The sequence below is a fragment of the Solanum pennellii genome, chromosome 2, assembly GCF_001406875.1.
Source record: "Solanum pennellii chromosome 2, SPENNV200".
NCBI classification, from domain to species: Eukaryota; Viridiplantae; Streptophyta; class Magnoliopsida; order Solanales; family Solanaceae; genus Solanum; species Solanum pennellii.
The window spans coordinates 56,465,640-56,523,640 of record NC_028638.1 but is presented as its reverse complement, the minus strand read 5'-3'; the positions used below and the strand labels follow the sequence as shown (position 1 = coordinate 56,523,640).

General features: G+C 32.2%; 6 protein-coding genes, 1 long non-coding RNA gene and 1 pseudogene across 10 annotated transcripts; 6 read left to right on the top strand and 2 right to left on the bottom strand.

Moving 5' to 3' along the window:
* Positions 1-10,192: 10,192 nt before the first annotated feature.
* Positions 10,193-17,887, top strand: LOC107011520 (methionine aminopeptidase 1D, chloroplastic/mitochondrial). Of its 2 annotated transcripts, XM_015211052.2 has the most exons (11): positions 10,193-10,349; positions 11,085-11,154; positions 12,602-12,830; positions 13,909-14,070; positions 14,153-14,194; positions 15,244-15,315; positions 15,507-15,586; positions 15,864-15,961; positions 16,662-16,709; positions 17,057-17,238; positions 17,356-17,887. In XM_015211052.2, exons 1-10 carry the CDS (start codon positions 10,262-10,264, stop codon positions 17,200-17,202), a joined length of 1,035 nt encoding a protein of 344 aa, XP_015066538.1. In that variant the 5' UTR covers positions 10,193-10,261; the 3' UTR covers positions 17,203-17,238; positions 17,356-17,887. The 2 variants fall into 2 exon arrangements, with proteins under 2 accessions (XP_015066538.1, XP_015066539.1); XM_015211053.2 differs by lacking the exon at positions 15,244-15,315.
* A 1,181-nt stretch (positions 17,888-19,068) lies between these two features.
* On the top strand, positions 19,069-20,304 carry LOC107010194 (patatin-like protein 1). The gene is made up of 6 exons (XM_027914229.1): positions 19,069-19,241; positions 19,341-19,515; positions 19,589-19,654; positions 19,708-19,797; positions 19,949-20,124; positions 20,265-20,304. Exons 1-6 carry the CDS (start codon positions 19,069-19,071, stop codon positions 20,302-20,304), a joined length of 720 nt encoding a protein of 239 aa, XP_027770030.1.
* Positions 20,305-20,870: 566 nt separating this feature from the next.
* LOC107011372 lies at positions 20,871-29,515 on the top strand. Of its 2 annotated transcripts, none has more exons than XR_003576513.1 (12): positions 20,871-21,206; positions 21,968-22,066; positions 22,582-22,662; positions 22,819-22,928; positions 23,068-23,203; positions 23,643-23,741; positions 25,149-25,254; positions 25,347-25,750; positions 25,849-26,028; positions 26,117-26,314; positions 26,808-27,339; positions 28,554-28,690. XR_003576513.1 is itself a non-coding variant. In XM_027914392.1 (12 exons), the coding sequence occupies exons 1-12, from the start codon at positions 20,913-20,915 to the stop codon at positions 29,205-29,207; spliced, it is 2,118 nt and encodes a 705-aa protein (XP_027770193.1). In that variant the 5' UTR covers positions 20,872-20,912; the 3' UTR covers positions 29,208-29,515. The 2 variants fall into 2 exon arrangements, 1 of the variants encoding a protein (XP_027770193.1); XM_027914392.1 differs by lacking the exon at positions 26,808-27,339 and adding an exon at positions 29,115-29,515 and having other exon boundaries at positions 20,872-21,206; positions 28,554-28,871.
* A 169-nt stretch (positions 29,516-29,684) lies between these two features.
* LOC107010193 lies at positions 29,685-33,583 on the top strand (annotated as a pseudogene).
* Positions 33,584-33,748: 165 nt separating this feature from the next.
* Positions 33,749-35,786, bottom strand: LOC107011374 (patatin-like protein 2). 2 transcript variants are annotated; one of them, XM_015210852.2, is made up of 7 exons: positions 35,512-35,786; positions 35,212-35,393; positions 34,916-35,102; positions 34,669-34,830; positions 34,285-34,587; positions 34,010-34,185; positions 33,749-33,895 (listed from the first exon to the last, which is right to left on the bottom strand). In XM_015210852.2, exons 1-7 carry the CDS (start codon positions 35,650-35,652, stop codon positions 33,838-33,840), a joined length of 1,209 nt encoding a protein of 402 aa, XP_015066338.1. In that variant the 5' UTR covers positions 35,653-35,786; the 3' UTR covers positions 33,749-33,837. The 2 variants fall into 2 exon arrangements, with proteins under 2 accessions (XP_015066338.1, XP_015066337.1); XM_015210851.2 differs by having other exon boundaries at positions 33,749-34,185.
* Positions 34,678-35,220, top strand: LOC114076058. Its single transcript, XR_003576514.1, has 2 exons — positions 34,678-34,817; positions 34,891-35,220. It is a non-coding gene; the product is annotated as an uncharacterized LOC114076058 (long non-coding RNA).
* Positions 35,787-37,147: 1,361 nt separating the features above from the next.
* LOC107011373 (patatin-like protein 2) lies at positions 37,148-39,561 on the bottom strand. Its single transcript, XM_027914393.1, has 7 exons — positions 39,374-39,561; positions 39,110-39,291; positions 38,362-38,548; positions 38,124-38,285; positions 37,731-38,033; positions 37,475-37,650; positions 37,148-37,383 (listed from the first exon to the last, which is right to left on the bottom strand). The coding sequence occupies exons 1-7, from the start codon at positions 39,521-39,523 to the stop codon at positions 37,326-37,328; spliced, it is 1,218 nt and encodes a 405-aa protein (XP_027770194.1). The 5' UTR covers positions 39,524-39,561; the 3' UTR covers positions 37,148-37,325.
* Positions 39,562-51,668: 12,107 nt separating this feature from the next.
* On the top strand, positions 51,669-55,186 carry LOC107009367. Its single transcript, XM_015208688.2, has 6 exons — positions 51,669-51,974; positions 52,789-53,024; positions 53,118-53,376; positions 53,774-53,953; positions 54,046-54,201; positions 54,599-55,186. The coding sequence occupies exons 1-6, from the start codon at positions 51,945-51,947 to the stop codon at positions 54,764-54,766; spliced, it is 1,029 nt and encodes a 342-aa protein (XP_015064174.1). The 5' UTR covers positions 51,669-51,944; the 3' UTR covers positions 54,767-55,186.
* The last annotated feature ends 2,815 nt before the right edge of the window (positions 55,187-58,001 follow it).

Sequence of the window (58,001 nt, the reverse complement as noted above, 5' to 3'; positions counted from 1 at the left end):
TAATATTTTTTAGTTTAATTTCAAATTTTTTAATTAGTTTAATACTATACTTACTGTTTACCGATTTTTTTTTTGTTTTGTAATGAGAAAAAAGAAAAATATTTTATGAATTAAAATATTCTACAAAATTATTTTAAAAATATTGCTTTTATCTCACCAATCAAAATTAATGAAAATGGGTCACGTTCTATAGTCATTTCATCAATAATTAGATTAATTTAGTTGATGTGGTCATCCACTAGTAACCTTAAGTTTTATTTCATGTAAAATAAGCCTTTTAACTACTTTATCTCTTTGGCAGGAATAGAAATACTGTTCATATATTTAATTTCTTAAGAAAAGTATAAAAATAAAAGTTAACAGCTATTTTTTTATTCACTTTTATTTATTTCTAAAATAGAGTTTCATCAATTATTATTTTCGACATATTAATAAAAGGCAATTATTTTTGTCATGTTTTATTCTAAAATTAAATACTTATATTTCAAATTAAGACTCAATATCAAACATTATTTAATAAGGATAATTTAATAAAATATGTATATCAATCATTGAAGATATATATGTGTGTCATTTCAAGACTCAATACAAAATATAAGGATAATTAGTAAAATGCATATATGATATATCTAACATTAGAGATATAAATATGTGTCAAATTAAATAGTGATAAATAAAAATAAACGAAGAGAGTGATGTGAGAACGATTGTCCAACCGAAAGCCCTTTTAAGTCTTTGGTAACGATGGGACAAGTGAACTTCTTGCACATTTGAGGTAGATATGCATGTTTTTCCAATTTTTAAGTTTTAACCACCGACTGGTAGAAATTTTATGGTAACTTACGTATACTAGGATTGAGAGCTAAAATGAAACAACACTGATTTAGTATATTATTTTGATATGTTAAATAATATTTACTTATTTATAATTTTTTATTTAATTTATAATTTATTTTTATTATTTATTATAGTCATTTATATTATATAATAAAGGGTAATATGTTAAAAAATCCTTGTATATATAAATTTTTTTTAAATGTGTAAAGTAAATAATACAGTAATAAACAAGTATTGTTGACAAAGAAAGTGATTTACCTATTTCTATTAAAAAAAAAAGTTTGACAAAAAGGCAAAAGAGTAATTAATTACCATTTAAGTAATGTCATTGCCTGATCTTTTTAAGGGGTATGTCACACTTTAAATATTAATTTTTGAGTACTGGTTAGCCGCATAATGAAAAGTAAATTTGATTTAACGTTATAGGACGGTGGGGTAGCCCTTTTTTTTGAGATCAACACAGTAAAATTGTAGAGAATCTCATTAATAAGAATATACAGGTGAATGAAATAATTGTCATAGAATATGATTGAATTGTCAAAAGGATTCATTAATTATAATTGCTATAAGAAGCCAAACGTGTTCCTTCGTTGAAGGAAATTGTTGGGCGTAAATATTAAAGCGAGAAATAAGACACACAAATAGTTTCCTTCGTGAAAATAAATAATTCTTCTCTTTCATCACTTCCTTTGAACTTAAATTTTACATTTTTGGAGATATTTTTCTCATAAGAACCTAATGTTTTGACTACACATTAATCATTTCTTATGTTGCTTACAAGTTACAACTTTGAAATTTTATGCTTTTAGAGACATTGACTTTTTTTACGTCCATTAATAAAAAACGCGATATTCTTATTCATCGGATATTTTTCAGTATCAAAAAGAATTATACGTATAATTGAAAATAGTTAAGATTTTGAATTTTTAAAATACTCCCTTCATTTTTATGTATATGTTATTTTATATTTTGTGTTTCTTAAGAAAAATATTTAAGTTATCATTGTATTCTTATTTAGTATTTTTTAAAGTCAAATTTTTCAACAAATGAACATAAATTAGTTTATTTTGATTAATTAAATTGACCATTGAACATGATTTAATTTTTTAGTTTTTCTATATTAGTCAAATATATACTTTCAGGATTAATACTCTCAAGTCAAATTTATACTTTGAGGATTAATATTCTCAAGAATAAAATGGAAAAAATAGTGCTATTATTTATGTATTGATTTTGTAAAATGACAAGCAGATCATACCCATCTAGGGGGTGTCAAGCGACACCCATTCGTTTAAAAATTACATTATATATAAAAGTCAAAATTTTAATTGTATATAATATTGACATCTCTTCATACACACAAAAACTTTAATTTAGTGATTATAGTGACGTAAAAATCTCTTAAAATCATGTGTTCTAGTCCTGTAAGCTTCATAAAAGAAGGGAATAACAATTATTTGTGCACAATTTTTTATTGAATTAAAATATTTGTTGATTTAGGAGGGAGTAAAGATATAGTATACACAATTCTATACTCTAATAATGTATTAAATTTTCTAATATTACTAAAAGGGATTTTGTCTCTAAACTCTACCTATTGAAGCAAAACGTTGGTGAGTATCATTTGACAACTCCAAGAAATTAAATGATCGCAATTCACACGTGTGGGCAAAGCTGGGACCATGCTCATTACCCAAATTTGCCATGCAATAGTTGTACATACAAATTTGTTGTTTTCGAGTATAACACAAAGTTTATTTACTATTTCACCTCCTCCTTCTTGAAGAATTTATGAACATCAAAAATTACTTTTGGCGTTTTTAATTAATTTTTTTTGTTTTTCTAATCTTTGCAAAAATTCAATTGTGTTACATTGGAATTTCTAAAAAATTTACCACCGAATTTTTTTGTATAATTAAATGAAATGTGCATATAAAAAATCATAACTAGTACTTACTATATATTTTAAATCTATAATATTTAAAAATTTAACGAAGATCAAATTAAATCGATCAAATTTATATCTTATATAGGCTATTTTGTAATAATGTACCCTTTGAAAAATCTGGATACGAATACGAAATAATAAAATTATGGCAACGGATCCTTGTTTCGACATATATATATATATATATAACGATTTGTGGCAAAGGTTGGAGAAGTATAGGATCAAGTAGAAAACTAAATACCTTTTACTTCTCATACGTAAGCCAGTAAAATAGGAACACTGTAAAAAGGGAATTACTGGATTTGCAGGATCGCACATGAAGTTTACAACCGTTGTCTCCATGTTCGAACACTTTATTCATTTTTACTTGTATTAGTTCGTACACCTATAATTCTAATCAATATGTATATTTGTTGATATACTTATATTTAAATTGATGTATATTTTTAAATTTTAAATAAATAAATATTGTTTTTACTTTTTAGACTAAAAGTAAAAAATAAAAAAATATAAAATAAAGTAGACGAGAGAAAGTCAACAGAGGGAGTATCATATACGTCCCTTTACTTTCCATTAAATATAATATTTTTTTGTGGAGAGTACTTTCCCCGAGTACTTTTTTCGTTTTAATTAGTATGTCATTTTTTATATTCAATATTTTAATATATGACATTTTGAAATCATAATATTACATTTTGATACGTTTTTATATTTTTAATTTGAAATTACAAATTCAATTATTCTTTAACATATGTGGTGTACAATCAAATTAGTATATACGAATTACAATGAGAAAGTATAATTTTTTGAAGAAAATAGAAGTATAATGAAACTATACATGTAATCAAATACACAGAGATGAGGCAAGTAGAAAGCAGATATTGGAATAATAGTGTCAAAAAGTCATCCTATAAATGGAAGGAGAAATAAATGCATGCAAAAGAACATTTCTTTTTCTTCCATGAAAAGAATTAAATCAGATTTCAATATATTCTACGAAATTGAGGTAGTTACCTAGACTTCAATTCTACTGTATAATAAGTAATAATGTTTAAAAATTACCGGTGATACTTTGAAATATAAAAAATTATTATTTTAACTTCGATTTATACAGTATTAATTTGATTAGCATTTACATATTAGATGGAAGGGGACATAAGCGCTCTTTATTCCTAGTGCGCGGCAGGATACGACAACCGAACTAATTGGAAATTCACAACATTAACTTTAATCATTGCGTAAGTAGTAAATTAATGAAGTGGGGACAACTAAAGCTAAGATTCCTCTATCTCAAGTTAATGTAATGATAGGTGGTGAAATAAAGGTTTACCTTACTGTAATAGACAAACGCACATGGGCCTTATATACACGGAAAACAAGAACCTGATTTTTGGGACCCTTTTCAATTTTTTTTTTTTAAAAAAAAAAAAGTCCAACAACAGTCATTGATTTATAGTCCTCAATTATTTCATTAAGGTAAAGATTATATTGAACTTCAAAATATTAGACAAATTAGTACTTTTCTTTACTTTGATGTCTCATCTCACTGTGCAAACTAAAAGATTACGAAACAGAAAAAAGCTCGCATGATTTTCCTATTATCAAAAACGCTAAATTAATATCTCATAAGAATAATTAAAGAAACGAATTTTTTTTTACTCAAGCACTTTCACTCTGAAGTTGAGAAATAGTCCGTAGAATATAAATACTTCCGGTTCATCACTAGGTCAAATAAATACTAGGACGTGATACATTAATTATTACTTGTACTTTTTCACAAATATATTCTTTATTTTACAAGTCAATCCTAAAAAGATAAAGAAAAATTGCTACTTGACTTTGTTATAACACAAAATATGGTAGGATTCCCCTTATTAACTCTTCCATACAATATGATTATATGAAATTCTCAAAAATACTAAAAGTATACAATATTTTACTGTTTCCTATAAGAATAGTATTACGCAACTCGAATTAAAATGACAAAGGCCCGTTAATAGTATGTCTAAGATATTTTGAATTTGTTTCGTAGCATCTTAATGTGGATAATGTGTCTATATTTACAATACTCAAATAAGCATATTAAATTTCATATGCAAACAAATATTCCCAAAAAACTAGAAGCAAAAATAGATTTATCTTTTTAAGGAACTAAATAATTGATCACAACTTAATTTTCATTGTTTATTTAGCCAACTTTAATGGAAATTTGTGAGAGAACAGAAATGGTGGGGGTTAGGAAATTAAGTGGGTGGTGTGGTTTTCAAATTGGAAATGACAATAGATTTATAACCTTGTAAACAAAAAATTTCCACATTAAAGGCACGATCACATGTCAAAATTAGGGTGGAACGACTTTATTCTCTCCATCTTAATTATTTTAATTAGGGTGGTTCGAATTCCCATGGTACGAAGTCGTATTTATTAGGAAGCATTTTATTTTAATATGAAATTTTCTGATGCGAATTTAAATTTAATTAGATGCCAATGTGAATATTGAACACTGAATAAAAAAAAAATTATTTGAAATTCAAAAATCAAATTATTGGTAAGCATAAGATTTAGCCTTCCATTCTTTTATTATTTGTTCCTATTGAGATTTTTTATTATTATTAATAAAAGAGTCACCAAACAAAATTTAGCGATATAAATTAAAGTATAATTTATGTAAATCTCAATATTAAGATTTAATTATATCATTTTTCTACTCTTTTTTAAATTATAAAAATTTCTTAAAATTTATGAATTTCGAATACCTCACTTGATTTTTGAATATATTAGCAGACATCCGAATACATATGAGAGGATTTATGAGGGAGGTGATAGAGATGTCTTAGAGAGGAGATAGTTAATCTGGATATATATAGGAAGGGATGTATTTGATAAGGATTGAGATGTATCCTAGAGGAATTTTTTGAAATTTTTTTAAGTGAAAGGAAATTCAAAAGTTACTGTAGAATAAGATATGTATTTAAATAATTTTTCTATAAGTTAACACAAAAAAGACAAAATCAACCAAACGTAATTTTGATTTGAAGAGTCAAATTTTTTTTTATATATATTTTATCATAATTCTTTTATAATATATATTTTAAATATTTTTAATTATCATAATCTTTTAATCTAATTAAATTATAAAATATGTATCATATAAATTAAAATTAAATATAAAAAGTTTAAAACAAAATACTTATTTAGCTATCTAGAGATGTTTATCATTCGAACAATTTGGTCGGAAATATGTAACTCCGTAATCCCAAGGCGGGGGTGAGAAAAAGGTAGTGAGAAAGCAGAAAGCCGGAAAAAGAGAAAGAAGGTGTAAAAAGATAAAAGGAATCTAGCAACAGAGAGAGAAAATAGTCGTCATGGGTTGAAAAAAGAGTCTGACTGGAATATGCAACTTTAATTTAAAGACACATTTCTTTTCATGTCCAAAAAATGTTTCCATGGCTAGTGAAAAATTGGTCCACTATTTTCTAAGTTTTCATCTTTCTAAAAGCGTAATCAGGTCTTCCAACACACACACACACATTTTCATCTACTTTTTTTCATTTTAATACACCTAACTATAAGGTCAAAACAATAAACTATTGATGCAAAATCTAATTTAAAATGTGAAGTTATATTTATCCTTAAAAATGAGACACATGAAATGTGGCAGAATAGTGCACGTACGGGTCGGGTCGGGTCGGGATATTATAAAGAAATGGGTCACCTGTATAATAATTAGCTCAAGTGGAAGTGGAACCATCAATCTGACACATGCTTTCTTAACCTGCGCACCCCTCAACTTAATACATCCCATGAAGGACCACTTCTTCTTTTTTTTTTCCATCTTCCTAAGTTATTTTATGCGATAGTAATTTTGTCTAATGAGTATGTTATATTTATTGAGATCATATATTATTTATCATAGTCTTGCGATGAATGATTAGCAAATAGGAGTATTAGTGAAGTAGAAACCAAGTGATTTTTTCTTTTTAAAAGGTGTTTTGGGATTAATAAGTTTTCTGGTCTTCGCTCAAACGGGTAAGTAGTAATTAAGTTACTAAATGGACTTTCAAAATTTGCTTAAAACTTTCAAATTCATATTAATTGTAGGAGTAAAATGAAAAAATAAATAAAAATTATCCTAGTTTAGTAAGTAATCAAGTAATATGGGATAAATACTTTTAGTAAGATACTCATCTAATATGGGACAGAGATAGTAGTTTAACTAGTAAACTACATACTTATTATATTTTTTGATTTCTTAATGAATGCAATTTACTAAAATGAAACGAAGAAAGTATACATTTTTTTTTAATGAGAAGTATCAAGTCAATACTGACAAATTAAGTAGAATGAAACTAAGGAAGTATCTTCATCGTTTTCTTTTCCTATATATATATATATATATATGCTATTTGGCCTTGACTTAAGCTCCTCTAAATTTGGAAAAAATTCAAGTACAAGCAACATGTTGAAGAATGCAGGTTGAATTGAAGTTAGAATTTAAGAATATTTGAGCTGGTCCAATTTCATGACCAAACTAATCGGTGTTGGAACTTAGTAATGCCATGACAAATCATATGAAAGTAGTCCATTACATGTATATATATTATATTATACATATAATAAAAGCAACAAAAAGTGGTCGCACTTATGGAGTAATTAATTTCATCACTTCACTTATTATCAAGAAAATGACCTCAACCAGATGAGTATTGCATTTTGGAATATGGTCCATGTAACTTGTAAGGACCTCCTTACCTTCCTCATCAGGACATAAAGATAGGGTCTCAACAAATTTATCCTAATCTCTTTCCACACAAAAAATTACTCTTTTATATACTCCATGTACGTAGATATAGTGCCTTTTTATTTCCTTTTTTTCCTCATGTCCTCTATTATGCATGATATTAACAATACTAGTCTTGAAACACGTCACATCCATTATACTATGGTTAGAAAAACTATATAATTATACAAACATTTCTATAGCGCATATTTACTGATTCTCCCTATAATTTGAAATTATTATATATAGTCTCACTGATTTATAATTTTTGAAAAGATTTTAAGTTAAATACACATATATTCATACATTTTGCTATCAAATACAATTTGAAATATAAAAATAAAAATTAAAATGAATAAAGACGAGCAAGAGAGTATGTATATTGTAAACATGTGAATCACACTAGATATATGCATCTGGGATATTAGATGCGTTCGAAAAATACATATACGAGAGGTGAGGGGAGAGGGGCAAGCGAGAGAGGTTCTGTATGACAGATAAATGTGATGACACTTGGATAGTGAGTGATACAATGTATCGTGAAAAAAATACACCTAATTTTGACCTATGTAACCGATATAAATGTGTCTAGGGACCAAAAACTGATGCAAATAACTGTTTTAAAACGCATGAAAAAACACGATAATTAAATTCTAAACTAATGAGATTCGTGTTGTTTGCCGTGAATTTTCATTTTGCTGTACCTACAAGCTTGGGCCGGCATGGTAGAATAGTCACGGGCAGAAGCGAAATTTTTCGGGCCTTTTGCTTTCCTAAGTAAGCCCCATATCAAGTTTTTGGGCTGGTCCACTGATATTGCAAAGAGGCCCGGAAGTTTTCAGATGAAACCCTAACAGAATATTGAAATATTATTTTCTTTCTAGAGCTTGTAAATACTGACAAGAATATCACTATTATATAAATTTACATAAATCACATAAATGCTAAGAGCTAATTACATTATTTTCTAATATTTTTCAAATTACAAGAATCCTTTAAAATTTATGAATTTCGAATACATCAGCAAACATCTGGATACATAGGGGGAGGGACGTATCAAATAGAGAGAGATGTATTAGAGAGCGGATAAAACATGTTGATACATAAGATATACGTAGGGGGAGGGACGTATCAGATAGAGAGAGATGTATTAGAGAGCGGATAACACATCTGGATACATAAGGGAAGGATATATTATAGAAAGAGGGATGTATCTGAGAGTGGAGAAGGGATGCATCCGAAAGGGATAAGACATATGGATACATAGGGAAATGGCTATATCCTATAGGGAGATATAAATGTATTAGCAAGAGTGGAATGATGTATTCGACAGAGAATTTTTTAATATTTTTAAATAGTAGGAAATTTTAGAAATATGATAAAATAAGATATGCATTTAGATAATCTTTTCCTTATATTTATGTATACTTGTATCATTTGTTTATAACAATGACTTCACTTTTAGTTTAAGAAAACTTATCTAAATTTATCTTTTGGCCGTTTAATTTATCAACGTGATTTAAGTATACACTGTATATATATTTTGTATAATATATCATATTTAATATGAAATGTACATTTTTTCATATAATATGTATATACATTTTGTAAATTAATATCGCAAAGACACTGCACTGTAATTTTCCCTTTTTTATTTAGTAGATTTTTAAATTTTCTTGTTTTGTGCTTGATCCATTTTAATTTGAATTAATAACTCTTACCATTTAAAAATAATCCGATCCTCCCAAACACAAAATTCAAATAAAATTTGAATCGTTTTCTATAAAAGCAGCGTTCTTATTTCCTTTGTATACAAATGGTAAATGCAATATAACATATAGTCTTAATCCTGATTCAATGTAGAAAATAACACTCTTGTTTTAATCATATAGCTTGATTTATATTAGTGTTGGATGTGAGTTTAAAATAACTACTAATAACACAAGTACCATCTATTACAATTTTTAGAATGACAATGTAGTGGGACAGGGTGGATTCAAAATTACGTGGGGTGATTTTTTTTTAAATTAACATGGCGTGGATTGCGGGTAAATGTAATTTTAGATGAATTTAAATTTAATTATAATTTTTTATATAAGAACGATAAAAACATTACTTATGAAGATGATTTCTTAAATCTTCTAAAATATTCAATATTGTAAGTGAAAATAGCTCAATAAAAAATAATGTAATTTTTTACATGTTCCTCAATTGACCTCTAAAAAATAAATTTCAAGTCATTATATATTAAATTAACACAACTTAATGAAAAATTGAATTTATTTTTAGTATCAAACTTAACTAGAAAAACAATGAAAAAAATTATGCAAATCGAGTCTATGCGGGATGGATTAGGACGGATTGAAAATGAAAAAAATTGATATACAAAACGGAGCGAATTAAAAATTTAGCGGGTTAAGCCCAGTCCCATCCCAATACAACTCGTTATATTGCAATTAATTACAAATATCTATCCATGGAAAATTTATTAATAACAACGATATTAACTAGTTAGTATTTTTAAAATATATTTTTTTTTCAAGACCAATTTATTTTTATAAAGATAAATGTTTTACTATAATTTGAGAGTTATAGATTTTTTGCGAAATTTTGCGGAAAAAAAGTATAAATTTGTGCGATATATATGGCTCTACGGTGAAAGGGTGTGTTATTGGAGAAGGTGATAAGAGAAGAGAATGGTGGGCTTCGTCTCTACCTTTCTTGGCGATTGCCGCTTCATTAACCATCCTCACTCACTTCGTCGACTCTTCCATTACAAACCAGGTTCTTCATTACTTACTGTCTGATTCTTGAATCTTGATGCCCTCTTTTCTTGTTTTACTGTTTTTGATTTCCCCTTTTTTCTACTTTTACTGCTTCAAGATTTTGAATTTACTCATAATTTGTGCTTTCTTGTCTCAAGATTGTATGACGGTAGTCATAATAGTGCTCAGGAGGACATAGTTGAATCTTTTATGTAACTGTAGTATCAAAGGAAGATGTTTTAAACAAAATTGAATATTCAATGTAACTAGTAAAGCCAAATGTTACCAACTCTTCTGTTGCAACCCGGGTTCTTGATTACTTTATTTGTGATTCTTGATGATATATACTGCAACCCAGGTTCTTGATTACTTTCTATGTGATTCTTGATGATATATGTTGCAACCCAGCTTCTTGATTACTTTCTTTGTGATTTGTGATGATATATATATATTCTCATCTACTACTTTGGGACAAAAAAAAATGCCCCCTTCTTTTCTTTGAGTTCTTGGATTTCCCCCCTTTTTCTTTACTTCTTCAAGATTTCAAATTTACCATGATTGTGCTTTCTTGTCTCAAGGTTTTATGATGGTATTCATAATAGTGCTCAGGAGGACATAGTTGGATCTTTTATGTAACTGTAGTATCAAAGGAAAATGTTTCATAGGAAATTGGATCTTTTATGTAACTAGTAAAGGAAAATATTTCATCAACTGTAAGTACCCATTTTGATGATTACTGTTTATGCTTGCTCAGGAAATAAACATGTATCGATGCAATGCTCAAGAACATTTTCTGGGTTAACGGATTTGTTATTCAATAGAAGGTATGTTATTTGATCTTTAAGTTTTTTAGCTTTCAGCATGCTGATTACCATGCTATTTTCCTTCTTTTAGTCCTAAAACATACGATGTTTCGACTGTCAATACCATGGTTGCATGTTCAATTCCTTACTGTTTTGTTTATGCTGCCATTTTCTGTTCCTGGTTCTTGGTAGTATTAAGATAGGGGAGTCCTCACATTGATAAAGTCATATTTGGTTTGAGAATGAGGGATTAGTATACATCATTAGTGGATCTTGGCTAAATGAAGTTTGTTATGCCTCTGATCTTAACGTTTAGGTTTTGGTTAAATCAGTCCCATTAGAGTCCATCTCTTCAAATTTAATTGTAGAATTCGGAAGATAAGCATAGTCAGCCTTTGATCCTAGCTCCATTTGTGACCAAATCTGAAAGCATTCCAAGGGCATAGCTGAAAGCAGTTTGAAACTTGTATGGATCAACATTGATAAAAAAAGGGAAAGTAGCAAATTAGCTTTTCCACGTTACCTGCACCCGATAGCCTCTGTATGCCTTATACCTCACATAAGTCACTTTTTTGCCCAACAATTAGACTTTTGACCCTTGGCATTATTGGCTTCAACCTGTTTCTCCTGCCCGTCGTTTTAGCCTCTTTTCCCTTTTGGACCGTTACCTTGAACTGGACAACAAATTCCCGTATACGTGTTTGTTCTTTGCTCCATTAGTGTTACCTGTGTCCCACTTATTCTTTTGGAGTGTGAAACTGAACAAGTCGTTAAATGTTTTCTTTAAGAATTTCTTTTAAAAAGTGGAAACATGAAATGTGCCCCAAATGTATCTGAGGATGGTGTATTGGAATTTGGAATTGTCTGTAGTAGGAGAGTGACAGACCGACTGTTGCAAGATGCAGACATGGTGGGTGCAAGCAAATATCAGCACAAAAGGCCTTGGGTAACTCTTGGTCATAGTTGAGTAACTTAATAACTTTTGGCATTGCCGTGGTGCAAATGAAAGACATCTCTTTTTGTTTATCAGAAAGAAAGTTTTGTAAGCTCTTAATTTGCTATGGTTTCTAAAACCTTTTAGACAGTCTTAATAGGTTCTTAAAACCTGTGTTACATGAATACTGCATTTATCGTAGGTTCGTTTTGTCTGTACCGATATGGGAGGATTCTGGTACTGGGAATCGTGTTGTCCATATCTGAGTGAGGTCACGAGAAGGTTCCCTCAGACCAACCTACAAGGGACTTGCGTATGTTTTGTTTCTTGTTTTTCTTCCTATACAAAATTTGATATTACAGATAGATTAATGGCTGATGAAATATGAAAAGTTACTATGGACTATTTGAATTTGAACTTTTTTCATGTGAGAACAAGGTTCAGCAAATAGAAAATTTCCTTTATTTTACTATGTTTCTGCTTCTGCCTGTTTGCTGTATGCCTTGGATGTTAATTTAAAACTAAACTTGGCAGAAATGTAGATGAACTTCCAAACACCAATCGCAAACGTTTAAGACCAGGCCAAATTTCTCCTCCTCGACCAGTTCCAGAACAAATACAACGGCCTCCATATGTGAAGTCTAGGAAGCCACCTGGTATTGGTAGTGGCTCCGAAGTGCATGACAAAAAGGGAATAGAAAAGATGAGAGCTTCAGGAAGGCTTGCTGCACAGGTTCTTCAGTATGCTGGGACATTAGTCAAGGTGATTTATGGAGTACCTTCTACTCAAGTATCTATGTGGCATTCCTTGCACACACAAGCTTCATTTAGGTTAATAAATCAAGATTTGTGTTTGCCCCAGTTAAGGCGTTCAGTAACTGACTTCGAATAGCTACAGTCTGTATTTCCTGTCTTTACTATGATCATCTTCTTGCTTTGAATTTTTGATATTAACTTTATTAAATTAGACATCTACTGTGTGTTTTAGCTCCTTTTAGGTTCTTCTTTGCAGACAAGTTACAACCAAGGTGTAGCTAGTAAGAGGGTAGGGGTTTAATTGAATCCCCTTTGCTGAAAAATTACACTGTACAAGTAGGGTAGAATTTTTTTTTTTTTTTTGATAAATTGTTGAACCCCCTTGATATAAGAGAAAATTCTAGTGTAGTGGTAAGGGTGTTCAAAAGTTGTTTTTGGTCAAAATTTCAAATATCACCTATGACATTCTAGTATTCTTCTGAATGCCCCTTGTGTAAATTCCTGGTTTGGCCACTGGTTACAGTCTGCTTTTACAAGTCCTTTCGTTCCAATTTGTAGGACAACTTTCTATTTTTGCATGTTTCGAAATGTTTAATATTGTTTCATTTTTATATGACTTATTGCAAATTTATGGAATTGTTTCACGTTTTCCTTGTTGACTAACTTATCAGCCATAACTTTAATTTTTTTTTCAACTTCCACTGATATTAGATGTACATCAAATTATCTTATTAAACTCCATGCACATAATTACCATTATAAAATGGAATATGGGGGAGTAAATGCTCCTCTTTTTTCTTTCTTTTTGTAAATGAATAAAAATGTAAAGAACGTGTTGTGTCAGATAACTCCAAGTTATTCAATATTGGAATGTAACAGGTATAAATGGTGCAAATGGATAGATGAGGATTTATGTAGCCAACTTCACGTAGCTTGGGTTTGAGGCGTAGTTGTTATAGTAGTTGCCATTGCTTCAGACTGAGATTGTCTTTAAATGGGTGTAAAAAGATCAACAATTAAAGTAGTTTCTTAGGTTGTCTGAAGCGTGCTTCATTTTAAATCTACATTGCTATTCCTTCTGGCAGCCAGGCATCATGACAGATGAAATTGACCAAGCCGTTCACCAAATGATCATTGACAATGGAGCATATCCATCACCTCTTGGTTATGGTGGATTTCCAAAGAGTGTATGCACATCAATAAACGAGTGCATTTGCCACGGAATCCCCGATTCACGTCCACTTGAGGTTTGGTAACAATTGTTTTCCTTTATAACCAAGAATTCAATGTTGCAACAGGCTAACATTCTTATGCTCTGTGATGATTCAGGATGGGGATATTATCAATATTGATGTCACCGTTTATCTTAATGTAAGTTGTTTGTTGCGATTAATTAGTACCATTACTTGTCTCTTCATTGCTTCAACTTTTCTGGTTAAACCAATATTTGTTATGGATCAATAGAGAGGAACTGTTGTGAGATGTCTTCTTGAAGCTATGAATATGATGATGTAAGATTTTGGTTCTTCAACATGTCATTATCTTTATTCTTAAGAACCAGGGCCTTATGCGTCACTAATGCCATCGTTGATATAATCTTCTAGTATTGGTTTTCCTGTCTGCTGATTGGGATTTATATCACTAGGTTTATAACTATTGGTACTTGTAATCTTTTGAAGTTAATTTGTGTTATCTTTGTTTTTTGCTCCCTCAGTCCCTCTTATGCTATTACACCAAAGTGATTGCATTTACTCCATGAGTCTATATCATAGATAATACTTTTTCTAACCCCCCTATAATTCAGATCCCTATTGCCACCTTCAGAACATCTTCTTTACCGTCTCCAGTGCCCTTACTCCTCTTCACTACTATCTCCTACTTGAGTCTCCAAACACAACTGTTCCCACCGTTCCTACGTGGGTAGAAGGGGTTCTTGTGGTCATGGTGGTGGACGTTTAATCATTATATTGTAGGGGGAGGAGCGAGGATTGCTGATCATTTTCTCATTGTAGGTCACCAAAGGTGAGAATAGTCAGTAGATGGGGCATTGATGAAATGTGGTCAGTTGGGATTTTGGTGGTGGGTAGTTAGTACAAGATGTATGTATGTACATAGGCATTTATGGATGGTGTAAGGTAATCACTTGGTAAGTAGAGAATATAGGGAAGCCTTTTCTTCAGTTTACGTAGTTGTAATTTTCTTATGAAACGATATGGAGAGTAAATGTCAGTTGGACATTGATGACGTGTCAATGTATGGAGGATGAGCTTTTCTTGATGCACTATTTTCTAGGTCTTTCCTTCCTCTTCTGTGTCTCACCTGAAATTTAATTAGTCGAACACTGTTTGATAAATGCAGTCTATGACTCATGAAACTCAATTTTCTCTCTGTTTCTCTGCTTGGCTTGATTGATTATGCAGGGTTACCATGGTGACACATCAGCAATGTTCTTTGCAGGAACTGTTGATGAGGAAGCCAAAAACTTGGTGCAAGTATGACTTCTTGATGGTGTTAGTGCCATTTTTATTTTGAATTCCTACCTTTTGTGCAACCAAGTGTTCTGTATGCTTTAACTTTTCAACCAAAAAAAGAAACTCTCTTTTGTGCTTTAGAGGGAGACACCTTATTTTGTTGTATAGTTGCATTTGATATTCTGCCTATTGATCTTTATTTGATGCCTCAGGTGACTAAAGAGTGCTTGGACAAGGCAATATCAATATGTGCACCAGGAGTGGAATTCAATAAAATTGGCAAGACGATACAGTAAGACATCTACCTAAATCTTCTCTTTTTTTTGTTCTTGTGCATCTCAGTCTGCTAAGTGCTTGAAGGATTTGTCTCGGGATGGAGGTGAATTTGTCATGAAAAATCAATTTTGCAGCTGGCATAGTTTGGCAAATTGATTTGAGGAATATGACACATACAAGTCTGATATTTTTTGTAAATTATTAATATGCGGTTATGACCTATTTATATGTACATCAATATATTGCTTGTTTAGCATAGCATGCTTTGATTGACGTTAACATTCTATTTGTAGTGATCTTGCAGATAAACATCGCTATGGGGTTGTGCAACAATTCGTTGGCCATGGAGTGGGACGTGCTTTCCACAGTGATCCAGTCATTCTGCATTACAGTAACTTCCTTATTTTTAATATCTAACTTCCTTACTGCTCTTTGTGTAGAAATATGAGCAATAGTGAGACTATATGGTTCAACTTGTTTGCAGCTTAATTTTTACTGTTTGCGTGGGAAAAACATTATCTTCTTGTTCAGCTTTCTACTTGTGCCATCCAATGTCGATGGACTGGATATCCAGCTTGCTAAAATGTTGCAACAACACTTCAAACTAATATTTGCATGAGATGTAAGAATAAACTGCTATTGTATCAGGGGTTAAAAAGTAGAGCCCACTTCAAAATTTATTTGTATTGCACCCAAATACATTTAGCTGTGTCTAACATTTATATTGAATCTCTGTTGAGTGAGTGTTGACAACTAGTTCGAATTACAGTCAGTTATCTGAGTTGATGAAAATAAGTTACTTCACACTGTTGGTTTGATCTAATATCAATTTACAAAATGTTTCATTCATCTGCAAACCTCCATCCTCTTGGGCAGTTTTGTAATACATAGTAATGAGAAAATTCTATTCTAAAGAAATTTTGTACAAAATGAGAATTGAGCTCATAGTTCTAAGGTGCTGTTTCTGAAAAATAATCTATTTGAATGCATAATCACATTGTTACTTGCATTTACTATTATTCTCGTCTTTTTAAACCCAGTAATTCTCTTTATATCAATTTGTATTTTGTTGTATTTGTTTTCTTTCCCAGGGAACAATGATCGCGGACGGATGATGCTCAATCAGACATTCACTATTGGTAATTTTACAATAGTTTATTAATTTCCACAATGGGAAGAGGCATACTGTGACATAGCTGCACAATATTTTCCATGTTAAATAAATGTCTGCTTGAACTCTGTTTATAGGTATTAACCAAAAGCTGGTAGCTACTGTCTTGTCTCCTTTTCCCCTGTAGTCTAATTTAGCTAAGACCTGAGGTTTTACAGTGCTTAATGTTTATAAATCACATGAGTAGTTTATGTTTTCACGTCTTGCTTTGTCATAATTTATGCATCGGTCAGTTTTTCGAGCATAAAATTACTATTACATCGCTGTGTGCACTATTTTAATGTGTTGAATGCAACTTTTTACTATGCTGTACAGAGCCTATGCTGACAATTGGCAGCATAGATGGAGTAATATGGGATGATGATTGGACAGTTGTTACAGATGATGGTAGCCTATCAGCACAGTTTGAGCACACCATTTTGATAACTGCAGATGGTGCTGAGATTCTAACACAGTGCTAGCGATGGTCCTGCAACAGCATCGACAATTCAATATTGGTAACTACAATTCTCATATCGACCTTGTTAGTTTTGGTGCTGTAATATTCTTTAAATCAGTCCCATAGAAATCTGGTTATTATTACTTTTCATTCAAATTCTTTTAAACCTTTTCAGAAAATGGGACAAGAGAAGAAAAGAAGACTTGTACAAGCATTTTTAAACTTGAAACCCCTACTTATGTAGACAATGGCACACGAGACTTGGGGGTGTTGAATAGTTACAGACTTGCAGGTAAATGATTTGCGTGGGACTGGGTAATCATGAAACCTTGGCCGATGTAATATAATTTATGAATTCAGTTATCACAGGGAGCACACGTTGCATATCTATGAAAAAAGATTTTATGCTTGTTTCTTTTTCTTGTTTGAGACAAGTCGTGAATCTAGAATATTGTGGGAACAGCCAGAAGAAGATAGAAAGACCGGTTACTGGTTCAGATGGATTATACGAGGTTGCTACTCTCCTTCCCGACTGCCATTTCCTTTTTAAAGTCGCTCATTCTTCAGCTCCATGTTGTGATGGACATGTTCTATTTTAACTTTAGTTACTCAAAAACCTAAATGATGGATGTTTTTCCTGTATTCTCAAACCAATATACCTATTTGAGATGTCTCCATGTGTTGGCGTGATTTGGCCAAATTCTGAACTTAAAATAGTTATCTTTTCGAAGTTTGTCTTATTTACCCCTCCCCTGAATTAGGCAATGAAACTTATAATATATAGCGTGGAATGCCAGAGTTTATATCTACCACAAAATTCACAATTAATAGCTGTTCCATTCCCAAGTTTTTCTTGCACACCTCTGCAATTTTGGCAAATTTTACTGTTAAAACCTGAAATACTTCGTACACAGCTTCTAATTTACTTGATTAAAATTGGAAATCATTTAACGTAATGGGAAGTATTTTCTTCTCATTGACATGCATTTGGTCCTAACAATAATTAAATTACTTGTACTATACGTTATTTGGTGCCATCTATATATATATACACAGTATGCAGAGACAATAAATTTAAATCGAGCATTACGAATAGTGGAATTTAATTGCAAGAGCAATGGAGCGTTATGGAGAAAGAATTACAGTTTTGAGCATTGATGGAGGAGGAGTTAGGGGAATCATTCCAGGAACTATATTGAGTTTTCTTGAATCAAAGTTACAAGTATGACCAATTCATATTTTAGGCATTGAGCATTTGCACAAATCATGTACAATATTACACTTTCTTGCAGGAGTTGGATGGACAAGAAGCTCGACTTGCAGATTGTTAGGAATAAATCCGTAACAGAAATAATATTTGCGGTAATTAAGGCAATAAATGCGGAACACAACAATACGGTTAATCAACGAGAATAAAAGAAAAATAATGACACCAAGATTTTACGTGAAACCCTTCTAAATAAGGGAAAAATCGCGACCCGAGAGGAGCAACGAATATCACTATAGTAAGGATTTTACACTTGTATGTTTGAGTAAAACTCCAAAGATCACTACACATTCAAAAGAAATAACACTCTTTTGATTTTTTCACCTCACTACAATATCGCTCAACTCTCTATTTTTCCTCACAGATTATTTTCGTCTGTGATGCCTCACTCTTCTTTCTCTCCTTTGTAATTCTTTTTGGTGTATTTAGAATGAAGAATTGTCCTCTCTTTTATAGAGAACAAATACACTATCCTCCAAATGAAAAAAATAATTTTTTCTTCTTCCTAGCTTACCTACTCTGCCAAACTTTGAAACTGACAGAAAACAATTTTTTCTTCTTCATAGCTTATCAACTCTATCAAACTTTGAAATTGACACAAAATTATTCAAAGTTTGGTACATGGAGATGGAAGCCCACAATTACGTTGATATAATAATAGCAGGGAGTAGTACCGGAGGCCTAATCGCCACTATGTTAACAGCACCAAACCAACAAGGCCGTCCTCTTTATGCTGCTAAGGATATTGTTCCATTTTATCAGAAGCAATGTCCCAATATTTTTCCACAGCACAAGTAAAGTTATGGAGTATTATTTTCTTATGTTGTTATTAACTGTTCCATCTCCTCCCTACTTTTAATTTAACATCATAACGCAATCTGACAAATTTGCAGTAAAATGGTAGCGCTAATAAGATTGTTGTGGGGTCCAAAATATGACGGCAAGCATCCAAGGAATTTAATCCGTGGAATTTTGGGGAACCGAAGATTGCACGAAACTATAACTCATTTGCTTATTCCCACTTATGATATCAAAACACTTGAGCCCCAAATTTTCTATTCATATGAGGTTTTAAAGTTTACCTCACTACATGTTTTTCTAAAAAAAGAAAAATCGTTTTCCTCCATTTTAACTAATGCAGGCCAAGATGGATCTTGGTTTTGATGCTTTACTATCAGATATCTGTATTGGTACTTCGTCAGCTCCAGTTTATTTACCTGCTCACTTGTTCAAGACAAAAGATTGTCATGGAAATGATAGAGACCAACTGGAGCCAAAGCAAATTTATTGCCGGAAAATGTTCTAGATTATGGCAAGTATCTAGTTCTATCTGTCCCAGTTGCTGAGTTGGTAGGCTAACTATAGTAATCCCCTGTTCCCTTTCCACATCCCCAATTTGTAATATTATATATAAATTTATGTCGTGCATCAAAAGTATTGAGTTCAGGTGAATCTGACACTAAAAGTGTGAATTAAAGTAGAACTCTTTTAATTTTGTCAGGATGACTATTTAAGCGGAGATGTATCATCGACTGATAAAGCAACAAACAAGTGCATGGAGAATCTGGTGAAGATTGGTAATAACATCTTGCAAAAGCCTATTTCAAGGATGAATCTTGAAACCTGCATAAATGAAGCTGTTGAGAATGAAGGCACAAATGAACAAGCTCTTATCAGGTTTCTATCTAATTAATTAATTCATCTATAATCCAAATACTAATGATAATAGAAACTTTGAGTATTTGTAGATGTATGACTTTCAGAATATTTAGATAATCAATTCGATTAATAATTAACATTGTATTTTTTCATAACAGATTTACAAAGCTGCTTTCACAGGAAAAGACTTCGCACTAAAAATGGAAGAGAAAAATGCATGAACAATTGTAGAATAAGCCAAAATTTGTTATTCTAATTGATCAGTATTTAGGTGTGTCACAAAATATAAACGTATGTAATATAATTTTTTTTTAGAGACGGGGAGAAAAATGGTGTTGGGAGGGTGGAGGTGAGTAAAAATAATAAAACACAATCTAAATACTTTTGTTTTTAGGTGTTGTTTGGTATAGAGGAAATATTTTTATTTTAAGAAAATAAGTTTTCAAAAATGAAGAAATAAATATATTATCTATGAATAAAATTTTTATTATATGTGTTGTATAAATAACTATATGTATTTAAAATGCAATGCATTATAACTTATGTGTGTAGTGGAAAAAACGTGTTGCTATAAAATATGTGATAAATATTTTCAAATATATATATAGCGTATATATGTAGTTTCCATATATGTAAAGTAGCTGTTATAATTTATTGGGCTTTATCTCCGCGTTTGCTGAAAAACCAACGGGGCTTTGGTCGTTTTTTAACGTCAGGCCCAACAGCCCAAGATAAAATCGTCAAACTTATAAATTTCGTTTCCATTTAATCTTTACCACTTTTCTAGAACAACAAACTTTTCATCCATGGATTCTTTACCGGTGAATTGGGAGGCACTAGACACACTGATTATCGATTTCGTCAAATCGGAAAACCTAATCGAAGACTCAGGTTCTCCTTCAACTTCGCCATCGACGTCTCTATCGCCGTCTTCGTCAACCTCATCTTCATCTTCTTCCTCTTATCAGTCAAGATTACTTATTCGGCAGATCAGACGTTTAGTGGAGTTTGGTGACATTGATGCCGCTATCGATCTCTTGCGTGTGCATGCGCCTTTTGTTCTTGATGATCATCGTCTTCTCTTTTGCTTACAGAAGCAGGTAACTTGCTGTTTGTCTCCAGACTTAAAATCTTGGAACAACAGTGAATTCATTCTCTCTGTTTTGAACTTTCGAGTATCATAGTTTCTCTAACTCACCAATTCCATTTATTTAGCGAGGATTTAAAATTAATTGACGCAACTTCTGATGACGTTTTCGAGTTACTGGTTTCTTAAGACTTTTCTATCTGACTTGCATACGTATATAGCCACAACCTGAGTTGGGGCGCTTTGTTCTTCAACCCCCACCGGTTCGTTCTTGTAAAGGGCATAGAGATGAGATATTTTAATTGTTAAAGCAATATTATGGATGATTTTAATAGAAAATACTAGATATAAATTTTAATTTGATAAAATTAGTCATAATCTATATTAGAAAAGTTAAAGATCAAAATCGTTTTTGAACTGATTAAAATTCATTTAACTAGGGCTTCTAACTCTTGGCGATATAGTTGTTCTTTTCATTTGTTGTTACATTTTCTTGTAACAGGCAGAGACACATATTCCCTTAACCCCTATGTATTTCTTCATTGAAGTGCCCCCTTTAATTATGCTTTAAGACAAGAGTCACTTGGTGTGTTTCTCTACCATTTTGCTTTTTTTTTTCTTAACCACAACTATTGAGTTGAGTGAGAGATTGATCACTGGGTGACACATTTTGGATTTCAAAAATCTGAAGAGGCTTTGTCAAACTTTTTTGCCATGCTTCACTTAGAAAATAATTGATGATGCTTGAAACTTGTCTCCATGATTTTTATGCAGAGGTTTATTGAGCTTTTGAGGAAAGGAACAGAGGACCGAGAATCTGCCATTAATTGCCTCCGAGAGTCACTGGCACCTTGTGCGTTGGATGCATATCCAGTAGGTCCCTGCATGTTCATTTGAATTCCTTATCAACATTGACACTAGTGAATACCTCTTGGATCTGTCAACACCACAATTTTTTTAAAATTATTTTTTTGTAATCACAACTCAACTTATATATATACTTGTCGTTGTGTATGTTTCTCAACTAGATTGTAAGTTATGTTTATGCAGCACATAGATAATATTTGTTTTGACAAGATCATTCCTGGTGTTTCTTTGTGGATCAAGGATGGAATTTCTCATCTTAGGTTCTCTGTCATAAATCATGTTTCCCATACATACTGGTATGCTAGATGATAGTGACTTGCACGCTATCCTCAGGTTCTCACCACTTTGGATCCCATTACATCAATTCCATACTTTCAAAACAGTACATTTGAGTTCTCTCAATCTCATTAGTAAAAACAATTTTCTATGTGTATACTTGATCCGTATATGAAAATCATTTCGCTTTACTTGGTTCTCCTTACACTTGGGTTCTAATGAAATGTTTAAATTTTTATCTTAAGGAAGCATATGAGGAATTTAAGCATATTCTTCTTGCCTTGGTTTATGACGAAGAAGATAAGAATTCTCCAGTGGTGAGTGAGGTAAGAGGTTATTTCATTGGCCCCGAGTAAGAATTCCATAAATGTTCATCTGGCAGCAGTTAGAGGGGTTTATTGAGATTTTTTTTGGGTTAAAGAAGATACTGAATGTCTCATTTTAGTAGAAGTGACTAACGTCTTTGCACTTCACTATCCCAGTGGTCTCCAAGGAGGAGGATTGACATTGCTGGACTGCTGTCATCTGTTTTAAGGGCTCATTTATGTGCGTATGATCCTCTTTTTGCAATGTCATTGAGGTACTTGATAAGGTTGGTACAACTTCCAGATTATCCATGACAAGCTTAGATACTCATTCAAAACCCAATGAAATGGAGGCTTTTTATGATTCGTTCATCAGAGATCCAAGTCCTCTTACTGTTCTTATTTAACTTCACAATCATTTTGCAGCATACACAAATTATTTTGCTTTCGTCAGGGAGTTCCATCGCCTATATCAGATCTTACACAGAGATTACTTCTTGAGGACCGTGACCCCCCTGCAACACCACTTGAGAGTTCCTATGAAGCACCTCCATTTGATGAGGTTATAAATCTTAGCTACTCTATTACTATTCTGATGTAATTGTTTTGGTTATTAAACCTGAAGAGGAATGTGGTTTGTAAATGTGGTAATTCTCTTTGGTTGTTTTATTATATTTTTCGGAGATCTTAGAGAATGTAGAAAATCTGGTACCTAATTTGCCTTGATAGACAAAATATTGGGTCGAGTAAAATGTGTCCAATCAGAGTGGTGACTGGTTGGTATTAGAAGATTCCTATTACAGATGCCAACTAGTTTCGGTTTGAGGTGTAATTATTCCTGTATTTTTTTGATTACTTTGAAGTAAGATTTTTGGTGCTTAATATAACGTGCATTATTTGTTGAAGTTAAAACTGCTGTATCTTCTTTTTCTGGGGGACTAGGCTTTAGAAATTCTTGTAATGTTCTAGGCATTGTGTCACATCAATATTTATGAAATTAGGTGGACATACAAGCTCTTGCTCATGCGGTAGAGCTTACAAGGCAGGGGGCTATTGATAGCTTGAGATTCGCCAAGGGTGACTTATATCAAGCATTTCAGGTTAGTATGCTGAAGTATTTGCTATTTAACAGTAGCTGTTTGCTAAAATCTAAATTATCTGCAACATTACTTTAAACTGGGAGAGTTTCTCATAGATGCTTGGACATCACACTATTTCTGCCACAATTTTCTGATGATAATTTGAAATCCAGTGATGTCCTCGTCCAGCATCACCCAGCTGTTGCATTGATTTATGCAAAATGTATGTCTAGTATATACTGGTGAAGCTGGGAACATTGTTGATGGTGCTCTATATAGCCCCCTAATTTTTGGGTATTTTCTGTTTCTCGAAATGAAGCTGTTATTAAAGTTATCTGCTTTTGATGGAGTAGAGAAGGATCCTGTACTTGACAGAATAGCCTCTTACCCCTTATTTCGTTTTTATGCACCCATAATGTTTCTGTTTGTATAGAAGATAGGTCGTCATTAGTAGAAAACTTTTTGTAAGGTTTTCTATTTTTGTGGTGTACTTCGTGTAGATCATCGAGTTTTTGCCTTGGGCGGATCCATCCTATGTCTAGTGGTGTTATCCGACACTACTTCGTATATATATATATATATATATAAATCTGGAAAAAAAAATAATATTACTACAATTAATATAAATGACACTCGTTAAACTCATATGCTGCCTTGGCTTGTTGGTTTGGCCTGCGACTTGAGTGCAACGATTCTCCTCGTTGGCCGAGTTCGAGCCTCAATAAGCGCATGTTTTTGTTTGATTTTGGCTTTTCTAGTTATTTTTTTGCATGAAAATTAATATTGTTGAGATTCGAACCTCCAACCTTCAATTCCTAATTAAATTAGAATAAAAATGGAGCAATTGAACTAGAATATACTTTGTATTGTATTTTAATAATTTAATCACTTGTTCGAAACGAAACTCGACACAATAATAAGTTATTAAGATAAAACTAAGGAAGTTAATAGTACACTTCAAACAGTTTTATTAATATAATATTATTATATCAATTATTTACTTATTATATGTCGACATCGCTTATGAAAAATCCTGTTTTCCACTGGTTTTTACCCCTTTTTGAATGAATTTTATTACATTGTCAAAAAAAATTGAAGTTACCTGTTCAACAAATCAGGCTGTATGACTTTTTTTTTGCTTCAACAATAATTCATTTTCTTTTCACTAAATGGAAAATCATTCCGTAGTTCTTTACTTGTGCTACCAGTGGCTTTTCGCAGTAAAAAAATTCGAGGATGGGACTGATGATGATTTCGTCACACATTTGCATTCTTGTTGAGTTGTTTTCTGTTTCTTGTAGTATTCCAGATTTTCTTTGATTAGCTGATGAGGTAGATCTAGCTTGTTAATTGTACAGCTTTGAGGTCAAATAGTAGAAGATCACAAATACTTTTGTTGAGATTGTGCCTGTAACTTTGCTGTTGCAGAATGAGCTGTGCCGGATAAGATTGGATGACCCCATGTTTGATGAGCTTGTTCATGAGTATTGTGTCTATAGGGGTTTTGTCAACTTCAGTGTGGTTGATTCTCCTGGTAACTTTCTGAGCAGCTTTACTTTCCATTCTTACATTCTGTTTGCTAATATGTATCTCAAGGTTGGCTTTTATATTTTTTCCATTACCCAGGGATGCAACTTAGTATCAATGACGATCAATCAGAGTCTGGACAATTATCAAAGAACTGTTCCACAGAAGTTGGGGACGGTAACACTAAACTTTCTGGCAGTGACACGTCTGCTTCTCAAGTTATCATGGAGGGATCACCTGAAAGTACCAACTTGGCTAGCATTCAAAGTACTGATACTGAAGAACGTTATCCTAGTGAAACAAGTTATGGAGATTGCAGTACCAGTGGGACCCCTCAGTTTGAAAAAGTTCTGCAGAAAAATAAGTGTCTTAGAGTTGGTGAAACAAACAAGCGGAAAAGATGGAGGGGGAGACATGAAAACACAGAATTTGTGTCTGGACCTACCAGTGAAAGGAGCAGAGAAGATCTTAATGCCGACACAACAATGTTGAAAGATCAGCAGGCATGTATTTTGGTTTTTCAAAGTAGAACATATAACAAGAAAAAAAGATGCGGGAGTAGTGTTCAAAGTAATCATTGTTTCGACACCTTTAATTACAGGTTTCTCCAAAATCATGCTTCCTGAATATGATGAAGAATAGAGAGGACAAGCATGAGCTTGTGCTGGGCTTGAAGGAATTAGCTAGCAGAGGAATGACAGAGGAGGTTGTTGAGGAGATTAATGAGATGGATTCAAACTTTTTTTTGCAGAACCCTTCTCTGCTTTTTCAACTTAAGCAGGTATGGAAGTTAAAACTTCTGCTTGGGACAAAGATCAATAGAAGCATGTTTATATCATTAAGGCATTTAAAAATAATCCTCTGGGCAGGTTGAATTTTTTAAGCTGGTTGGCTCTGGGGATCATACTCAGGCACTGAGGGTAGCCTGTTCTTTTCTGGGTCCTTTGGCTTCTAGTCATCCTGATCTGTTGAAGCCATTGAAGGAGACTTTGCTAGCTTTGCTCAAACCTAATGAAGAGGCATTTAATGATCGCTTGCCCTTATGTGTTCTTGCCAATACACTCCAGGTATGACATTCTGCACTCTTTATGGTAAAAACAGGCCCCAGGTGAACTGTTGCTGGCTAATCTTTTCCCACACTTATGTCCCCTTTATCTCCTTGTCTGTGTATCTGTAGTATATAAGACTGGAGCGTTGTTTCTTGATTCCAGAATGCACCGTGCTTTAAGTACTCTTGTCCCAGGTTGGATGACATTGTTTGTCTGCTGTTAAGGCTAAGAAAAGAAGTTTAAGTAACATTTTAATGATAGAAATATAGAACGTCCTACATCAGGTGTATTAAGGTTTCTAGAGGGGGTTATAATAGTAATGGGGTACTCTACCCATTGCCTTCTGTTTCTCACTTGAATACTTATATTCTTCATATGGTATCCGAGGAAAACATTGTTAAATTCCTTTTCAGAACCATGTTCTCTCTAGTCACTGTATTCTATTGTTTTGGATTTTTTGGCTCACTCAAATAATTGAGTCACTAACTTCTACTCTGGTTACACTTCTCAGCTTATTGAGTTTATGCTTCCTGCTCTCCTATGTTAGAGCAAAGAAGGCCCACTCTTTGTCCTTACCCTCCTTAATGATCGGGTCTGCCAAGGTGTTTTGTGAACCTTGGAACCAGGTTATTTGTGTAGGAATGTGTTAGAGATATAAACGCCCATAGTGCCATTGGGGGTTTATGCTGAGCTACTCCATGCGCAACGAGCTTCAAATTGGATGCTAAATTCTCTCACCAGAGATTCCCAGAGAACGCAGAGAAGGCACTGATTGTGGAAAAAACATAAACAAGAATGATGAGATTCTCTATTTCTGAACGAGTGACGTGAAATCTTCTTTACTCACACAAAGATACTGGAATTAAATGAGTGATAGTCTGGTTTGAGCTGTTTTACTAATTTTCAATAGACAGTTTTACTGTTTTTCAGTACACAGTTTCAAAGGCTTGTTAAAGGCTTAGTGCTGCTTGGATGGTTCTACTCTATAACAAGGAAAAACAGAGAGTGAGAACTTAATGTTGGAAAAATGTATTAATCTATAGGTAATTCCAATCTTTTGCGATATTTTTGGTTTATCCTTGTTCAGTGAGAAACACACCATGAAAAGAACAGTGTACTGTTGTTTTATGAATGTCAATAGGACAAGGAAGAACTTGATTTGTTCTCGTTCCCAGCTTTTCACTTCAGTTTCCTGAGTATTGATTCTTTAGGTGGGCTTTTGCTTCAATTTAAAGAGAGTTGCCAAATTAATTTAAAAAAGTCTAAGAGGAAGGTAATGTATTATATATCAAGCTAGCTCGAAGGACATGTTGTAGTAATTACAAGTGAGCGAAAACCAAAATAAAAACCCTTTCCAATCTTACAGGGATTCTAGGAGGCTAGGTATAGATTTTGCTTCATTTATATAACCTTTTGCTGATAAGGAATGTAGATGAACCCTAGAAGCTAGCTCATGATTGGACATCTGGACTGTGGGGACTCCAACACCCCCTTGTGCGCCCAAGATTTGACTGCGGAGAATAAAATATGGGAGCCCAACGTGGGGTAAACCAAGAGTTGAGATGGACCTGACTTTGATACCATGATAAGAAGATGAACTTCGACATAACTCAACCCCAAGAGCGACATGAGAATTTCCCAAAGATCATATAAGAAACCAAACACCCCAGCTATAGCCGATGTGGGACTATGATGTTACAAAAAAAAAGTTAATTGTTTTTTAACCATATGCTGCTTTAATTGTTTGTACTCTTGATTTTCTTCATTGGTGTGGAATTGTAGTTCTTGTTCTTCATAACCAATTAATATTTGGAAAAATCAACAAAATATTGTTGTTGCTCTGAATTGTACAAGTTCTTTTCATTGTAGGAGGGGCAAGGGGTGATGAGTGTTTTGGGGGGATGAGGGGTGGGTGGGATGGGGTATTGTATAATAATGCTTTTTGATTTATCTAGTAACTTGTGGTTTAGTTACAAATTAGGAACTAGGGAGCATGTTAATGTTACTTCCATAAAAATCTGACTTACATAGTAATTAAAATAATTAATGGCAAACACTAGCATATCACTAGGATTGGCAAAATTAGCCCATAAAAGCACAACTTGTGCAACCCGCACTCAGACCATTTTGACACGCCGAATTTAGCTGATTTAAACATTGGGCTGATATATGTAAAGCCCAAATTGATCAATGAAAAATCTCGTGTTCTAGTATCTTGGCTCACCTAATTTACTGTGACAATTTTGTCCATGCAAAGGTTGCTATTGGTAGGAGGCTTGGTATTGAAGAACCCCAGCTTATGAAGATCATAAGGGCCACGCTGTATACACACAGTGAGTGGTTCAAACTTCAAATGTGTAAAGATCGATTTGAGGGGTTCTTGAGGATCGACGCCCTGAAGGAAGTTGGTGCCAAATTGATTATAGATGCTTCCAGATTGGATGTTGACATGAGCACTGATGGATCATCTCAAGTTACTGGTTCCTCAAATAATAGGAAACAGGAAGATGGAAGTCCAACCCAGTCATCGGCCAGAGATGTTGGATGTGATGAAACTGCAATACTAAAAGTTATGGTGAGTTTTTTATTCCTTTCTGGTTTTTAAGCTTGCTTCTAACTTTATCCTTGTTATTGCATCTCGATGAACCTGTTGTGAAGCCCTTCTACTTGATGCTATTCTATTGATGTGTATCTCCCCTGGTCACCGTGTGCTGCTTGTCAGCAGATTATGTTGACTTTCTAGGTGCTCTCATTATGTGCCACTTTTTCAGGTCATTTTTTAGTGCAGCAGCTACTTATTTGTGAATATGTGGTGCAGGAATTTCTGGCATTGCCCAGAGCAGATGCAATTCACCTCCTTGCACAGTACAACGGGAATGCAGAGACGGTCATTCAGCAGATATTTGCATAGCCCCTAAATTATAGCTGAAACAGTAATATTCGTTTATTTGTTACATTATTTTATTGTGCCATAAATTCTTACTTGTGAGGCTCATTATATGCTGAAAGGGGATGGAATAACTCGTAAAAGAAAACAACAAAAAATAGGTGGGAAATGTCTTAATGTATAGCCTGAAGTTTTTTGGGTGTCAAGTATAGTTGATGAGAGGGTTGATTATGTAAAGTGTTCTGTAAATACCCTTCAGTTCCTTAGCCATATTTATTTGGCGGAGCATCCAGTCGATGAAGAAGTTGAACTTCTATGCTCTTTAAGTTGCAGAGAATCTTATTGATTACTATTTACCGTGGGTTTACTGATGCAATGTTTGTTGCAGTGCGTCTACATTAGTCGACTCAAGTCTTTGAAGCTGCAAATCGAGTTGAACGTATATAGGTAATTGAATGATCAAGTAAACAAAGGACGTCACTTTATGTATTTATAACAAAGTATTGCCATATTGCCTCATTGACTGATATACAGAACGAACGATATGCTACTAAAGATCCACCAATTTAAAATTATAAAGATAAAAGGATTGGGAAAAGGTAGAACGCAATTACACCATACATTCAGGTGGTAGCAACAAAGTGGATGACAAAATAACATATTTCAAATAATTGAATTTTATCTCGTCTGACATGGAGTACTAGTTATTCATTTTTTTGATTTTTTTTTTTTTTAAAAAACAGTTGAATGTAAATCAATCAAAATAAATGAACATGGAAATTTACCTTTTCCATTTCACCCTGGGTAAATTGCGCAGCCAACATGTGTTCAACTCAAAACCCTCGTTAAGCCCCTCGCATACTCTCTCCGACCTGATCAGATCACATACAAGAATGTTGATCCGGCGCATTGTGCTGACCAAATCCCTCTACCATTTACGTTTCTTCAGTCACGCCGCCACCGCAGTTCTTCCAGACCTAGATGATTTCCCTAAACCCGATCCAAAATACGCAGAAACTATTCATGCAGTTGTTCGTGTCACTTCGGGAAAGAACATCGCCGTCAAAGAGAGGAAAGCTGGGCAGGTACCCAGCATAGTGTTTGAACAAGAGGATGGCCAACATGGTGGTAACACAAGACTCATCTCTGTTTAGGCTAATCAGATTAGGAAGCTTGTTAACCATCTCGGTCACTCCCATTTCTTATCCAGTTTGTTTGATCTTGAGGTTTACCCTCTACTGACGTTATTGAGAAAGCTCGAGTTCTGCCCAGAAAGGTATTTTCCCTTTATTTATTAGATTTTGTTACTTTGAATTGGTATGAAGATAGATAGTGGCTTTCAATTCATTTATACATAGGAGCTGTAGTTAAGGAAACAGAGCTGCCTATGTACTGATTTATCTATTTCAATGTTCAGGTTCATCTGGAAGCTGGTTCAGATGCGCCTCGTAATGTTACCTTTAAAAGAGCTCCATCAAGTGCTTTACTAAAGGTTAGGGTTCCTCTTATATTTAGAAGCTCCGGTTTGAAGAAAGGTGAGTAATTGATACATCTGCTTTTTCCTACTGGTAACTTGCTAATACATGTTTATTTTTTTTTTATGAAGTCTTCAATTTCCTTACTATGTAGGTTTGCGTAGTGATGTATTCAAACTTAGCTTATCATATGTTACACTTGCATCAGTTCTTTATCCTAAGGTGTAACGGCTGGTTTTCTTGAATTCATTAAATGCTAATATTATATAGTTATGATGGACCTAGAAGTTTCTCACCCAAGTGTGTAGTCTAGCTGTTTTAATTGGGAGCCATGGGAGGGTAGGGTTCAAATCCCGAATTAGGTGAAACATACCTGGTTATTTCTTGCTATTTGTCTAAGTCTTGTGACAACCCCGCTGGTGTCTCATTAATCAGCACCGGCAGTCTTACCCTCTAGATGGAATGTATTATCTGTTGAAACCATCTTTGATCAGATCCTATTTTAGTGTTCAGGAATCAGGAGGAGGTTCCAGTTAGTACAATCTTAGACCTCACTATGTCAAGTTTTTTTAGAGCTCCTGGTTCTCTAGGTACTCATTTGATGTTACTTCAAATCAATGCAACTATTACCCTCTTTCGTCTTTCAGCAAGTGATTTTGTAATCATTTACTACTAACTACCGATCAGATCGGCTTGAAGTCTCTTAATTAAGTTCTCCCTTTCGTTAAGCACAGTGAAGCTCTTCTAAAATCTTCCTGGAGTATAGAATTGCTATAAGTTTAGAGCATCCCGTTTCTAAAGATGTGCCAAAAAAATTGGTGAAGAACTGTAGTAAAGCCATCTGGCTAGGACGTTGATGTCCAGCGCTATCATTTATGGTTCAGTCATCTCTTTCACTCTGTAAAAGAGCTGATGCAGCCATCTTCTAATAATATAGTTAGGTCCCAGTCATTCCGCCTTGGGTTCATCAACTTTGAATTCCATTACGGTTGAGAAGAAACTCAATGAATTCTAAAGAGGAAGAGTTAGGGTTAAAGTGTTCTCAAGTCTTACCTGTTAGTAAGTCAATAAGGCAATCAAAAGGGAACACTGCGCCAGCTGCTGTTTGGTGAACTGTGTGGATTGAGAGAAATAGAAGATGTTTTCAAGACATGGAAAACAACATTTAGAAGAGAAAATCCAAATGTTAGCTTCTTCTTCTTTTTTTGATGTAAAAAATGCAACAAATGGATGAGGCTTAAACTAATTTATTCCAGAAGTAATAGAATCACTTCAGGTCTAGAAGGGTTAGATTTTTGTGAAGTTCCCTTTTTGCTGCAGATGCAGATTTTTAACAGCACTTCTGAGTGCTGATCATTTATAAAATACACTACCTTCTCCAAAAAAAAAACGACAATCATAATGATAAATACGGGACATAAAGTTACCTTTTTCAAAATAAAAATAAAAAATACGGACATAAACTTGTTTAATGAAACATAACTCACTGCATTTCTTAAACAATGTTTACAGTTACTTCAAATTTGTCCACCTTTTTTTTTGAGAATGGTAACAGTCAAATTTGTCCACCTTATATAGTAGAGGTTCATATTGGATAGTTTATAACAGCTGCTGAAGTCATTATACCTTCAGATGTATGACTAAAACCAAGATAGTCTAACTTACCTTTCTCCCATTTGATCAAAAAAGGTAAATACAGAGATTTGAGCAACTAAAAGTAGAGGATAGGGCGTAAAGAGTAAACCTAATCACTATTATGCTTCCTTTTTATTCAAATAGATGCCAGTAACACTGCCTACAATAGACCCTTGTGGTCCGGCCCTCCCCGCACCTGTGCAATATCTAGAGCTTAGTGCACCGGGCTGCTCTTTAATTTCAAATAGGGTTAGCCCAATTCAATAAATTTCTCTCTTAGTAATGCTTAAAAACATGAGCCCACGATCTGTTTGTGGGGTACATCGTCTGGTCTTTCAGCTAATATATGAAATCTGTATCTTATGACTTAGTGAGCTGCATAATTAATGCTTCTCTTAAAATTGATGGTCAATTTCAGAAGAAAGAATCCTTGCTGAATGATAAAATGATGAAAGGAAACACGGATAACATGTGAGATGATATCCATTTCCTATTTGCTTGCGCTTTTGTTTTTCTTTATTTATTTTCATTTTTATTTTTTTTAATAATCATCGGCCCTAGTTGGACTTCAGCGGGTATGTTGTTATATTTCTAATAATTATCGGTTAACCAATTTGGTAGGGTTATATTTGAATATCATCAAGAGAACGGTAAAGTTTCTATGCCCAGCGGATGTCATCCCTCCCTACATTGATGTAGACTTAGTGAGTTGTGGATGTTAACCAAAAGTAGTTAATGGGTGATCTGAGGGTTCATCCAGCTTTGAAACTTATCCAACCAAAGGATCACCCTGTTGTCAAGATTGCGGGAGCAAGGGTTTCTGATAAAAAAAATCGAAATGATTTTTACTGAAGCACTTGTCTGTAAATCTTAGAAAGCTTATTATGCAAGGGAGGATTAATTCCACAGCTTGGGACATTGTCTGCTGACGTTATTTACTGCATGACCTTGTTCATCTGTGTTACTTAAAATAGGATGATTGGGTGATAGTATCTCAATTTTGTATATTAAATAGCTGATGCCCCAGCTCATAATTTCTCTTCTGGGCGGTGATATGTCAAAGCATATGACGACGTTCTAGGCCCATTCGCCAGAGCCCAACTTCAGACCCGAATTTCTGAAGCAGCAGCAATTCTTTTTGTATTTTTCAAAAATAGGGGTACCACAAACAGCTACCTTGTCATTTTTATGTTTGCAACTTTATATTTGATTTTTACTTTAGACTTGGTTTTGTATGGCGTGAATTACCCAGGTACTTAATTATGTGAAATTACTCACTTAAGAATCTAATTTCTCTTACAATTCTTAGAGATTACTTCAGTTTATAACGTGTTTACAGATGCAGTGTTTTTTTGCAGTTTGTGTCTATATTTGTTAACTTTGTTTTTGGAGTCCCCCAAGTGGATCGACTTTATATATATATATATATATATATGAAAGTACTATGAAATCATAAAAAGAAATAGCTAAGTAGGAATATTATTTAACTGAAACAAATAATACACAGAAATGGATGACAATACAATTCCATTTAGACCAACCGGCTACTGGCCGGCATTGGACTGGCGGAACTTTCTCTCGTCTGAAAGTATCTTTGCGAACCTGCAACATTTCAAAATGAGGCAATGATCAGTACTCATGGTAGTACTATTTCCTCAGTTGTTTATATATAATGAACGTTGAACGTCTACAAATGTGATAGACAAGTGTATGTACCTTCGAAGAGCTTCCTTGTTGGTTCCTCCGTTCTCAACTGCTTCATAAACTCCTTTATCTAAGTTTATCTTGGAAGTTGGTTTGTCCAGCAACTGCTCTCCTACCTTAACAAGGCCTTGTAAGTTTTCCTTTGTCGCTATATCAACTGAGGCCAAGTTCCCTGTCAAAGTGTCATCCTGGTAGTATCAAACAGCAGACGAGATTAATTAATATTTCTGAAAAAATAAGGCAAATAAATTGTTATAACTTGTCTATTCAGTGTGATAGATATATACCTGGATTCGGAGGTATTGATCATCCGATTGAAGAGCTTTGAAAACCACAAAGTTGTGATAATCAACCATATCAGCGCTTGCTTGATTAAAAGCTTCAATGATTGGTGTGGAGTTGTCATGAGTTAGCCAGCTAAGTAATCCCCATTTCGAAGCCATTTTAGCATTGTATTTTCCCTCGTTCTTTGCATTGCCTGTCCCCAGTGAGATCACTAGAAAACGACCATAATCCATGGGCTTGATAGGAAATAAGTCTTCATGCTTCATCAGTACTTGCTTTGTCACCTCACCAATTGCGATCAATGTCTAAAATATTCATCAATACATATATTACCGGATTTTCTACTGTAATGTACTGATCTTTCAAGAATTTATATATTTATTTACCGGGTTATTAGCAGCCACACCACCATCAATTAGGTTGAATTCATTTTCATTATTTTGAGCATCCTTGGTCTTGAAACTATGGGCAGGTAGAAATGTTGGCGCTGCCGAGGTACCAATGCAAATGTCCGCTAGTTCCGCATCCAAAACAGGTTTTGATTTTGTCTACAGAGAATGGTTAATTTCACTTTACAATTTTTTTTATTTTTTTTTTATGATTTACAGTACTATTAAGGGGTATAGAAGACACCTCATATGAGCTGAAGATGACAGGCTGAAGTTCCTTGATGTCAAAAGTTGGGATTACGACGGCAGTTAAGGTATCATGCAACCTGGTACCTCCTAGGAGTCCCTTTATAAGTGTGTGAAGATACTTCCCATCATATTTTGGTCTGTTCAACATTTTTGTTAGATTTATCGCCCCACCAAATGGTCCACTGCAAAAATCCAAAATCAAGAGATGTGTATTTTAAGGGTGTGGTCTAATAACCAAAAAGAAAAATCAAGAACTATATGTATAAAAAAAATTTAGGTAGCATGGTTTACCCAATCTGATGAAAGATTTTGGGGGAGTGCTCAAGATAGAAAGGGGTAATATCTTTGGCAGCATAAAGAGGGCGTTTAGCTTTGTTTGGTGCAGCTAACATGGCTGTTACAAGGCCGCCCGTGCTTGTTCCTGCTATCAAGTCAAAATAATCCGCGATTCTTGCATCTTCACCATCCAATTCCTGCAAGCATAACCAATATATTCAGTGAGTGACAGATCTATGATTTAAAGTTGATCGTGAATTCAACTTGTAGACTAAAACTAATGTAGGTATGCACAGCCAAATAAGTAAAAATGACCTGAAGTTGTGATTCAAGATATGCAAGGATAACCCCGGGAATGATTCCTCTAATTCCTCCTCCATCGATGGAGAGAATGGTTATTAGCTTCCCTTTGTTAGGAGGCGGCATTGCTACTCCACCTGCAGCTGAGTTTTCCATCGGAATATCCAAAAGATAAGTTCACGTAAAAATAACACTCCTATGTATAGAGACTTAACAATTAGTTCATCTCACATGCTAATGACGATTCTAATAAATAGAGACATTGTCTTAAATGATGATGATTATTATTAAAAAATAAAGAAGAGATAAATGTTAAAAGTAACGTGTTTTTGTCGATGATTATTACAACTAGGATATATAAACTAATCTTTGAAGAGTTCATGGACAAATTTCAGCTGAATCGTCTTGGATGAAAGTTCCACCATCCAATCAAATTAGATGATTGAATTATATCTTAGTTTTGAGTTTTAATTAATAAATGAAGTAATACTCTCACTTTTTGTTCAATTTGTTCGGCTTGATTCAAAGTAAAAAGTTTAGTGTGAATATTGATAGAGATATTTAACCTTTTTGAAATAGAATTACATACATAGAAATACATAAAATGTATTATAAGTTAAAATAGTTAGCAAGTCACAATATTTAGAAGGTATTTGAAAAATATTTTCTCTATCTAAATAACAATTAAAACAAAACTAAGAGCAGATAAGATGGAGTAATAGTTAAAGGACTAGTAATAATATTCTTTTTTTTAGTTTCTTCAGCGTCGTGTTCAAGTAATTGTACCAGCATCTAATAATTCCAATTTATTTAATTTTAAAGTCGTGGAAGATTAATTGTTGGACATGTGTTGGTTTCTATTAACAAACGCACGATTTCACACGTTTACCGCGCTTACCTTCATTGAAGCATAGAACCATGTGCGGCATTAAAAAGAAAAAACTTGATCCAAGGTAATGTTTGTAAAATGAACTTAATTCATGTTCTTTGACCTTTAAGATTCGTTAGAGTTTTTGAAGGCATTTACTTTATGTTAAATTCTAGTTTACCCTTATAAAAAGGATACATTTTCCCTTAAAAATATATCTCAAATTAATATTTCATATTTTAAAATATTGATAAAAAGATCTCAATAATAGGAAATATTATATTTATTAAAGTCGAAGTGATCCATACTTAAAGAGGCATTTTTCTTTAAGTTCAACGTGAAATATAAGTCTCTAGAATGATTTTTTATTAGCAAGAATATTTGATACTTAATAACAACTTTAAGATAGTTTAAAAAAAGTTATGAAGGTATTGAATTTTGAGGTAAGTTATCATTACATAGTTTTAGACGATGTAAAAAGAATTTTTAAGAAAATTATGTGGGATAGAGCGGATTAGAATCTTGGTGGACTTACTCGTTCCTACATTGTCTTGAGGTTTTTACTTGAATGCTTATATAAAAAAGAAAAAAAAAACATTTTTAAATTTTTTCTCATAGTGATGTTGTCTGATTTCGCTCTCGTCTCTTTATTTCTATAACAAAAAAGTTTATTGTGTACCACGTGTAAATCCACTGTTTTAAAAAAAAAATATAACTATAGGGTGTCATATAAAACTAATTGATGAACTATATACTGGAGTATAAATTAAACAAGACCAAATAAATTATAAAAGTAGGAAATTGTTACAAAAGGTATGCATGCGCAGCTTTAAACCCACCAACATTATATTATAAATGCATAAAAATAAGGGGAAATTAATTAAGCAGGAACATTAAGCACACAATTAATACATTTCACGCTGTAGCAACAAAGTGGATGACTATCATTTACACCAACCGGCTACTGGCCGGCGTTAGCCTGCCGGAATTTTCTCTCGTCCGAAAGTTTCTTTGCAAACCTATAACATTTTTAGACGATAACTTACTACTGGTTAATATATATAATGAATTTTTCACGTTTAAAAAATTCGATAGACAATTATCATGTACCTTCGTAGAGCTTCCTTGTTGGTTCCTCCGTTTTCAACAGCTTCATAAACTCCTTTGTCTAAATTAATCTTTGAAGTTGGTTTGTCCAGTAACTCTTCTCCTACCTTGATGAGACCTTGTAAGTTTTCCTTTGTCGATATGTCAACTGAGGCCAAGTTCCCCGTCAAAGTATCATCCTAGTCGTATCAAATAAATGTACGATTAATTATTGATAAAAATACTAAAGTTATAGATATAATTGAAGGTCGAGGTACACCTGAATTCGGAGGTATTTATCATCTGAGTGAAGAGCTTTGAAAACCACAAAGTTGTGATAATCAACCATATCAGCGCTTGCTTGATTAAAAGCTTCAACGATTGGTGTGGAGTTGTCATGAGTTAGCCAGCTAAGTAATCCCCATTTCGAAGCCATTTTAGCATTGTATTTTCCTTCGTTCTTTGCATTGCCTGTCCCCAATGAGATCACTAGAAAACGACCATAATCCATAGGCTTGATAGGAAATAAGCCTTCGTGCTTCATCAATGTTTGCTTCGTCACCTCACCAATGGCGACCAATGTCTAGAATATTTATCACATCACATATACAAAAGTGTGATCAATAAGCTAGTGCTGATCATTTTCAAACAATTTTGTATTGTATAAAATTACCGGGTTATTAGCAGCCACGCCACCATCAATTAGGTTGAATTCACGATCTTCATTTTGAGCATCCTTGGTGTTGAAACAATAGGCAGGTAGAAATGTTGGCGCTGCGGAGGTACTAATGCAAATGTCCGCCAGTTCCGCATTTAATTCAGGTTTCGAATTTGCCTACAAAATAGTTTAAATTGTTTCAACCGCCTTTTTCTAATTTTTACAACCTGTTATACAATAGAATTAGGCACACCTCATATGAGCTGAAGATAACTGGCTGAAGTGTTTTGATGTCAAAAGTTGGAATTACGACAGCAGTTAAGGTATCATGCAACCTTGTGCCTCCTAGAAGTCTCTTTATAAGTTCATGAAGATATTTCCCGTCATATTTAGGTCCGTTAATCATTTTTGTTAGATTTATGGCTCCAGCAAATAGTCCACTGCAACAACTAATCCCACAAAAATCAAAAGATAGATATACACTCTTTGAAAAGTAACCGTCATTGAAGTGGGTAAAAGTCATAAAAGTCACAAAAGTCACAAGTCGCCACTAAAGTTAAGGATTTACTGGTGAAGGAGTTGTCACAAAAGTCAAATCTAATTAGTGACAACTTTCACGGCGCTAACAAAAATGGCCTTTTAGCAGCAACTCACAAAACCAATATGCCTAAGACTCGTCTTGATTGACATGAACGCATGGTTACCTTGGCAAGTCTCTAATAAAATAGATGAGGGGGAAGTATTACCCATAAATATAACACGTACAAAAATCAATGCATTTAAGGGTGTGGCTTAATGGTCAGTGAAATGAATGAAAATCATAAGAGCATATCGTTTAAACAAAAAATTAGCTAATACATAGTTGACTTTTTTCCATATGCTTAATGAATAATCATGACTGATATTTCTACTAGTGGAAAGTAGAATGTACTTGTTGATACTATCACGATTCAGAATATAAGGAATGATATGTATATTATAGCTATGTAGCATGGCTTGACCTGATCTGGGGAAATATTTTTGGGGAGTGCTCAATATAAAAAGGAGTAATGTCTTTGGCAGCATAAAGAGGGCGTTTATCTTTATTTGGTGCAGCTAACATGGCTGTTACAAGACCACCCGTGCTTGTTCCTGCTATCAAGTCAAAATAATCCGCGATTCTTGCATCTTCACCATCCAATTCCTTCAAACAAAATTGAATTAATATACGTACATGATATAGCCAACAATTAATTTGTACTCTCTTCTTATTAATTATTAATTACCTGAAGTTGTGATTCAAGATATGCAAGAATAACTCCAGGAATAATTCCTCTAATTCCTCCTCCATCGATAGTGAGAATGGTTATCAGCTTCCCTGTGTTGGGAGGTGGCATTGCTACTCTAGATGATTCACCTTCAACTTCCCTTTCCATCTATATTAATCCAATAGATATATGTAATTAGTTCATTTCATATGCTAATCATAATGTGATTAAATAGAAACATTGTGCTAATGATGATAATATAATCATCATAAATTAATGAAAAAAATACTAAGGTGTCTTTATCATTGACCAAAACAAATATAAACTCATCTTTGACGAGTTCATGGACGAAGTAGAGGGTTAATCCTCTATCCACTTTAAACTTGAAAGATTGTTGAATTAGAATATATTGAGTTTAAGTTTATTAATAAGTGAAGTAACAGATACGAGTATTAGTAGTATTGTTTTATGTTTTTGTTACACATGTCCTGTCCTAGTTGTACCAATTCACTACAACAAAAACAACTTTTAGCGGCATTAAATATTAACATTAATAAATAGTGCTAAATTCTTCATCGACGTTAGTTAAGTGTCATTAGAACCAATGCCGCTAAAGACTTTAGGGACATATACAAGGAGTGACAATTACCGTTACAAATACATATTTAACAACAATTAAAAATTAATTGGCGCTAATAGTTATTTTTATTGTAGTGATTCTACCTGGGATCTGTTTTTTTTTTTTTTTTTAATATTCCTCTCTTTAAGTGGTGTTGCAGTAATGTTTTGTTCAAATGTTGATTTGCTTGCATTGCAATTAGAATTAATATAATGAAAGTTTAAAAAATAACACTCCTAAAAAATGAAGGAGAAAAGTCTAACAAGGAAAAAAAAGTCAATACACAATGACTTGCAAGAAAAGAGCGAAATATATCTTGTATAATACATTTCTATCATTAATTATACTTAAAGTGATAACTTTATCTATGCCGATCATATTAAACTGGACAGTATAGTGTTTAAGAAAGAAAATATAATACTCCCTTCGTCTCATTTTATATGTCAATTTTTGGATTTTAAGAGTCAAACAAATCTATTGTTGACTGTAAATTTTTTATATATCTTTTAATCATTTCGAATTATAAATTATTATGACTCGTAGATTTTTTTTTACGTAGTTTACAAATATATAAATTTCATTTCAAAAAAAATTGAAAATTCCATGCGCATATTGTGGTCAAACTTAAATTGTTTGACTATCAAGACATAAAAGGTGTCATATAAATTGAGACAGAGGGGATAGTAAGATTTTTAAAGTTTTAGTTTTAGGCATGTCGCAACTTATGACTGTAAGGTTTTTGAAACTTTTGTTTTTTGGGGTTTTGCTTCTAATGGCAACATGCTTAGTCTTGTTTACGAAATCAAATTAATACATTCTATGAAGAAAAATTGAATTATCAATCTCATCAAAATCATATCAAACCCTATCAATCAAATCACTTTTTTTAAGATCGCTTTGAAAAAACAAAAACTTTTTTTTTTTATCCAACTAGTAGTATAATACTTTCTTTTTGGTTCCTTATTGCCCCCATCCTTGTAGCTAGATCAAGAGGAACCTTTGGAGGAAGATCCACAACTATGGATTTTGAGCATGTTATAATATTTGTATGCTACAAGAACTTGCCATTAATTCTTTTCAAAATAAATTTGAGAAAAGTACAATTACATAAACAGACAGAATATGTATCTTTACTTAAATATATAAGTCTTATAGTTAAATTAGTTGATCGGTGCAATTTAATTAACAGTCACCAATGTGAATTAGTATTTTTCAGAAAATATAGAGTCTAACAACATCAAGGACAACTGAATCCGCGGCTTTGTTTTTTTGCACTCCCTTTCATCACCAAAATCAATAGTATTTTTATTTATTTTTTTAGCGTAACTCAAATTTTTAATTGTGACTCGTGACTTATAAAAAATGATCGAAAGATTCTTTTTTGATCTGGTTATAAGGATATGATGCCAACTATTTATTTTTCTGATTTTTTCTTAGAATACTAATAATACAATATGATGTACATGATGCTTCATATTTTAATATGCAAACGTGTTGTTAAGTTTCTTCAAGATATACTTTGTACGCTATTGCCTGTTTTGCCTTTGAAATATTTCTGATGTTGCTTGACCTTTATTATTTCCCATTATTTTATTTCTCAATCATGCTTCAGAGTACTTTGAATTATAAATAAGAAAAATTATACACGACATTAATGGTTTAAAACAAATTAATTAATTAAGCAACAGGAAAATCAACTAGAAGCAACTAATCAATCTTCTAAGTCGTAACATTTTGATTTGTTATTACCTGACTTATAATAGAAACTAAAGGGTCAATTCCTCAAGCTCACAAAATTAATCTTGAAGGCCTAAAAACTCATAAACTAGCATGACATTTTTTATGTAGAAATGATTAATCGATATAGATTATTATCATACTATCTTTAAGGAATATGAAAGAGGAAAAAGTTGAAAAATTAGCTTCTTCAGCCAAGTAGGATATTTTTCAACAGTTAATTGTTATGTATGTTTTATACATAGTTGACCAGCACAATTGATGATGATAAAGAGCTTCAACTGTGTATTAATTAATTTATATATTAATATACGTGATAGCTATGCATAAGTCTGGCCACCTGATAAAGAATGACAAAAGTCTCACATTGGTGGTTAATGAGATGGGTGGACTCCTTATAAGGCTTGGGCAATCCTCCTTCCCTTTGAGCGAGCTTTTGGGGTGTGAGTTAGGCCTAAAACCTAATTTCTACATGGTATTAGAGCAGGGTCTGTCTCACCCGATGTTGGGATCCCCAAATCAAAATTGCGCACGCATCATATGCTAAGCACTGGGCGTGAGGTGGGGTGTCAAAGATTGACAAAAGTCCCACATCGGTGGTTAATGAGATGGGTGAACTCCTTATGTGGCTTGAACAATCCTCCTCCCTTTGAGTTAGTTTTTGGAGTGAGAGTTTGGCGTAAAACCTAATTTCTACACCACTGTATATTAATTCTTTGATGGGCTATGGGCTATCTCTTTAATTATAAACCCAATAAAATTATGTATCCAAGACTAGAAGATCCTTAATGCTTAAATTTTATGGAGCCACCTTAAATATGTCTTATAAAAAATATAAAAAAAATACCTCAAAATTTAGTCTTAAACTTTGTTTTAGGTTAACAGCAGAGTTTTAATGAAGTTTTTGCATATTTAATCGGTAAAAAATACAATGAATGGAATTCTGTCAAATTATTTTATTTCAAAAAAAATTACAATGCAGCCAATAATTATTATATTTTAAAAAAATAAATTTTAAGAAGATATGAGTTCAAGTCAAGGAATTTGGCTTGAAAAGGAGGAGGAGGAGAAGAGATAAATACGGTATATATACAACGGAACAAGAAGAATAAACAATGAAACAAATAAATTATTTACATATAATCATATGTAAATAATTTATTTGTTTCATATCTCATTGAAAACTGTTTTTTTTTTAAAAAGAAATCTTTATTCATATACATCTAAAAAAATGTTGCTATTTATTACTACTACTCCATTTATCATGTCACTTGTCAGAATTCAAAATGTATAAGTTTCAAACAGAAAGTGGACCTTTCTTGGATCATTCAAGAAGATTGGGTTATCTTAAAAGAAAGAAACTGTTCTAATCTGCCAAATCTTTTAAAAGGCCCAATACTAAAATGCAGCATTCTTCGATATGTAACAAACAAAAAGCGAAAGCGAACCCGGGCTTACCAGATAGAGTATTTGCCCCTATTTCCGTTAGGACAAAGAAATTATTTTCGATTAATGCTTAATATATCTATTGATTAAATATATTTATCTTTTTCGATAGATACTTAATATATTAATTGATAAAGTATATTTAGCTTGCGATGAGTTTATATATGCAAGTTTTATCTCGAATAATTGCAAAGCAGATTTTAGATCCTTAACAACACGTTCTCTAATTTCCAAATTGCTAAAAATTAGGTGCCGACTTGGAAATCATGAGCCATCCAACGTACTTCCTCCGTCTGGAATTGTTTGTCATGTTGCATTTATCGAAAGTTAATTTAACTAATTTTCAAAGGTAAATTGGATCACATTAATTCGATATTTCAAATAAAAAATTTTAAAACTATATGAGAAATACTATAAATTACAATTTTTTGGCATATTAATATGATAAAAAAATACATCTTAAAATATTAATTAAAGTTTTTATAGTTTAACTATAAAAATAGAAATCATGACAAATAATATCGGAAGGCGAGAGTAAAATATTATTAGTTAATTTACTTATAACGAAGTAAGTAGTAATTAAGGTTGTCCTAGAAAACCTAATTTTCCTGCAGGGGTTGGATCTTGTTTCTCGCCGCATTTTTCTCCTAGGCCATTCTCCTCCCCTTTTATTTTTTCATCAAACCATGATTGTTAAGACCTGTCGTGGGTCCACAATCTACATCCTAAAATCATTTTTTTTTTCTTCACATGCTTAAAACTTTACATTTACACTACATATAAAAATGAAACTTTGCACTACGTATACTAAAGATTAACCATCATTTCATTGGAAAAAAAAGGGAGTTATGTCCACTTTCGGCTTATATACAAAAAATAAATAAAATGATGTCTCAACTCTTGACATCCGTTCATCATCACAAACGGATCAATAGCTCATTATATGAGAAAATTTTATTAATAATTACGAGCTTTTTAATTATAAGATTAATACTAATTATATAATTCGAAGTTGTGTTTTTTAATAATGAACAAAACAAATTACTAAGTTGCTGGAAAAAAAATCTTGGTGGTATGAGTTGGTCGGTATCACTATTATATAGATGGTAAATCTATATAAATATATACAACTTATTGGTGTAGCTAGTCTAATGGAAAAACTATCTTCAATTTTAAGCAAACGCTAATGGATAAAAGAGAAGGGGGGTAAGCTTTAATTACTGTTACATGTGTTCGGTAGCCTGAGAAATTAGTTTTTTTAAAAAAAGTTGTGGTGAATATCTATATCTAAGAAAAATTCATATTATCAGGATTCATGAAATTTTATTAATTATAAAAAACATGAGGTCTAAACTATAAAATGGAACCTATTGAGAGACACTTAAAACTGATACGGTTTTTTAGTTAGACATCTAAATTTAGGATTTTTCTCATTAAACACTTAATCTATTCAAAAACTTTCATAATAGAAAAAGGAAAAAAGGGAAAAATCACGCAACAAAGCAAATTTATACTATTTAATTACTCATCATAGCTATAGTTTGCTATAATTACCACTCGCGACTAACATTATATATTAATTACATGGACTGACTTCGAGTTTGTAAGATTAGTCACGTTTGTATATGTATAATATACAATTATATGCATATACAATTCACCTCTCTTCCACTCTCTGCCCTTTCTCGCGCGCCTCTTTCCTCCCTCTCCCAATCTCGCTCCCTTCTCTCCTCCCTCTCCCAGTCTCGCTCGCCTTTCTCCTCCCTCTCCCACTCCCGCTCATCTTTCTCCTCCCTCTCCCACTCTTGCTTGCAACATATACAAATACAAATACAAATATATAATATACAATTATCTAACTGATATTCATATACAATTCACTTTTCTTCCAGTCTTTTCCCCCTATCTCTCGCCTCTCTCCTCTCTTTTCCAGTCTCGCTCACCTCTCTCCGCCATATAACATGTAGGTACGAATTGTAATTATCAAATTATAGCTATGTGAAAGTTTCCTTAAAAAAGCTCTCATCCTGTTGTGAATCAATATGACTTCTTAAGGGCCTATTGGCTATTAGAGGTTTTTATTTGGGATCCAGGCCCAATTAGTTATTGTTAAAAAGGTCTTGCGATTAGAAAGAACGGTTAGGAAATTATGTCTAAGCTTTGGCTTTCAGTTATCTCTCATCCCCTTTCTGTGTTCTGATATCTCATCCCCTTCTAGTTACCTTCTTCTATGAAATCTATCTGTAATTAGTATGTTATTACTTTGTTATGAATATTATATATCACTGTTTGTGTTGGAAATCGGGTTGTTTGCACATACTATTTTTTTTTTTAATAAAATAAAATGAGTTAAAATAATATTTGTTTTGAAATTACAGAGAGAGTAATAACTTTTATATTTCTATCCTTAACTAGAATTAATAGTAATTTACTTGATTTAGGGAGAGGCCCTTGGTCGAGCAAAGAGACAAATTAAAGAACAAGTGTTCACAAAACAAAAGTCAACCCCGTGATTGAACAATAACTAAACTTTTCGTAAAACACGCACGATGTCATAATTTAGAATCAAATATTAAATTGGATAACTTAAGGAAACCTATTTTGAAAATTTCAACGCTCTAATATGTTGACTTGTCATAATTGCCACTGCAGTAATCTACCCTTTGATTAATGGCTTTCAATTCTCTTACATTATTCTTAATTATGAGATATTTCTTTAAATAAATATTTCTCATCACGGTTTAAGTATTTCCTTTTAACTAACAAACACTATACTTCTTCGAATAATAAGAATGGATTTCGAAATAACATAATCCATCAACAACTTCTTGACTTTCTAAAACGTTAATATTTTAGAACAAACACAATTTATTGTGCAATTAATAGTATGGACAAGAGAAACTGTATTTCCAGCAATTTCTGATTTCAAATTATTTATCATAATTTTTAAAATATAATTGTCTCAAATTAATTTTCTTTATTTCTTTATAATAATACTAATTGTTTTGGTATTATAAACACCATAATAGAGTAAACATTTAATGAAGCTAATTATTATACCTAAGGACATAAATGAGGGTAAAATAAGTAATTCATTCATTTTAAAAAGAATGATTTTAAATTAGAGTTATGTCTAATGTATCAAAATGTCCTTTAATTTTATGATCTTAAACATATTACGTGAAAAATTAAAGTTACAATTTTATCAAAGACAAGAAAATGAAATATTATTTTTAAAATATATTTAAAAAATAAAATTATTCTTTTTAAACAGATAAATAAATTTCTTCTAATTGATATTCTATTTGTTGAGAGCAATCAAAATGAAAAATATGACAAATAATTTAAGCGGGAAGTAGTAGTACTCTCTTCCTCTGCGTTTGACTCGAAACACCTTTTTATGAGAAGCAATAAATAGAATAGTAATTGTACTTTATCACCCTTAATTATTAGTCATCTCACTCAATAAAAAAATACTTAATAACAAAGATTAAATAAGTATAAAAAATTATCTATTATTTTAAAATTTTAAATAAATAAAACATAAACAAATAAAGTAAACTAAGGGAGTTGATATTACTTGTTAATTTCTATTTCCTCCATTTCAAATTAATTGAATTGTTGAGATATTTTTTATTTTTCAAATTAATTCAATTATTCAATTTTTGAGACTATTTTTAGAATGTTCTTCTAATTTTTGTCCTTCATTGGTTAGTATTGGAATTAATTATTAATTATTATTTAATTATTTTAATCATAAATTTGATCATACTCCCTCCGTTCAGAATTGTTTGTCATGTTGCGCTTTTCGAAAGTCAATTTGATTAATTTTCAAAGTTAAATTAGATTACATTAATTCGATATTTCAAACAAAAAAATTAGATATTCTAAAACTATATGAAAAGTACTATACATTGCAATATTTTGCATATTAATATGATGAAAAAATACATCTTAAAATGTTAGTCAAAGTTTTTATAGTTTAACTCTAAAAATAGAAACCATGACAAATAATACTGGACGGATGAAGTAGTTAATACGAATAAAAAAAATTATATCTAATTTATATTTTATTTTTTTCTTGAAATTAAAAATATAAAATACCTCATTAATTTAATTAATTTGAAATGAAAAAAAGTTAAATACGAGTATCATTTAATTTTCATATCATGATTACCATTTATGGAAGTCATGAATGAGCACAAAAATAATGGATTTGATGGACCATGGATAATTAATAATCTTAGCGACAATCATCAAACTTACTGCGTTGCAACCACGTTGATTCATAATAATCATTTCTAGGATGCCTCATTTTTCTCATTCTTTTTCACTCTTCCATTTTGTTGAAGTGTTTCGGTGCAAATAGAATACTTCATTTGATCTAATTCATCTGAGTCGGTTTGATTTATTATTTTTGAAAATTAAAAATAAAATATTTTGACACTTGTGTAGTAGCACAAGATCATAAGTCATAAATATTTCCATGAGTGATATGAATCATTACATTAATTCAGATAAAATGAATATTTAAAGTTAAATTATTAATATAAATATATTATTTTTTTAAATTTGAAAAGCGAAAGTAAGTTATGTATTTCTTTCGTTTATTTTTATTTGTCTATTATACTATTTTGGAATATTTAATAATATTTGTTTAATTAATATAATCAATGAATAATTTATCATTTTATGTCAGTTTTACCTTTATTATTAAATGTTCCCCCCGTTTCTATCTGTATGTCACAATTCTAGATTTCACGTGCATTATGAAACTAGGTGAGTTTATTATTCTATTTGTATTTAATTTTTTTGGTCAAATTTTCAATCAATTAATATAAATTAATTTATTTGATCAATAAATATGAATTATTTAGTTATTTTTCCTAAGTTGGTCAAATATCTATTTTTAAGGCTAATTAACTATCAATGTCATAATAGGAATAATATTGTATGCATTAACTTTATGAAATGACAAGTAGTATCATAGACCAACTATTTATAGTAAAGGATGACATATAACTATAATTCGTTTTTCAATGTTTAACTGACTTATATTTAATTAAGGATGGTTTTATTTATTACTCCTATTTACTGTTTTTTAATCTCAATGTCAAATTAATACTCTCTCTATTTCATATTAATTGAATTGTTGAGGTGTTTCACACTCTTTAAGAAAAGAAGATTAAGCTAGCGTTTGACCATAGATATTCAAATATTTTTGGCAAATACTATTTGGATGAAAATTTGGGTGAAATTTTACCATGTGTTTGGCCATAGAATTTGAGAAACATATTTCATTTTTTTAAGAAATATGATTTATACCCATAAGTTTTTAAAACTATCAAACTAACCATAAATTTGTATTACATAGCACAATAGAAATCTCACGTAACAAGATTTATGACTTCCGCAACAAATCAACAAGAATCATTACAGTAAATATTCGTATAGTGAAAAGGTCTTGGTACAAATCATGATAATGAAAATACAACTAATATAAATTCGGGAAAAAAAAAGAGAAGAAAACAAAAGGAAATAAATATTGCAATCACTGAAGAACCTATGCTTTCTCATCTGAAAGAGTTCAACCTATTCTTTAATATAATCTTCCCACATTTTATGAACAATCTCTTCTCGATGAGCTTGCATTTCCGAATCAGATGATCGAGAAGATGAAGCGATGTTGTTACCCTGAGCCAATAGTTCGTCACTTTCATCAACAACCATATCATCATTTTCATATTCATTGAATATTCCATCACTACTTTGGTGTTCACGTAAAAAATTATGCAATACAGCGCAAGCAATTACTATTTTCACTTGCATGTCACATTCATAGTTGTTCATGCTTTGTCTTAGTATTCTGAATCTACTTTTCCACGCACCAAAAGTTCTTTCAAATACATTGCGCAGAGAAGCATGTCTATAGTTAAATAGCTCTTTTCCATTCTTAGGCTCTCTTTCACTTCCTCGATAGTCCTGCAAATGATAGCGCATTCCTTTGAATGGAGCTAAAAATCCTCTTGTGTTCCGTAGACCAGCATCAACAACGTAATAATTATCTACCAAAATAAAATAAATGCATTTCATGTTTTATTTAGTAGCTAGTTCATTAAGACGAACTGTAACAAAGGAATGTATGAAACCAAAAGAATGCATGTAGAAGGAAACATTGTGCTAATTGAATTGGTTGGTGTCAATAAATATACTATTTTTGTAAAATAAAAAGTTAAGGGTAAAAATTGATTTTCTAAAACTTTCCAAATAATGAATTTTGGCCCAAATACTAGTTTTTTCTAGTATTTGGGAATTTGAAAAATTTGTCAAAAAAATTGCCAAATAATAAAAAAGTGTATGGACAAACAAAATTTGCCAAGTTTTTTCCCAAGTTTTACTTGCAAAATTTATGGCCAAACGGGCCCTAAGATATAAATTATACATAACTTTGTATTTTTAGGCTTATTAATTATTGTCAAATTTATGATTAAAATAACTAAATATTAATTAAAAACTAATTGCAGTACTAATTAACTAATGAAAGGTAAAAATTTAAAAAATATTCTAAAAATAGTTTTGAAAATTCGAAAAATGAAAAATGTTTAAAAAATTTAATTAATTCCAAATAGAGAGTGTGGAGTATAACTATATTGGATAAAGTATTTACTCTTTTAAGGCGTCTATAGTTTTATTGAACAATTTTTATGAAAATAAAATAAAAAATAAATAATTTTATTTTAAAATTCTAAATAAAAGAAAAAATTATATTTAAAAATCACGATAATAATTTAAGACTAGGGAATAGAAGATTGCGTAAAGAGATATTTTTTTCCTGTTTTTGTTTCATTTCCAACTTCCATCAAATAATTTAATCATTTATTACATTTCTTTATTACAAAACTACCCATATTATAATTAAAGAAAGGCATAGAAAAGTACAATTCAAAAAGATACTCTCTCCGTTCTTAATTTTTTGTCTATTTTTTCTAATAGTTATTTTTAATTATTTGTTTATTTTAATTAAGTAAGGAAGAATAATTTTTTTTACTTATTATATCCTCAATTAAATGAGTAATCACTTTGAAAAATGTGAAACTTTTCATCCACTTCATAATTAATAGAAACAAAATGATAAACTTATACGTCATTAGTTATGTTCTAAATATATAAGTCTATCAATTTAAAAGTGAATAAGTAAAAAAGAACGGAGGGATTATGAATTAAAGGACAACAGATTTCCACCTTCCTTCCACTTCACTTTGTTGGTTCTTTGCTCGTATTGGGTTGACAAATGTCTTCTGATCAAGAGGAAATAAATTTCTTACTTCACAAAACATGCAAATTTTATGAAAAGCATATTACTAAGATGGGGAGAAAAAACACATTGCAAAATGAATTTAAGTCGTATACGCAAATAATATAGAGATTGTTCATGTATTATTGCATTACTACTATAGGTTAAACACCGTTATAATTGATTGACTATTTTTATCAGTTTTTTATTGAGAAAAATAGATTCAAAATTATTCTCAAGGAATAAAAATGCAATAATTAATTGGGCAAGAATTAGTAACGTATGTCAATAGAAAAGACAACATATATAAGTAATGGTAAATTTTATGCACGTAGACAGTAAATACCATGACAATGTATAGCAGTATAGGTAATAAACATTAAAAAGTACTTGCTCACATTTGAGATTTACAAATTTACATCAAGTCAATGAGCATATGGTTCGGGTTGAAATATTCATGCTTATTTTTTTTATTATCGAAAAATATTTTTGTAAATATCCTTTGAATTAATCACAATCTTTTAAATTTGGTGAATAATGAATCCGTCTCTCTATTCTATTCCACTTAAGTTACCACGCTGCGCTTTATATGGCGTGAGGCTTGAACATTTCTGTGCTTATATGCTATAAAAAGCTTAATTTACTCATCGCTTTAAAATTAAAGTAAACAAAAATTTAAATATATCAAAACATATCACTCAATCTCACAGTTTTAGATATATCACATAAAAGATAAAATTGAAAATCACTAAAAAATATTTATTTTAAAACAATAAAACAAATAAATTTAAATTTATATAATAATGATACTTTTAAAGAAATTTTACTAATATATGAGACCGCACAAAAACTTCGTGCGTAAAAAAGTTGAAAAGACAAAAAGTCAAGTCAGAGGGTCTACACCCTGAAGCATGCCAGAATTTTGGCGTTTTAATTACGGTTCTATTGCCTTTATGAGTTGGATATACATAAATGACAAAAAAGGTGAAACCAAAACCTAAAACATAAATTGAACATACCTTATATTACATTATTAACATCATACAATTAAAGGTACGATGACAAGTAGTAGTAATTAGTGCGACTGCACCAACAAGCACCCCACCACTATTTTGGAAACCTTAATTATGACTTTGAAAAATGATTTAGGTAATTAAAACATTTTTAATTATGAGAAACGAAAAAAATAATTAGTCTTTGAAAAATAAAGATAAGCTTTTTCTTATAATTTAGGATTATTTAACTTCTTTATGTTGTTTCCCTTTCATATTGTTAGCGCAATATTCCCCTTTTAGAAAATCTGAATTGAAAGAGACCAGCATAACTAGCGAGGTGTTTCTCGAAGCTAGAGCTTCTAGCTTTAATTAATGCCCTTTGCTAAACTCTCTGCTCATCACACATAGATCACTAAGGGGGATGAAGAATACTTCAAGATTTTGAGTTTTTTGTATACCCTTTTGGTTTTGTTTGCTTCTTTGCAACTAAGAGCTAAGATGGCTGAGGATATTTGTTTCTTCGCCAAGGTTCATTTTCTTTTCTGTAGCTCTTTTTGTGTTTGTTAAGCTGAGATCCACCTAAAAAATTTGTTCTTTGGGTACATTCACATTTCTTGTTTGAGCTGGAAATCCAGCTCCCCCCTCTTCTTGTTTGGTTTACTTGGCGGTGCTACTATGTCTATTTTTTTGGTGGGTTCGAACTTAATGTTATCTTGGAGTATATTCTTTTAACACAAAATATATTATTTGTGCACTTCTTTTTGTGAAAACAGAGGAAAAATTTGTGCATTCTCTTGTATTTGTTCTTCTGATTTCTGATAAAAGAAATTTTAAGTTTTCAATCTGCAAATAGGTATAAATTTTACTTTTTCAATTACTTTTAAAGACAACTAGACTAGTCTATTTTTGGCCTGTGTAATGATAATTGCTGATTAATATATTAGGTTGACATGTGTTTGATCTATCTTATCTTGTAACCTAATTTGTGCCGGTGGTGTTGCTTTACCTCGAAATACTTGCTCTACTTTTCCCATTAAAGTTAGTAATACGGATTGTTTCTCTCTTTTTTTCAATGAAGAACTCACCTTTCTTTATAATGGGGGTAGGGCAAAGGGAAATGTGGAGGGGATTACAAGGCGGGGATCGAACCCTCACCAACGTTAGGTAGTCAATCAACTGAGCTGGTGTTAGTGTTCCATATGTAGCATTTTTTACTTGAGCTTATTTACCTGAAGGAAACTTTTATCCTGCTTAGTATGTAATGTAAGGTTAAAATGAGTTCGTAACTTCACATTTGTTGTCTGCTTTCACATTTACCTATTGTCCTGTATTTGAATGACAGGATAGTATAATCATAAAACCTCCCAAGAAATCTCCAGCATTGTTAAGGATGGTGGTTGTAGCGTTTACGCTGATCTTTGGTATTTATATCTGTTCAATTTGTCTTAAACAAACTAGCTTGGAGAATACAAGTAAATACTTGAACATTGAAGTCATGGAAAAGCCTTGCCATAACTATGACATGGATCAATCCCAAATTCCATATGTGCATTATCCGAAGCCAAAAACTTTTAGCCGGTATGTACTCCAGAAATTTCGGTTTGGTTTTTAAGTTTCTGTCTTACATGAATTTGCCTAAACTAATTTCATCTGCATTGTTAATTGACTCAGGGCTGAATGTAGCTGTAATCCTGTTCGGCGCTTTGCCATTCTCTCAATGCAAAGGTCTGGGAGTGGATGGTTTGAGACACTATTGAATAGTCATATGAACGTAAGCTCCAATGGTGAAATATTCTCTGTCAAATATAGGAGAGAAAATGCTTCTTCAATCCTGAGGACATTGGACACAGTTTATAATTTGGACTTCTTTACGAGTGCTTCCAAAAATCACTGCTCAGCTGCAGTGGGCTTCAAGTGGATGCTTAATCAGGTAATAACCTTTGTTACCTTAAAACTATCCTTGTCATCCTTCAGATTCTATATTTTGGATAACTTGTAGGTACAGATGAATATTGTGCAGCTAAGGGTAGGCCTCTCTCGAACTCTGCTATAACTCCACATCACTAAAGTTATTACCTGACAATTTACTGCTTGGGACAAAGAAGTACATTCATATTTGTGCTTCTAGAAGTAACTTTGACAATTTCAGAGTACTCAAATGCAAACATCAAGAGTGTATGCCTTCCCTAGTGAAACTGGAAAGTTTCACCGAACTGTTAAGACTAGTTAGTGAGATGATAAATTTTTGTTAATATTGATATGAGAGATAAAAAGGGCAAAAAACTTCTATATCTTTCAATTGACTTGGTTGTTAACTGCCATTGCAGGGGTTAATAGAACATTATAAGGAAATCGTTGAGTACTTCAATAGGAAGGGTGTTTCCGTGATATTTCTCTTTAGAAAGAATCTACTGCGACGTATGGTTTCCGTTCTTTCAAATTCCCATGACCGATATGCCAAACTCTTGAATGGAACACATAAGTCTCATGTGCACTCACATGAAGAGGTATCTTCTTGCATCCTTCCCTCTTTATCGTTACATGCATATACGGATGAACACAAAATTATACAATCTAATCATTTTGCTGCTTTGCCTAGGCTGGTACTCTTGCTAAGTATAAACCAGAAATCAATACAACATTGTTGATCACAGATTTGAAAAGAATGGAGGTTTCTGCCACGGAGGCACTGGACTACTTCAATAGCACTCGACATATGATTCTGTATTATGAAGATATTGTCAGAAATCAAGCTGTAAGAATCTCAATTTGTACTCCTATCTGTTGCAATTTGTTTGTCTTACATCCCTTTTTAGTGCGTTTCAAAAGGAATGTCTCGTTCCTCTTAGGCAACCCTTTAATTTCAATTTGGCACATTCTACGTATCTTTTGTTTAAGATCACAAATTCAGAAGTCCTATTTAGCCTGCATTTAAATCCATTAGAAATCCAGGGAGTTTCCATATTTACTTATTCAAACTGTAAATTTAGTCGAGCTTCTGTAACTTTCCCTTTCCGAAGAAAGTAGAGGCTTTTTCAGTAGCTTTTTGTATGAGTAACTTCCATTGCTTGTTATGCTGAAGAGACCAGTGTAGTAATTTTTTTGCAATCTTGTTTCATCAGTTTTGCTCATGTTTCTTGCTTTTAATGCAGAAATTGGTAGATGTTCTTGAGTTTCTAAGATTGCCTAACATGGATCTAAGTAGCCGTCAAGTGAAGATACATAACGGGCCATTGTGGAAGCATATCAAGAACTGGGATGATGTGAACAAGACCTTAAGTGGAACAGCTTATGAGAAGTTCCTCCGAGCTGATTATTAATTTCTGACTTGTCACTTTCATTGATCGATGAAGGAGGTGTAGATATCAACTTTGTTTTCTTGTAAATGCTGACTGGTGTACTCTCAACTTGGAAAAGCTTCCTGCTGCATTTGCCTCTGAAGATCAGTCGAAATTCAGCATAGTACCAAGTTTCGCTCTCATGTATCTCTAGTGTTTTTTTCTCCCTATTCTATTCCACATTGAAGTGTGCATAGTGAAGTAGCTAAAGTGGTCAGTGCCAAAGGCAAGTAAGTAGTCATAAATCAATATTTCTCTCTTTGTTCTTTTCCTTTTTGCAATTTAATAAAGTAGCTAGTGAGATGTTATTTTCTACTTGAAATCGGTACTAAATGATTTTGATTAAGGGTCCAACAAATTCTTGTAACTCTTTTTGTGTTTGATAAATGTTCAATTCTTTCATGTTCCTAATTGCACAGCTGAACAGAAGAATTGCAAAGGTTGTCCCCTTGTCTGGCCTGACCAGAATAGCTGTTAAGCAATATTCAAAATAACTTATTTTAAGTTAAAAAAAACTTATTTTAAGCCAAAAGTTAAAAGCTGGGGTAGGAGTGTTTTTTTTTTTAGCTTATAAGCTGTTTTAAGTTGACCACATTTTTATCTTTTTGCCCTTAATATTTTTATACAATCTCCAAATTACCCACATAACCCTAACATCTCTTTCATCCATTTTTCCCTTTTCACGTTCGACATAGCAATTTCAACAATTTTATCCAAACGCATAACTGCTTATTTTAAAAATAAGTTTCAGTACTTTAAAAAGTACTTTTTTAAAGTTGCTTTTGTTAAGCCCATCCAAACGGGCCCTTAATACTTGTAGTTGATATTTACAGTTGAAGAGATCTTAGATTCAACTTAGCTAGCCCTTTAAGAATCTTGTTTTCCTTTCACAAGATAATAGTAATTATTTTGTTGCAATTTGCAAAGGTCTCATTTTACATCAAATTTACCACACATTTTGGGGGACTTGATCAAAAGATAAGTTTTCAAAAATGTATCAACGGAAAGGAATTTTTAATCTTGCCAAATAGGTGTGAGTTGGATTCTCACTTATTCTTTTACCATTTTGAAGGTCACGAATGTAATTTTTTGCAATCTTAAGGCCGAGATTGTACTTAGCCCAATTGCCTACCCACATTCGGTTTGAGTCTGGGCCCCGAGATCGTACTTACCCCAACTTGTGTGGCCCAATAAAGATAATCTGTAATTCAAGAAACAGTAACGGTCTTTGTGTAATGATCTTCAGCTACGTGGTCATTTAAGTACCCTCGTGCTATTTTGGCAAATTACTGTCAATTATTTTTTTCTTTACTATAATTTCATTTAGAATATCTTATAACATCACTCCAATACGTAAAATTATTTAATAAAATCATAAACTTAAAGAACTAGCAATAGAGCGGGAGTGCGGACTAATGATATGCAATGTGGGGGCAGAGCAGATTGAAATAATCTTTTTAAAATAGCGTAAGTTGGCGGTTTGGCCTGGGTAAAAAAAGAAAAGAGAAAATTAAGTGGTTAAATAAATTTATATTATTTAATTACTTATCATAGCTATAGTTTGTTATAATTAACACTTGCGACTAACATTATATATTAATTACGTGGGCTGACTTCGAGTTTGTATAATTAACCACGTTTGTATGTGTATAGCTCGCCATAATATACAAATAAATATGTATAATATACAATTATCTAACTGAATACATATACATTTCACCTCTCTCCCACTCTCGCTTGTCTCTCTCCTCCCTCTCCAATCTCTCTCGCCTCTCTCCTTCCTCTTCCAATCTGGCTTGTCATATATACAAATATATGTATAATATACAATTATCTAACTGATATACATATACAATTCATCTCTCTCCCAATTTCGCACGCCTCTCTCCTCCTTCTCCCAATCTCGCTCGTCTCTCTCCTCCCTCTCCCAATCTCGCTTGCCATATATACAAATACATATGTATAGTATACAATTATCTAACCGATATACATATACAATTCACCTCTCTCCCACGCTTTGTACTTCTCTCCCCTCTCTCCTCCCTATAACATGTAGCTACAAATTATAATAATCAAACTATAGCTACGGAGAATAATTAGGCTATTTTTGAGTAGCTATATGTAAAAGTTCCTAAAAAATAAAAGCTAAAAGTATCTTTATTTATGAATAACAACAGAAAATAGTTGAAAAATGTCACAAATGATTCCTGAATTAGTGAAATAGGTTTAAAGTGATCGTTTAATTATATACTTATCGGATTTAGTTTTTTAACTATTTCAAATATTATCGAGTTTCGTCACTTAACTATAAACTTATTGATTTTAATCTTTTTTAAATATTCAAATTTATCATGTTTGGTCTCTGTCTATTTTCTTATAAAAATATCGTAGGATTATATAAACAAAACTAATGTCTTTGTGAAATTAAATAGATTTTAACTTAGTCTTAACAATTCTAAATAAAGTTTTCCTTCTTTAGTGGTTAACGGCTCATACTCATCATTTTAAAAAAAAAAATCATATAAAATAAAAAAAAATGATTTGACCTTGTGAAGTCTTGGTCAGTAATTTTGATGTCAAGGATGACTGAGTCTGACTGTTTGTGTACTAGAACAGTGAAGAAAACTAGAACGTCTACTATGTAGAATTACTATTAATACAAGTTTTTCACCAGTTCCTGAATAGGCTGATAATTTAATTTGAATGTCAAGATTTCACGTACATATGAATAACATTTTTTTTTTATAAAAAAAAAAGAATTACATTGATAAATTAAATACAAATTAGCATTTAACTTCTTAGTTCCCTTTAAGAGAGTGACCAATCCCAGGGCTATGACCATCGGGGTGACCAGGGGGTGGCGGTGGAGACACCGTCTGAACCAGACTAGTTGGCGGTGTTGGGGTTGCAATTGTGGCCACATAATTGTGACTTATTAGTACCTTCTCAAATGTTGCTGATTTTACTGTTTGAACATAAGGTTTAGAGGGATTATTTGTATTCTCCAACTTCAAATGTCTTCCCTCAATAGATTGAATAATGTGGGAGAAGATCATTGCAACGAAAAGATGAACAAGGATCAATTTGATTAATTGAGCCATGAAGAAGATAATAGAGAGATTAATGCAATTGATGTTATAGTTAGGAGTGCTTAAACTCTATTCTCCCTGTTGCTATTTATAGAAAAAAGTTAGCAACATGAGGGTTATTGAGATTA

Coding starts and splice junctions, on each gene's coding strand:
- LOC107011520 (XM_015211052.2), top strand. CDS start 10,262: ATGGTGGGCTTCGTCTCTACCTTTCTTGGCGATTGCCGCTTCATTAAC. Junction 11,155..12,601: donor GATTTGTTATTCAATAGAAG/GTATGTTATTTG, acceptor TAAACTTGGCAG/AAATGTAGATGAACTTCCAA. Junction 15,316..15,506: donor AAGCCAAAAACTTGGTGCAA/GTATGACTTCTT, acceptor TTGATGCCTCAG/GTGACTAAAGAGTGCTTGGA.
- LOC107010194 (XM_027914229.1), top strand. CDS start 19,069: ATGGAGATGGAAGCCCACAATTACGTTGATATAATAATAGCAGGGAGT. Junction 19,798..19,948: donor CTGTCCCAGTTGCTGAGTTG/GTAGGCTAACTA, acceptor TAATTTTGTCAG/GATGACTATTTAAGCGGAGA. Junction 20,125..20,264: donor AATGAACAAGCTCTTATCAG/GTTTCTATCTAA, acceptor TTTTCATAACAG/ATTTACAAAGCTGCTTTCAC.
- LOC107011372 (XM_027914392.1), top strand. CDS start 20,913: ATGGATTCTTTACCGGTGAATTGGGAGGCACTAGACACACTGATTATC. Junction 22,929..23,067: donor TCATTGAGGTACTTGATAAG/GTTGGTACAACT, acceptor ATCATTTTGCAG/CATACACAAATTATTTTGCT. Junction 26,315..28,553: donor TTCTTGCCAATACACTCCAG/GTATGACATTCT, acceptor GTCCATGCAAAG/GTTGCTATTGGTAGGAGGCT.
- LOC107011374 (XM_015210851.2), bottom strand. CDS start 35,652: ATGGAAAACTCAGCTGCAGGTGGAGTAGCAATGCCGCCTCCTAACAAA. Junction 34,831..34,915: donor TCATCTTCAGCTCATATGAG/GTGTCTTCTATA, acceptor CATTCTCTGTAG/ACAAAATCAAAACCTGTTTT. Junction 34,186..34,284: donor ATCAATACCTCCGAATCCAG/GTATATATCTAT, acceptor TGATACTACCAG/GATGACACTTTGACAGGGAA.
- LOC107011373 (XM_027914393.1), bottom strand. CDS start 39,523: ATGGAAAGGGAAGTTGAAGGTGAATCATCTAGAGTAGCAATGCCACCT. Junction 38,286..38,361: donor TTATCTTCAGCTCATATGAG/GTGTGCCTAATT, acceptor ACTATTTTGTAG/GCAAATTCGAAACCTGAATT. Junction 37,651..37,730: donor ATAAATACCTCCGAATTCAG/GTGTACCTCGAC, acceptor TGATACGACTAG/GATGATACTTTGACGGGGAA.
- LOC107009367 (XM_015208688.2), top strand. CDS start 51,945: ATGGCTGAGGATATTTGTTTCTTCGCCAAG. Junction 53,025..53,117: donor AAGCCAAAAACTTTTAGCCG/GTATGTACTCCA, acceptor TAATTGACTCAG/GGCTGAATGTAGCTGTAATC. Junction 53,954..54,045: donor ATGTGCACTCACATGAAGAG/GTATCTTCTTGC, acceptor TGCTTTGCCTAG/GCTGGTACTCTTGCTAAGTA.